The sequence below is a fragment of the Papaver somniferum genome, chromosome 9, assembly GCF_003573695.1.
Source record: "Papaver somniferum cultivar HN1 chromosome 9, ASM357369v1, whole genome shotgun sequence".
Taxonomy (NCBI): Eukaryota; Viridiplantae; Streptophyta; class Magnoliopsida; order Ranunculales; family Papaveraceae; genus Papaver; species Papaver somniferum.
The window spans coordinates 92,690,189-92,762,277 of NC_039366.1; the positions used below are offsets into that span (position 1 = coordinate 92,690,189).

The 72,089-nt window shown below is 37.5% G+C and overlaps 3 protein-coding genes and 1 non-coding gene across 4 annotated transcripts; 1 reads left to right on the forward strand and 3 right to left on the reverse strand.

Moving 5' to 3' along the window:
- The first annotated feature begins 29,944 nt into the window (after positions 1-29,944).
- On the forward strand, positions 29,945-30,016 carry TRNAK-UUU. Its single transcript has one exon. It is a non-coding gene; the product is annotated as a tRNA-Lys (tRNA).
- A 449-nt stretch (positions 30,017-30,465) lies between these two features.
- On the reverse strand, positions 30,466-33,197 carry LOC113307593 (G2/mitotic-specific cyclin S13-7-like). The gene is made up of 6 exons (XM_026556040.1): positions 32,974-33,197; positions 32,231-32,445; positions 31,878-32,135; positions 31,237-31,773; positions 30,964-31,142; positions 30,466-30,857 (listed from the first exon to the last, which is right to left on the reverse strand). Exons 1-6 carry the CDS (start codon positions 33,011-33,013, stop codon positions 30,722-30,724), a joined length of 1,365 nt encoding a protein of 454 aa, XP_026411825.1. The 5' UTR covers positions 33,014-33,197; the 3' UTR covers positions 30,466-30,721.
- An 8,847-nt stretch (positions 33,198-42,044) lies between these two features.
- On the reverse strand, positions 42,045-45,398 carry LOC113312277. Its single transcript, XM_026561039.1, has 5 exons — positions 44,730-45,398; positions 44,151-44,543; positions 43,622-43,999; positions 42,822-43,528; positions 42,045-42,657 (listed from the first exon to the last, which is right to left on the reverse strand). The coding sequence occupies exons 1-5, from the start codon at positions 45,396-45,398 to the stop codon at positions 42,045-42,047; spliced, it is 2,760 nt and encodes a 919-aa protein (XP_026416824.1).
- Positions 45,399-45,435: 37 nt separating this feature from the next.
- LOC113312278 lies at positions 45,436-48,789 on the reverse strand. Its single transcript, XM_026561040.1, has 5 exons — positions 48,121-48,789; positions 47,542-47,934; positions 47,013-47,390; positions 46,213-46,919; positions 45,436-46,048 (listed from the first exon to the last, which is right to left on the reverse strand). Exons 1-5 carry the CDS (start codon positions 48,787-48,789, stop codon positions 45,436-45,438), a joined length of 2,760 nt encoding a protein of 919 aa, XP_026416825.1.
- Between the last annotated feature and the right edge of the window lie 23,300 nt (positions 48,790-72,089).

The following is a 72,089-nucleotide window of genomic DNA, read 5'->3' on the forward strand; positions in this document are numbered from 1 at the left end:
CAGATTATGATAGCGCTGGAGGATCAAGAGAAAACCACTTTCACTTGTCCTTTCAGTACTTTTGCTTATAGAAGGATGCCTTTTGGCTTGTGCAATGCTCCAGCTACCTTTCAAAGGTGTATGGTAAGTATCTTCTCAGAACATGTTGAAAACATAATCGAAGTGTTTATGGATGACTTTAGTGTCTTTGGTGATTCATTTGACCTTTGCTTGCACAACTTGTCATTAATCCTTGAACGATGTGTTGAAACAAATCTTGTGCTAAATTGGGAGAAGTGCCATTTCATGGTAACTCATGGCATAGTTTTAGGACATATAATATCTTCTAAAGGCTTGGAAGTCGATAAATCTAAAATAGACCTTATTCGTGCTTTAACCCCTCCCACTACGGTGAGGGAGATACGCTCTTTTATTGGTCATGCAGGTTTTTATCGTAGATTTATCAAGGATTTTTCCAAGATAGCATCACCACTTTGCAACTTATTGCAAAAAGATGTGGTTTTTAACTTTGATGAAAAGTGTATGGCGGCATTCAATCGTTTGAAAGAACTTTTGATTTCAGCCCCTATCATTAAACCACCGGATTGGAACAATCCTTTTGAGTTCATGTATGATGCAAGTGACTATGCGGTTGGTGCGGTGCTTGGGAAACGTGTGGGGAAGATACCTCATGTTATTTATTATGCTTCTAGAACGTTAAATGAGGCCCAACAAAACTACACAACCATTGAAAAAGAGTTGTTGGCTATTTTTTTTGCTTTGGAAAAGTTTCGCTCTTATCTAATTGGTACAAAAGTTGTTGTCTTTTCTGATCATGCAGCGCTTAGGTACTTGCTTATGAAAAAGAGGCGAAATCGAGGCTTATACGATGGATCTTGCTCTTGCAAGAGTTTGATATTGAAATGAAAGACAAGAAAGGAATTGAGAACACCGTTGCGGATCACTTGAGCCGTCTTTCCGTGGAAAAAGAAGCAATCCCATTGCGTGAAAGTTTCCCGGATGAGCAACTATTCTCAATTGCCTTTGGAGAACCATGGTATGCTGACATTGTGAACTACCTGGTGTCTAAAAAAATCCCAAAGAACTTGTCTCGTGCTGAGAGGGACAAACTTAAGAGGTTAGGGAACCAATACATATGGGATGATCCATACTTATGGAAACAAGGTAGTGACCAAGTGTTACGAAGGTGCGTTCCCGAATCCGAGTTTAATTCTATCTTGTCTTTTTGTCACTCCTATGCTTGTGGAGGACATTTTGGGAGTAAGAGAACCGCTCACAAGGTACTTGAAAGCGGTTTCTATTGACCAACCTTGTTCAAGGATGCGTATACATTTTGTACAACTTGTGATAGGTGCCAAAGAACATGCAATCTAGGTGCCCGAAATCAAATGCCACAAACTTTTATTCAATTTATTGAGGTTTTCGATGTATGGGGTATTGATTTTATGGGTCCTTTTGTCAACTCTCATTGGAATTTTTATATCTTACTTGTTGTTGATTATGTCTCCAAATGGGTGGAAGCTAAGGCCACCCCGACTAATGATTCTAAAGTGGTTTCAGATTTTGTGCAAGCTAATATCTTTCCAAGGTTTGGAATTCCAAGAGCCATAATTAGCGATGGGGGTTCTCACTTCAAAAACATGATTTTACAAAGATTGTTGAAGAAGTACAATGTGTCGCACAAGATTGCAACACCTTATCATCCCCAAACAAATGGACAAGCCGAGGTGTCCAACCGTGAGGTGAAATCCATTATAGAGAAGACGGTGAACCCAACAAGGAAAGATTGGAGCATGCGACTTAATGATGCTTTGTGGGCTTATAAAACCGCATACAAGACACCTATCAGGATGTCTCCCTTTATACTTGTGTATGGTAAACCTTGTCATTTACCCGTTGAAATTGAGCATAAGACGTTTTGGGCTATTAAGCAATGCAAGATGGAGATGGATGGGGCTGGAAAGCAAAGGAAGTTTCAACTCCAAGAGCTAGAGGAGCTCCACAATGATGCATTTGAAATCTCGCGCATTTATAAGAACAAGACGAAAGCATTTCATGATAACATGATTTCAAGGAAACAATTTTGCATTGGGAAGAAAGTGCTTTTGTTTAATTCTCGCTTACATTTATTTCCGGGTAAATTAAGGTCACGTTGGATTGGACCTTTTATTGTTACTAATGTGTTTTCTCATGGTGCAGTGGAAATTCGTAGCATAGCTACATGCAAGGAACTTAAAGTTAATGGGAACCAGTTGAAACCATATTATGAGAATTTCACTTCCGAAGTGGTGGAAGGAGCTAATTTTGTGGATGCACTCCCTCTGGAGGAGTCATATAAAGCAAGGAGATAGTCGGGCTGGCGACTTTAAACCAAGCGCTAAATGGGAGGCAACCCATAGGATGAGTATTTCTTGTCTTATTTTTATTTTGTCTTGTTTTTAGCTTTTTTTTTGTCTTGCATTTACTTTTTCTGATTTCTTGTCACATTATCATATTAGAATTTCCCACCTTGACTTACTTTGGATGACTCAATTTACATTGAGGACAATGTAAAATTCAAGTGTGGGGGAGTGGTTAAGCATTTGCATTGTAACATTTTCAAATTTTTCGATTTTTGTGTAAAATAGTGAATAAAAAAACTCCAACTTGTAGTTAGTTTAGAGTCACATAGTATACATGTCGCTAAGATTACATCGAGGTTCTCATAAGAGTGACTGAACTTAGAGATGACAGAGAACATGATCGGGTTTCTTACTTGTATGAGAGTTAAAGTTGGATTTAACCATCCCAGTAGCAAATGAGGTGCAGACTGAATTCGGTATTAGATTTGTGATCCCCTGTAGTGGAAACTACCCATGTTACATCATGAGAGGCACCGACCTTCACTCCTTTGTACCTGTTTAAATATGTGTTTTTAGAGTGTGTGTCACCGTACGTAAACTCCGGGTAGAATGGCGAGCTACCCAACCTCCCACCAATTGAAGCACTATTTTGATCTCTTGAGTGCTATTTTATCAATCATGAATGGTGACATCGAATTGCTAACTTACATACCACTTGTAATCTTGTTCGCAGTTAGCACCATCCACTTTATCTCTCTCTATACCGACAGGTCCATAGAAATACTATCATCATCAACAAGAGGAGCATCACAAATTCGAAGGAAAGTTAAAGACGTTTAAGGTTTACAAGCAACAGTACAGAAATGAACAGATTTCAGATTCAAGTAAAGCAACAAGACAAGGACCAGAATTTTTACAAGTTGAAGACTATTGTACAAGAATGAAGATTATTAAGATGAGAATTCAAGAAGTTTGTGATATCGAGACATACAAGTTATCGAGCGGTAAAGTACTTACACCATGGCCTTTGTACTTGCATTTTTATTTTTATTTTTATTTTGTATTTGTATTATTTTCTCTTGTCACAAAAAAAATAAAAAAAATATTGCATCATATTTTGGTTTGTTTAGTTTGTTTTTGGTTTTGTATTCATTCAATAAAGCGAATGGAAGAAGGAATATTTATAATGGAGTTTCAAGCAACAAGGAATTAAAGGAAAGAAACACATTGTCAAGATTCTACGAAGTTCAAGAGTTATCATCACTAGTTGAAGACCGAAGACGAAGATGAAGACACCGATTGAAGACCGAAGACGTTTCTATGGATGCTGTGAGAGCGGTGCTAACTGCAAGCCGAACGGATAACGAGGTAAGTAAGCATATTCCCACCTTCGTTAAGTGGTTGATTTCCTTTCTTAGAGATCGACAAAAAAAGGGTTTTCAAAAACGAATAAAAAATGTGGATTTTAAAAAAAATTCAGAGGGTTTTTGCCTTCCTACTTTTCAACGTGTCGCAGGATTCTCTCTTCACTCCTACCTGGACAAATGTGTGACTAGGGCTGCACATACTCCGGTACGGCCCAATTCTCTTATGGAGCCGGTCCCTGTACTTGGTGTTGACCGGTTCTTCATTTTGAGAACTGGTCCCTGTACTTGTACCTGGAGTTGTACCGGTACTCCGGTACCGGTCCGGTACAAGTCCGGTACCGGGTTTTTACTCACTACAGTTATGTAACAATCTTCATCCAAATCTATTGATACTCAAAAGATGTCCCAGACTCCAAATCGATCACATGCAGTATAATCATTCATCAATTTATGTGTATTCAATAAAATCAAAAGATAACAAAAGGTATGAGACCATTCTAATTAACTCAAAGAGATAACAAAATCAAGACAACCATTATCTACTGCCCTAGATGAACAACAGTAGCAGTAACAAACATAAATTGAACAACAACAATAGCAGCAACAGACCATTCATCACCAGCAGCAGCTCAGACTCATCTTCTTCATGGCAGACAGCTAAACTCCCATCTGATTTGAGTTCAATCGATCTAAACTTAAATCTAAGATCAACCCATATCGTCCAAACTTAAATCTAAGATCAATCTAAACTCGAATTGAGTTTAACCCATATACTATTCAATCTATCTGAACTTCATCGGCTTCAAATTAACAGAAAATCCATCTCCTAACACCTCAAGCATCAGCAGTCAGCACTATCTTCATAATCTTATCAAACCGCATATCGTTTAAATCTTCACAACCCAAAATTGCTTCAATCTCCTTATCTTCTTCTCTATTAAACAACATCAACTCGAGTATCTCACAACACCAATTTATTACTCAATTTCAATTCCTTATCATACCAAATCAACATCTCAATCAGACACTCAAATATAGATTTCCTAGAAATATAATCACAAATCTTAACATGCAGTTAGAGATTGTGAAGAAGAAGAAGTAGTAAACATAGATCTAAAATCAAACCCAACTCAGAGATGGTGATTGAGATGCGAGATTCGGCTTCTCTGGAAAGAAATAAAAAGAAGAAATGAATAAATGAGGATTGATTCTCACATACTTACGTCTCTCAAAACCTAAGACAAACGACTATGATTAAATCTTAACTAAAAGATCAACGGCTAATATCAACTGGTACATATGGTCCGGTTCAAGTCCGGTCCTCCCCAAGAATCGGTGTCTGTACCGGTCTAGATCGGTTCTCAACTTTCAGTACCGGTGTCTGTACCGGATAGACCGGTTCCGGTCCGGTTCTGGTTCGGTATTTCCGGTTCCACTCCGGTCCAGGTCCTCCCAACCGGTTCTTGTGCAGCCCTATGTGTGACCCATAAAGATCTATTTATTATTGAGAGCAACTTCATAAAACCCTTTCTTGTGAGGCAGAGTCGAGACTTTTGATAACTCCGAACCCGAATTTCTTTCGAGAAGGGATGGTTATTTCTCTCTCAACTTTTAAGGATGAGATTGTGTTCATTTATGTGTCTAACTTCTTATGACTAGTATGCAGAATCTCTATGTCTTCTTAGCGCGTTGGATACTATCATTACGGAGAACTAATAAATTGGAAAAGTAGGTTTTGTGGGTATATCTCTAGTAAACCCTCATGAGATGGAGTTGTATGTATCTTTTAGAATAAGTTTTGTTTGATTTGCTCAAGGACTAGCAAAGTCTAAGTGTGGGGGAATCTGATAGGTGTCTAAAACACCTAATTTTACATATGGTATTTATGCTTTCTTTGCTAGTTTTCTTGTAAATTATGTATCTTATGTTTGCTTTTGAGTTTAATAGGTACTTTGGAGTCACTATGAGCAAAAGAAGGAGAAAGCGTCCAGTCGGAACGATAAGGAGCAAAAAGATCAATTCATAGGCGAATGAAGCTAACTACGATGGAGCAAGGAGGAGGTTAGGTGGGCGGTTCTATGGAACTGACATGCCTATCATTTCAGACTGTCCTTATTTAAAAAATCGTGTGCCTTTAGCAGTTTCTCTCATTACCAATACCTAAATTTCAGAAATGAAATCATTAGGTTTTATTTTTCTTCCTCTCTGCCTGAAATAGAGAACCCATGGCGGCAGTTGTCTGAGAGTCCGTGAAACAATGGGAAAATGAAGCGAGAAAGAAATGAAGAATCGAAGGTTGGTTGGGGGTTTTGCTGTGTTTACAAAGCAACAAAAGAAGCTTGCATTTCATGGAAGATTTAATGGAAGAATTTAAAGAAGAAATTGAGGTTAATGAATAAGATTGGAGTTGGGTATCACTCGACTTGAGAGTTAAATCCCAGTATTTGTGGGTTGAGCTCAAGGGATCTGGGGTTTGGAATTGATTATAGAAATTGTTAGGGTTTTTGCTAATTGTTTCTGGTATTGAATTCGAAGATGGTAATGATGATAAGAAGATGAGAAGAAGAGCTCAGATCCGTGGTTAGTAAATCTGGTGGATTAGTGGAGAAGGAATTTTGGGTTTGTTAAGAAGATGATGCTTCCGAAGTTTGAGAAGAAACTGAACTGAGTGAATTCTGGTGGTGATATTAAATGAGTCCTGATGGTGAACTGAAGTTCTGAAGCTGAAATTGTTGGTTTGGTTGATGAGCAGATGGGTTTGAGAAGATGCAGTTGTTGCTATAGGTGTTTTGGTGATTGCATTTCACAGTGGTTGAAGTGATGAAGCTCTGTGGTGATATGAAGGATTTAGATGAATGTTAGGTGTTCTGCAGTAGGAGATATTGGGTTACAGGGATTTAAAGATGATTAAGCTGCCTAGGTTTGTTGTTGCTTGTTGTTGTTGAGGACTGAGATGTGGCAGTGAATCCATGGCATTGCAGGTGGTCTGGAACTGAGTTTGAGAGTGGAGTCTCTAAGCAAGAGAAGGTGGTGTTGCTGCTGTTGTTTCAGCTGGAAGCAAAGAATGGTCCCGGAGGTCTGTAAACTGGTGTTATTGTGTTAAGACTCAAATGAACTGGTGACAGGGAGCCCGTGTGTATGGTTGTCTTGTTGTGAAATGACATTGCAGTTGCAATTGTTTGAGGTGGAATATGGAAGTTGAAACATGTTGAGGCGCATCGCAGGTTATGGGATTAGAGTTGTGTCTGAAGTGCAAATAATGGCTTAAGGAAATGGAGCTGTAGATTTCAAGTGTACTGTTACCTGAACTGAATTGCGGGTATGTCTTGAAAAGATGACGGTTGAAGCTTGGTGGATGTTGCAGTAATGAATGGAGAATAAGCTGTAGAATGAGCTTGTTATGAGCTCTGGGTTGTGTTTAGAAGTGTTGGTGGTGACTGAAATGTTTGTGGTCAGGTCAGGTGGCAATGGCAGCAGTTTTGCTGGATTGCAGATGAGGAAAGATGGGAGATGAAGTTGTTTGTGGTGATTTCCATGGGTCTGAATGAGGGCTCAAGTGCAGATGGAAAAGATTGTAGGTGCTTGAGGAATGCAGCTAAATTGCAGGCTGAACTTTGCAGTGGACCAGCTGGTGTTTGGTGATGCAAGATTGTAGTATGATAGCAATGGAATGGACCTGATGGTATAAATTGAGTTGTTTTGAGTTAAACTGCAGGACTGGAATGTGTGGAAGGAACTGAGCTGCAGGTGTTGATTATGGTGGTTTATGATTGAGAGTTACAGAAAAGTATACGGTGATGCTGTTGCTACCTAGGAGTATGATGACTCAGGTTGTGTTGTTGTGTAGTGTTGCTTGAACTGATATTGCAGCTGAGATGAGAATGAGAAGGCAAAGCTGGTGCTTGAAGTTGCAAGTGTTGCAGGTGATGGTTTTGTGTGTTGTTGGTTTAAACTGGAGGTGTGTAGTTTCAGGTGCTGAATGAGATAGATTAAGAAATTGATGGGTTTGTGAGAAGTAGAAATTGCAGGCAAGGGTTTATCTGATGAAGTTGCTGGTGTTATGTAGTGGTGGTTATGATCTGAGAAGAACTGAGATGAAAAGAGTTGTGTTGAAGCTTTTACAGGTGATTGAAGCTGCAATTTAAGTTGCAGTGGGTAAGTGGAGTGTTGCTAGCACTTGGCAAGCAGGGAAGAGAAGTGTGTTGCAGTTTGGGCTGTTGACACAGAACAGAAAGAGCTGAAATTGCAGGTGGGATATGAACTGTACATGTGATAGCATTACAAGGATGCATGTTGTTGGTGAATGTGTAGAATTGTGCAGGCATCAGCTAGTAATGAAGCGGAAGAGATATCCATGAGACTGAAGTTGTGATGTAGCTAGTGGAGAGTCTAATGGAAGCATCACAAGTGGTTTTATTTGTGGCAGGAGATGCAAAAGTGCAAGAATTGAACTACAGGAATTGGTTGCAGCTGCAGTTCAAGTGAGTGATTTGAAGATATAGGTGGAAGTGGTGGTGCTGTGATGCTGCTGACAGGTTTAAGATGATGAACTGTACAAAATTTGGATGGCCAGGTCCAACACTGAAGATGCAGGGCCATCATGGCTGGATGGAGCTATGAAGCACAATCATTGTGCAGCATAAAGCTTAGGCCAGTGCAATGGCCTTGGCCAAAACCTACTCAGCTAAATCAGCTCTGATTCAGTGTCTGACTCGGTATGACTCGGTGTTTGACCCGAGTTAACTCAGTTGACCCGACCGAGTTGACTCGTTGACCGGTGAACGGGAGGACTTTGCCGGTCACCTGAGATGTTTTCCGGCTACTTTTTCGGCCAACTTCCGGTCGCTTTCCGACGACATTCTTTTGGACATGTTTTCTACATGGGTTTTTCTCACTAATGGGCTTATTGGACCACTTGGAATTTGGGCTTTGAAGACCTAGTTTTGGAAAGATGAAAAACTACAAAAGGAGAAAGTTTCTACAACTTTGGATATCACGTATTATTTTCTACTTGGAACTTTGGAGAGAGGCTATACAACTAGGGTTTGCTTTCGTTTATTTTTCATCTTTTTCAATTATTTCATGATGATGATTATGATGAACTCCATTATTATGAGTAACTAAACTCAATTATTGGTTATGGGATTAAGTTGATTTCTCAAGCATGTTATTTGATTCAATGAATTAGTTTTTCTCAAAACTTTATTGTTTATGATTCATGGTTTATATTGTTTATGATTTGAACACTAGTTTGGTTGAGTCCGGAATCAATTATATTAGTCTTCATCTCTATTGCTAGATTAGGGTTATTATACGAAAAAGTGATAATTCCTGATTGCAAGTAGCATAGTGCCATTATTACTTGTAGTGATACATCTCTTTAATTGCATATGAATCATAACCTTGGTTAAATTGAATTAGTGCTTTTACACATTTGATTGCCTTGATTAGTCTTATTCCTTAGAACTTAGTGCTCTTGGGTAGTTAAATCTAATTGTGCTTTTACACTTTAGGTTGCTCTCTAAGTAGAATTCACATATTCATCTTTTAATGTGGTTGTGATGAAATCAGGGAATTAGTGGGATATTCTTGCGATCAAGATATCCTAGGACTTTTAGTAAATGAGAGATTAAAATTACCAATTCTAGTCATTGATGAAAATACATGTTTTTGAATGATACTATCCCGTGACCAATATCTTCTCCTTATTGATTATTCAAATTATTTTATTGCTTTCGATTACTTTTATTGCTTTGTTTATTTAGATAAAACAAAAACTCCCCCTTTGGTTACTTAAGAATCTGAAAATTTGATAACAACAAAAGTTTCTCTGTGGGTACGAACTCTTTCTTATCACGTACTATATTTATATCTAGTTGAGTGAGAAAGTGAAATTATTTTTGTCCCATACGACTGCGATCATAAAGCACTGCTCGGTCGAACTCGCTGGCGTTGCTATCTCAAGCTTATTTTCAAGTTTAGTTGCCAAAACTATAAGTCTTGATTTCTAGTCTACTTGTAGTGAAGTCTCGGGTTAGGATAGAAAGTGTAGTTGAGCATTAGACTTCACGACGTTCATCGATTGAAGACGAATAACTACTAATGGGAGCTTGTGGAACTTCATCAACAAAAGGTATGTGAAGACTTGAACTCATATATCACTCAAAAGTATATCTACTCTATCTCCTATTTGAGACAAAAGTCGTATAGCTATATAGACTTCGATTATACACATTTGATATTTCGATCTGAGTTTAACTCGCTCACATATTTCTCTAAATATGTGATGGTAAGCTTTCGCTTTAACCAAGTTCATCTTATATTCTTGACGAAAGTCAAAAGATGATCATGTGAAAATCGCCTTGTAACATCTTACATGATTTGTGTGAGACAGTCATTTGATGTAGACTCCGAATGTTTCGTACTGATCATTCGATCACTTGAAAATTGCTTCGAAGCTAATAGTTTGTGTCAGACAGCTATTGTCGTCTTCTAAAAATGTTTCAATGATTGAAATGAGAGTTTAGAACAAATAACCATGATTGGATATAACACAGTATGCGTACTTGTATGCTAACAGTTGCAAGTTATTCCAAGTCTGGGAACCATGGTATGCATACCCGTATGCGTACTGGTTGGTTAATGAAAGTCCGGGAACTTAGTATGCATACCGGTATGCGTACCGGCGTGAGTTTCAAGTTCCAGGATTTAAACGAGTTTGGAAGGTATGCGTACCCGTTCGCATACTGGCAAAACCAAACTTAGTCCAGCCACATAGGTATGTGTACCCGTTTACATAGTTGAGTAGGTTATGTTCTAAAATCGGTTCGTTCATGAACCAATACATTTATATACTAAGAAATGCAATCTTTTGCAAACCGTGGCTATAATGTTCATGAATTGATTCGAGCGAATCAAAATCGATTTTGCTTCAATTGTGTCTTGTGTACTTCTATGAGAATATAAACAATTGAACAACTCTAAAACTAGTTTCATTTGAGTCATTTGAACTAGTTATGGTTAAGATGAATAAGGTTGATATGAAAGTGTTCATATGGATAACTTCAGTTAACTATTGTTGAGCCAACAAGGTGTACACGTTTAGGTACGCTTACTCATATCTAAATGAAGTCACTTTTCATTTGAGTGTAACAAGCTAAGTTCGATCTAACGGTTGAAAGATATTAGCTTGAGTCTAATCAGGTTTTCATCTAACGGTGAATATTAAATGCTTTTTTACCAAGGTAACTGTAAGGACCCTCAAGCTCGTCAACGCTATTTTGACCAGTCAAGAGACGAATTAACCGCTAATGACTCAGTTAGTTTAACACAAATGTTAATAAATATGAATTAATCTAACAACGATCTAGATACGAACTTAGTACCGTTGAATAGGTCTCAAAAAATTATGCGAAATGGGCTATTAGAACGCGTCAATTAGATACCGGTCGGGGAAGTTATGTCACGTGGAAATTCGCATGCAAAGTTTGACTTTGGTCAACCCAATTTGACTTCGGGGTTTTAGTAAAGAACAACTTAATGTAATGATAAATTAATTAACCTAATCTTATAATTAATGGTGGTGTTACTAAGGTGTGATTTTAGATTGGTAAACAAATTTATTTGTGAGAAGTTATCTTCTCGTACTAGGAAAGCTGGTGGCGTTTAGTTATTATGAGAAAAGAAGAGGAGGTTGACATGCAGCTACATGAGTTGAAACTGTTTTAAGTTTCAAGGTGTTTTCAAGAGAAAAATATAGAGAAGGAGAAAATCAGTGAAGTAAATAGGAGATACTCAAGCTAGGTTGAATGAGTGTTTGTAAGATTAGTTGATGATCATATGTAGAAATTTAGTAGAATGGAATATGAACAAGTATTAAGAGAATATTAGTGGATGATGATGAGATTGTGGTAGAGAGATTTATGAAGAGAGTGAGGAAGAGATCTAATAAAGTGAGTAGAACATATGTTGAGAGTGAGTTACGGTGTTCTTGAAGGTTTTGAAAGAAGAATAGGAAATAATGCGTCCATGTTGTGTTTGCGATGGTGGGAGTCTTTGGATGTTGGTTGCTTGTTAAACTAACCAAGGTAATGTTCTTAAAACATTCCTAGTATGTTTATAAAGATTGGGTAGTCTTTTGATAGCTTTGAATCAATCAAATATGCAAGTTGATAAGTTATTATGTGGTATTTGTTTTACTGGCCATAATCTATTGAATTTTCTAGGTACCTTAGAGATTAAATTAGACTTAGCTCTATAAATGGTTTTTGTAGTACGCCAAATGTTGTTTATTGACATACAAAGTTTGTTTAATTTGGTTAAGTAACGTGTGAGATATAGTTGATCGAAAATATGCCATCGCAGCCGATACCATGTAGTAACAGTTACGAGTTGAGATAAGTCTAGATATGTTAAAATGAGAACTAGAAGATATTCAGTACGCAAAAGTTGTAGAGGCTGATTTCATGAATCTACAGAGCCATAGCTTGTTTAATTTGGACTGATAGTAAATAATCTAGAGACCTGCAAAGTTACACGATCTGGGTTTAGTACCAACACTTAAAACAATTTCAGAGGATTAGTGAAGAAGGTGACCGAGTCAGCTTCTGACTCACTCCGAGTCAGACCTAGTTAGCAAGTCATACCAAACGGGTCATGGACCTGGTTTACGAGTCAGGTCATGGGTCGACCCGATGGGTCATGTAGTGGATTAATGGGCAGGTTTAGCGGGTTGTCGCGGGTCAGGCTCAATGGGCTTAAGCTTAGTGCAGAAACCTTATTATGATGTTTTGGACCCTTTATGGTTCGAATTACCTTTTGGTTCCTTCTGCAAAGATGTAGGGTTTTTCGAGAGATTTCTAATGACACCCAATTTGATTCTATTTGGATAATTAGACATTTATTTACGCCCAAATTACACATTACCATGTTATAGAATCATTAATAAAACTAGAACCATTAGATATTTGACTTAGCCTATAATTAGAGAATTGTACGAGATTATGATATGAGCCTTGCATGAGCCTTTGGATGATTTATTAGAGTGCTTATGTGATTAACAGTCTTTATTAACAACGATCAATTCAAGGACGAACCAGTGGATGGAGAATCTCGAGGTAGGCAAGGTTTGTCATCAAAAGAGGTGGGAATACTTTAACCCTTTTATAACCATGATTGTTTCTTTTACAAAAGTTTATGTTTACAAACCCATGCATTGTCCGTTTGTATATTCCATACATTGTTTAGTTTGCATTATGATTGTTCTGTTGATTCTTTGAAACTTTCCACGATTCGGAAAGGACTTGTATTGTTTTGTTGTCAATATGAATTGTTATGGGAAATAAGAATTTCCACTTGTGGTATATAGGATTAGCTCCTTCGTATTTATATCCATTATATGTTTAATCGGTGTGGAAGTGGGCATCAATATTATACATTGTTTGAAGAAGGAGTTTGTCCATATACCTGTTTGTTTATTTCAGTGACTCGGTCACTTTTTAATGTTCGCGGAAAACATTATTGTTTTCCAAAACTTGCCTTGATTACTTAAAAGTTAAATTTTATTCCTGCGGGGCACCCCTTTTAGGGATGATGTGCTCACCCATTCCCACTTTCAGTTTCAGAGACAGATCAGAGTTGTGCAGTGAAAGCTTCGAGGAGTTGATTCCATTAATTAGTTAACTTCTGCTATGTTTATTATTGTATTCTATTTGTAAACCAAATGATTATTGTATATGTATCATTTGAGAGGAGTTCTTGTATATATATTTCTGAGCGAGGCTAGTTTTGGGTTAAGTTTTGTAGCAGACTTCTTAATTAAATGTTTTAGATTCTTAGTACCTCTTTATTTAGTTAATCTCTTGGATTAGACAACTGCTAGCTTTGGGGGCGCTACAGTGTTGGTATCAGAGCTCACTATTAGATCTTATATGGGAAAAGATGGAGATAGCCAGTGCCATTTAATAAAATAGAATTGTTTAGAACTGAGTTGGGTTGTGAGATAAATCTTAATCACTAAAAGCTATCAATAATTAAAAGATTTATTTGATTGGTTTGTCTATTTTGTTGTTTGTGTTTGTAATGAAGTAAAAATTGTAGGGTACACCAATAACTTTACGTAATAAGGATTTGAGAATAATTTAATTAAAAAAAAGTATGCCCACATAAACAATTTAATACTATAATAATAGTTAAATTAGTATTATTGATAGAACTTGTAAAACACATGGGAATTTATTGAACACATTGACTTATGAAGAGTAAACAAACTATAATTACATAAATGTTAATAATATTTTTGGGACTTAATAATATTTGTAAGAGTAGTTAGAATAATAGTTCAACCATCAATATTAAATTGCTAATTGTAGATGATAATAATTTAATAAGAGTAATAATAATTTTAATAAAGTAATGTTAGCATTTATCAATTAGTATTATATTAAACTTAGTTTATCAATTAGTATTATAAATTTTGTGTAGACTCAAATTTAAATTATATTAAATTACTAACGCCAATATTTAACAAGATATAATATACGAATTCAATCTGAATAAATAAAAATCTATTATATCAATCTTTATGTGGATGTAGAATTATATTTATAAGATTAAGGCTTAATGTATCAGCCAGACTATCAACTTCAGAATAATGATAATAATAACACAATTGATAATAGTATTTGAGTAATTAAGATGGTAGTAAATTTATAATAGATAATATTTGGAAAATTTATACATGGTATTAGAGTAAGGTTAATAATATCAGATATTATAAATTCACATGAAATCGAATCTTAATTACTTATTATTGATAAACTAAATAAATAATAATAATAAATAAAAATAAATTAAATTAAATTTTGATGACTAAATTGCTTAAAATGATATGAACTATTTATATATCTTACGAAGTAAATTTATCATAATTATACCAGTTAAAATAGAAGTTAAAGAATAATTAATCTTAATAAATTAACACTTAGTTAGTCCAGCACTGGGGAATAATGAATGTAGTGTTTTCTCTGTTTGTAGGAAGGCATTGTTGGGCTTGGCCAACCTTGACAGGGCAACTGCATTCAGAGGTGACCGATCATAGACGTTTAGTATGATTTAGACCTTTTAGAAAACCGATAATTATAAAGTCAATTAGAAAGATTCGTAGGAATCTCCCTTGTAATTAGAGACAAGTATTATGAAATAAAAATTAGTATTTTGAACCTAGAGCCACAAATTTTTATTGTAGAAAGCCATTTAGGTTTCTGCTTTGTTTTATGTTGTTTGCGCTTAGACAAGAGATATGGTTATTCTTTAAGGTGGGGAGTTTTGAAGACCAGAAGGGTGATTCTATTTTCGAGGACGAAAATGAATAAGGTGGGGGAATGTAAGAACCCTCAAGCTCGTCAACGCTATTTGACCAGTCAAGAGACGAATTAACCGCTAATGACTCAGTTAGTTTAACACAAACGTTAATTAATAGGAATTAATCTAACAACGATCTAGATACGAACTTAGTACCGTTGAATAGGTCTCTAAAAATTATGCGAAATGAACTACTAGAACGCGTCAATCGGATACCGGTTGGGGAAGTTATGTCACGTGGAAAATCGCATGCAAAGTTTGACTTTGGTCAACCCAATCGGATACTTTCGTTTGATGAGTTTAATTACAAAGTGTATGAAATTGTTAATGCATCATTTGCGTTGGGTAAGACTATTCCTGAAAAGGACATTATGATGAAAATTCTCAGATCGTTGCCAGCCAAGTACGATTCTGAGAAACATGCCAATCGTTGAAGGAAATAACCTTGATACGCTTTCCAGAAATACTCTTGTTGGAAAGTTAAAAATACTTGATCTTGATCATAACACAGTCAGAACATCTGCGTTCAATGTTGTGACCAACACAAGCGAATCTTCTACTTGTCTTGGGATGATGAATGTTGTTCCAATCATGTTCATTTCGATAAATCACTGATTACACAAAAGATCAAGGATATTGTAAAAAGAAACAAAAGATGTGAGAAAGGTCTATCTCTAGTTAATGCTTCAGATGATTCAATACAAGAAAAATCATCCCAGGTTGTCAATATCTTGCATACTTCCGGTGTGTGCAATGAATTTTCAGCTCTCGCAGCAGAAACTTCTTTTTACTCAAATTCTGATTCAGAGTTTGAGTCTGACACTGAGATTTTTGAATTCTTGGTTAAGTGTGAATAGATTCACCAAGAAAATCTCCAAATAAAGGCTTCGTTGGAGAAACTTGAATCATCACTTAAAGTGAAAAATATTAAGATAGATTGTCTTAATGATGAATTCACCAGGACCCTATCTCTGAAGGAAAAAGAGATTAATATCTTAAGTGTGACCTGCAAAGGTTGTCTGGAAGTTCTGACAAAATCTCAGCAATGTTATTCTTCCAGAAGTCTTTTGGAAACACAAATGGTTTATGTTAGAGCACTGCTCGGTCGAACTCGCAAGCGTTGCTATCTCAAGCTTGTTTGCCAAGTTTAGTTGCCAAAACTATAAGTCTTGATTTCAAGTCTACTAATAGCTAAGTCTCAGACTAGGATAGAAAGTGTAGTTAAGCTCTAGACTCCATGGTGTTCATCATGCAAAGACGAAGAACTACTCAAGGAACTGGTGGAACTTCATCGACAAAAAGGTATGTGGAGACTTGAACTTATCCATCACTCAAAAGTATACTTTATCTCCTATTTTGAGACAAAAGTCATATTGCTATATAAACTATGATTATACACATGTACTATTTCGAGCTGAGTTTATCTCGCTTATATATTTCTCGAAATATGTGTTAGTAAGCTTTCACTTTGGCCAAGTTCATCTTTACTAGTGAAGAAAGTCATATTAGTTTCAATCACTTGAAAATCGCTTTGACGAAAAATAGTTTGTGAACAACAACTATATGACGTTCTCTAAGAATTTTCAATGATTGAAATGAGAGTTTAGAATACATAACCAAGGTTGGATATAAACATTATGAGACAACTCATATTTGTGTAAGTCCAATATCCTTGAACCAAAGTATGCGTACTTTGCTGCTCAGGATAACCAGAACTAAAGTTTACGCACCAGTACGCGTACTGTCGGAAGTTCACATCCCGTGAATGTCTGCTGGAGTTTGTGAACTGAAAACAAACTTATTCCGGGTACTTAAGTCCGTGTACCAGTATGCATACTTAAGTAGGTTATTTTCTAAAAACAGTTTAATTCGTGAACTAAGACATTTATATTTTAAGGAATGCAATCTTTGCAAACAGTGCTATAATGTTTATGAATCCATTCGAGTGCATCAAAGTTGTTTTTGTTTCGATTGTGTCTTGTATACTTTTATGAGATCTAAGCAATTGAACAACTCTCTAACTAGTTCATTTGAGTCATTTGAAAGTGCTCATATGGATAACCTATGGTTAACTACCATTGAACCAACTACTTGTACACGTTTAGATACGGTTACTCAAACCTAAATGAAGTTACATTTCATGTGTGTATAACATGCTAAGATTCGATATAACGGTTGAAAGATATTGTTGATGGTGGATTTTAGTTCAGGTCTAAAATTGTAAAACCAGTATTTAATGTGCTGACATCCTGCAAAGGGTAAAGCCGTTTGATAAGTGATGAGTACCTCTTCACTTTATTTATTCGAAGAAATTCAATAAATATACAAAATTCATCCAGAATGGTGCATGTAGCAACAATCCCAAATATTCTGTGAATTTTAGCATTATTAACTAAAGCATGATTTGCCTAGTATTTCCTCGCCGAACTCTCATTGTTAGCATGACATGACGACTGAGTGTTCACTCTCAGCAGAGTAACATGAATCTCCAAATGCCAATTTTGAGACATGTACGAAATACTCGTACATGCTACATCACTCTCTCACAAAAGAGAATTTCGAATCAATGCGCTCTCAGCTTGATCGAACGTATTTAATTTCCTTAAGGAAAAACTGGACTGTCCATATCAGTCTCAGAAACGATCGCAGCCACACAAGTTGGCAGCGCAATTTAATAAGCCTAGCCAAAACTTGGCAAGAATGGGCGATTGACGTGATGACCACCGGCGGGCCCACTTGTGTCCTAGCCGGTCGAACATCACACAAATACCTCCCAGCAACGTCAAACGCCAACCCAAAATAGGGTGACTGTTCTGCTTTGTAGAGGTTCGATCGAATGTAGATTGTCCAGGGAAGTCTAAAACTATCGCAACCGTCCAACTTCGCAAGCGTGGTTGGACGAATTAGATCATCCCATGAATGATCAGAGAAGCGTCAACGCACACGTTGGAGGTCCCACTCCTCACCAACCTCATCGGTTTTCTCACGACAAATCCATGGAGCAATGAACGTTTGCTTGAAGCATAGCTGGCGTGATGCTTTGAAAGGTCCCGGAAATTCCACTAGTGTCTTAAAACGATCACAACCATCCAACTTAGCTAACCTATTTGGATGGATTAGATCGTACCTAGGACCATTAGGAAGGTGCACATATGTTACCAGTCAGCCAAATGTGGGCCCCACACGGTCGGTCCTCCCAAAGGAGAAGCGTGGTTTGCCAAACCGTTTGGCCAAAGTCACGCGTGCGTGACTGTTTAAAAACCCTAATTAGAGTCTGCGGCGATGCATATCTGTCGTAGTTCGATCGCGTCCATCCATCTTCTCCAGCCTAAACGGAGGGTGTAGATTTAGACTCAAGAGGTCCCAAGGATGTCGACGTGATCACCGTGGGCCCATCTGTGCGTGTGACAGGCCGGCCTAGGCGAACCATGGCCGAGCGTCTCAAAACACACGCCCGAAGGTGGCATGTCACGCTGCTTACAAATCCTTTGAGGCAATGGATTTCTGTCTCAAATCGATCACAACCACTCATCTTTGCCAGTCAATTTGAGTGGCCTAGATCAAGCCTTCGTGGGACTAAGAGGTATAGACGTGCACAACAACGGACCTCCTTCATGCGTGACCGATCGGTCCCACCAAAAGTAATGCCCATGCTTGAATTCGATCAAGCCAAAGAGGGATGCTTGCGCACCTCTTAAAACCCCTAAAATTCCATCAACGGTCGTAGATATATGCCGTAAATCATCTCGTCCGTCCAACTTTGCCAGCTTGGACGGACAACCCAGGTTAAAAGCTAGACGACCAATGAAGCACCTCGGTGATCACCGTCCGCCACTCTTCCACAGGGAGTGATCGACCAGGGGGTGGCTTGCCCGTGCGGCCTCCAAACGATCACTTGAAGATGGTTGGACGTGATGCTATTTTAAGATGCTTAATCCGCGACTTATTCGGTAAAGCTTTAAAACAGCGATGCTTCATGCATATTAATTGTTTTCAATGCATTACATGCATCGAGCATACACAATATTTCACGGATACCAACTCCTTAAATAACTTAGCATCGTATGCTATTTTTTGCGTGGGTCCCATGATCCGCTCATTCGAGACATCAAGCATGTCAGAAACTGGGGGATACTTACTGGGGCGTTGATCTGGCGGTTTATAACGTGCAACATGCAACGCGCCATTACAAGAACGTGTCAGGAAAAGGTGGACGGTTAACAGTGACGAGGGAAGTGGGCAAAGGTGTGATCGTATGACAATCACCACTCCTACACGACCCCACTACTCCATCACTTCACCTCCTCCACTTCCTACGAGATGAGGGTTGCGCTCAATGACTTGTATAAATAAGGCCTTCACCTATTTCTAAACAACACAGACACAGAAAAACCAAGTGTTGTCACAGTATCCAGAAAACACCCAGAACTGATTGCTTATATTGTGCAAGCCAGTTCAACATTCTGATACAAGTCATAAACAACCAACACCTTCACAATCTCGACGCCTTCTTCGCTTCCCTCCCTAAGATCAACCCCATCTCCTTCACTTTGTGAGCGAAGCAAGTGTGGAACGACCATTTCTTGGTTTAGGCCAGAATTGTATAGATTGATCTCTCGAATCAAAAGCACTACCATGCAGTGCATTTGTTTAGGGTTTAGATTCGTTTCTCATCCACACACACCCAAAATTACCAAAACCAGTAGAAACAATTTTCACCCATAAACAATTGGCGACCACAGTGGGAGATTAATCTCTCGATTGTGAAGTCAATTTCATCAATACCCAGTTCAATTTTACTGATTTCAAAATGGTGGATCTTAGGTCTGGATCAACAACCAATACCGACAGAACAACCGCTGTCAACACTCTCGGCGTCGATATCCCGGTCAGTGGCGTTACCGTACAACCCGTAAATACGATCAATGCATCTCGTGGAATTACGTCCTCTACCACCAACACCAGCGGAGCAGGAGATATTCCATTGAGCGTGCCACCTCCTATCACCAGAGACAGAGCAGTTGCAAACCCCGGTATTTCTTCAAGTGTAACGCCTCCAGTCGTGACCAGAGAAACTACCACTCCTCCGTCAGGACAAGGAGATGGGGGAGCCTGAGGAGGACAAACCTCTATTACAATGATGGATTTGCTGGAAATACAAGAAGTTCTTGCTAAAGCCCAAACGGACATGGCTACGACTCAGAAAGAGGTACTCACTTTTCTCAAGACATTAACCGAGTGATTGCCACGAGAGTCACGACAACCTCTGGAGCCAACAAGGAGCACAGTCAATACATCCGCAGTAGGAACTTCAACGGCGCGGGCCTACATGGAGGAAGAAGCTCGTGCGTCTCCTTAACGTCCAAAGAAAAGGGACCAACCATCCGACTTCTACGCATGAGGACCTGTAGCGAATCCTCCAAAACCGGGGAAAAGGAAATCCAATGGACATGCACCAGCATCAACCTCCATACCCTCAGGATGTACAACGAGTTCCTCTTCCAAGAGGATACACCTCTCCTCACTTCTCCCTTTATGATGGTACTGGTAACGCTCGTGAACACGTCTCTCGGTTTTCAGAATCTTTAGGGGAACACGAATATAATCATGTTCTTCTCCTGAAAGAGTTCTCAAAGTCACTTACTGTAAGAGCGTACAGCTAGTACAACAACATCGCACCTACACAACATACCCATTTGTAATGAGATGGTAAGTGCTTTCTACAGGAAGTATTTCTTCGTGTCTGAGCAGATCACTTTTTCAGACTTGGGGAGAATATTTCAACGAAACAACGAGCATCCAAATGACTTCGTTAAGAGATTCAGGATTCAAGCGTTGGATTGTCATGATCCGAATGTCACCGAACGCCAGTTGGTGGAGTTATGCATTAACGTAATGGTGCCCATATACCGTGCTTTGTTAGAAAATATAGGCTTTCAAACATTTTCTGAGCTCCATGAAGCCGCTAAGCGCTCAGCCACAACAACCCCGACATTGTTGGAAAGAACCAAAATTGTTCGAAACGAAGATGCACGTGAGAGTCGAAGAAGCAGGCGTCTCATCAACAAGCAATATAGAACTGGTCCTTCTGTGAGCGTGGTAGGCAATGGAGGAAAAAATGAAAGCTTCAGCAACGGAACAACAACCCAAGCGTGCGGCTCCAGCGCAGACAAATTCATCTCGAAAGGGAGCGAGCAAGACTCTTTTACAAGAAGCTGAAGATGCGGTTCCAGACTTCCCATTTCCCATGAATGAAGTCATGGAACTCTTGGAGGCGTGGATTCAAGATAACGCGATCAAACTCCCCCCTATCAGACGTCCGCCGACCGAGGAAGAGATGGCAAATCCCAAATATTGTCGTTACCATAGGTTTGTCCATCACCCGACCAAGGATTGCAACAAAAGAACGAAAAAACCAAGTGTTGTCACAGTATCCGGAAGACACCCAGAACTGATAGCTTACACTGTTCAAGCCAGTTCAACATTTTGATACAAGTCACAAACAACCAACACCTTCACAATCTCAACACCTTCTTCGCTTTCCTCCCTAAGATCAACCCCGTATCCTTCACTTTGTGACCGAAGCAAGTCTGGAACGACCATTTCTTGGTTTAGGCCAGAATTGTATAGATTGATCTCTCGAATCAAAAGCACTCCCGTGCAATGCATTTGTTTAGGGTTTAGATTCGTTTCTCATCCACACACACCCAAATTTACCAGTAGAAACAGTTTTCACCCATAAATATATATTGGCTTGAATCTAATCAGGTTTTCATCTAACGGTGAATATTAAATGCTTTGTTACCAAGGTAGCATTGATTGCAAACCCTGATTTGAAGACTATATAAAGGGGAACTCTAGCAACTGGGAAACCTAATCCCCACACCTCCTGTGTGATACTAGTTGTATAAGCTAGAGTCGATTCTCCTTTAGCCTTAGGTTTCTATCGAGACCCTGTAAGTTAACGACTTGAAGACTTCATTGGGATTATGAAGCCAGACCCAACTATTTTCTCTGTACTTGCGTGATCTAATCTTGTTGTTTCTATCGTGTTTGAGTATAATCGTAAGATTGGATTGAGATTAATTTCTCCAATAGGCAATATAGAAAAGTAGTCACAAACATCTCCATCTCATCGTTTATGATTCCAAAATATCTAGTTTCTCCATCATACGATTTAGATTATTGTGAGATGATTGATAATTCTAGGTTGTGCTTCGGGAATATAAGTCCGGGTTATCGATTGGTTCATGTTCACCTTGATTTATCAAAAGACGGAACAAAACTCGTAGGTATTTCTGTGGGAGACAGATTTATCTATTCCTGTAGACTTTTTTGTGTGATACAGATTTGTTTATTAAAGTCTTCGACTTTGGGTCGTAGAAACTCTTAGTTGTGGGTGAGATCAGCTAAGGGAATCAAGTGCGTAGTATCCTGCTGGGATCAGAGACGTAAGGAGCGCAACTGTACCTTGGATCAGTGTGAGATTTATTGGGGTTCAACTACATCCCAGACCGAAGTTAGTTTGTAGTAGGCTAGTGTCTGTAGCGGCTTAATACAATGTGTGTTCAATCTGGACTAGGTCCCAGGGTTTTTCATCATTTGCGGTTTCCTCGTTAACAAAACTTTTGGTGTCTGTGTTATTTCTTTTCCGCATCATATTTTGTTATATAATTGAAATAACACAGGTTATGGCGCGATCAATTGGCAAATCCAACCTTTGGTTGTTGGTTGAAATTGATTGATAGTTGAACATTGGTCTTTGGTACCGTTCATGTGATTTCTCTTGTATTCAATTAGACTCGCAGGTTTCTATTTGCTTGAGTAAGTATTGAATCGAGAAATTGAGATATAACTCCTTGATATACTTTTTATTAAGATTGAGTCTGACTGTCTATTTGATTCTCTTAAAAGTATATTGGAGTTAGTCCATACAGATTGCTAAGAAAAATATTGGGTGTGGTTGCTAGACCCCCGCTTTTTCAGTTTAGGGTTCAAAAAACAAAACTGTGAGCATAAACAACTTTTTTGTTCCAGCCGGTTTTGGAGTAATTGGTAATGAATGTTGTGATAAACATGAGGAAAATAAGCAAGACTATAAATCTTCCTTGATTTGTTCGTTTTGTGGAAATGCAAATCATGTCCAAAATAAGTGTTAAAAATTCAAGAGGAACAACAAAAGGATTGCCAAACTTCAAAATGACATGCAAAGAATGAATCCGTCCTTGGGTAATCAACAGGGTACTTCTGAAGACAAGAAGAAATCTAAAAGAACCAGATACAGACGAGGTAAGAAGTATGTTTATACAACAAACCTTGATAAGTCACTATGTGATAAAAGATGTGAGCATTCGGCTCACTCTGTTACTATCTAATAATAGTGATGTCTGCATCTTCATCTTTAACTTGAGAAAATGAGGATTGCATCAAGGTTGCTCAAGTTTTATATAATTGTTAATTTCTTATTTTTTATGTTAAGAAAATATCTTCTTAGTTAAATTAGATAATGAACATGAACCGTAAAAGAATTTTTCAAGTTCTTCTAGGTTTCGGATGTCCATTGGTCTATTTATATTCATTTGTGATCAAAATGCCCTTCACTTCTCTGTTCTTTGAAAGATACAGTTTTATGGCTCCTGTGATTAGAGGTACCACAAAAAGGGATGCATTTGAAGCAGTTAATGTGTATCTTTGTGAAGGAATCTTATCCTCAAGGAAGAAGAAAGTGAGATCTACAAATGATGAAGAAGGTCCTTCCTTTAACTGCTTCTTGTCTGTTTGTCATTTTGATAATAACTTTAGAGGTATGGTGAAGGATTTCATCAACAAAAGAAATAATTTAAAATCTCAAATCCTCTTCTCTTTATAAAAGATAGCTCACTATGAACATATGTTGTCTCTAACAAATAACACCTTGAGTGGACTAAAAAGAGAACTTAGTGAGTTAACCGATATTTCTGAAGATTTGGAGGAATTGAACGATCCCATAATCAATGTTTTTTTCAACAATGAGAAGGAATTCTCAGTAGATGCTCTAAGAAATCTCTACGATATCTAGGAAACTTGTTATGAGAATTTATTCTTGTGTTTTAAGAAGGATAACTAGGGTTTGGAATAGCAATTATTGTGAGTACACATAGCTATTGCCAACGATTTTCATCTTACAATGTTTTTAGATTTATTTATTTAAATTCTAAAGTTTATTTAGAAGAAGATTTTGCAGTATTAATCTTTATTGGTTTTATATATTGCAAAAAATTGTTATGGGATACGTATGTTTGCGTCCGTGAACTATGATTGTCCCATATATGTCAAAGTTAAGCCTATTATGTCATTATGAAAATATTGATGGAAGATAGGATGAACTTTTGATTGCAAAGATTAAGTATATTATATGTATTTATGCAAATATTGATGAAAAATAGAATGAATCTTTGAATATTCCGCAGTATTGATTTTTCCATGATCCACTTCTATGTGAAAAACTGTGCGGCTCCGTAAGTTCTCTTATGTTGAGCATCTCCGATTAAGTTAATCATGGGTTCTCTTGTGGTTAATTTAATTGAGTTTTTCGGATACAAATTCATATCTCATGTAATTTGTTAATGTCCAAAGAAATCCTTCTTTTCTTGTAAAAGTAAGGTCGCTCTTGTTGTTCTTTCGGGAATGACATTTTATGGGGGAGAGTTCTTAATTGAATTTGTGCTTAATTGCCAAATCTTTTTGGGGAGTGCGGCTGTGGAATATTGTAGAAGTTATCTTGTATATTTATAAACTCCTTGATGAATACACTAAGTTTCGACTTTGTGAAATCATCGAAACAAAGTTGATATGTTCTCATTTAGTCATGAAGGATCTCTATGAGAATTTCATTATGATCCCACTAGTTTTCGTACCTTTGCCAATTTATATTGACAAAAAGGGGGAGAATTAATGTGTAGTTCACACTACAAATACATATGGTTTACGGATCATTATGTAAGGGGGAGTGGTTTTCATATGAGATGAAGTATTGACTAAGAGGGAGTGGTACATATCACCATAGTATTGTTGTCAAAGTTGTGATACAATTGGACTTTGATGCTGTGTAACAATACTCTGACATTGTATAACAATGATTGAGAGCTATTGTTTTCTCATTGTTATAGCTACAAATCTTCCACAACTATAATGCTGAGTTGAACACGTTCAGAATCACTGGAGTACTTGGAAGTGACGAAGATTTCGAGTAATGTTGAAGAACCAAGGAAATCAAGCATTTGGATGAGAAGCTACAAAGTTTATTTATTTTGTAATCCACATGTATTGATAGTTTTGTCACTAAAATTGACAAAGGGGGAGATTGTTAGAGCATTGCTCGGTCGAACTCGGAAGCGTTTCTATCTCAAGCTTGTTGTCAAGTTTAGTTTCCAAAACTATAAGTATTGATTTATAGTCTACTTATAGCTAAGTCTCGGATTAGAATAGAAAGTGTAGTTGAGTATTAGACTTCATGGAGTTCATCGATTGAAGACAAAGAACTACTAAGGGGAGCTTGTGGAACTTCATCACCAAAAGGTATGTGGAGACTTGAACTCATCTATCACTCAAAAGTCTATCTACTCTATCTCCTATTTGAGACAAAAGTCGTATAGCTATATAGACTTCGATTATACACATTTGATATTTCGAGCTGAGTTTAACTCGCTTACATATTTCTCGAAATATGTGATGGTAAGCTTTCGCTTTCACTAAGTTCATCTTATATTCTTGACGAAAATCAAAAGATGATCATGTGAAAATCGCCTTGTAACATCTTACATGATTTGTGTGAGATAGTCATTTGACGTAGACTCGGAATGTTTCGTATTGATCACTCGATCACCTGAAAATTGCTTCGAAGATAATAGTTTGTGTGATCTTCTAAGAATGTTTCAATGATTGAAATAGGAGTTTGTAACAAATAACCAGGATTGGATATAACACAATATGCGTACTTGTATGCTAACTTATGCAAGTTATTCCAAGTCCCGGAACCATGGTATGCATACCCGTACGCGTACTGGTTGGTTAATGAAAGTACGGGAACTTAGTTTGCATACTGGTATGCGTACTAGCGTGAGTTTAAAGTTACGGGATTTAACTGAGTTTGAAAGGTACGCGTACCCGTTCGCATACTGGCAAACCCAAACTTAGTCCGACCAATTAGATATGCGTACCCGTTTGCATACTTGAGTAGGTTATGTTCTAAAATCGGTTTGTTCATGAACTAATACATTTATATATTAAGGAATGCAATCTTTTGCAAACCGTGGCTATAATGTTCATGAATTGATTCGATTGTTTCAAAATCAATTTTGCTTCAATTGTGTTCTTGTATACTTCTATGAGAATATAACAATTGAACAACTCTTTAACTAGTTTCATTTGAGTCATTTGAACTAGTTATGGTTAAGATGAATAAGGTTGATATGAAAGTGTTCATACGGCTAACTTCGGTTAACTATTGTTGATACAACAAGGTGTACACGTTTAGGTACGGTTACTCATATCTAAATGAAGTCACTTTTCATTTGTGTGTAACAAGCTAAGTTCGATCTAACAGTTGAAAGATATTAGCTTGAGTCTAATCAGGTTTTCATGTAACGGTGAATATTGAATGCTTTGTTACCAAGGTAACATTGATTACAAACCCTGATTTGAAGATTATATAAGGGAGAACTCTAGAAACTGGGAAACCTAACCCCACACCTCCTGTGTGATACTAGTTGCGACTAGAGTCGATTCTCCTTTAACCTTTGTGAATCCAGACCCAACTATTTCTCTGTAGTTGCATGTTCTGATCTTGTTGTTTTCTATCTAAGATAGTACTCTATTCTTCGATAGGCAAGATAAAAAATAGTCACAAACATCTTCGTCTCATCGTTTGTGATTCCATAATATCTTATTTCGCTACCATACGATTAACATTATTGTGAGGTGATTGATATTACTAGGCTTTTCTTCGAGATATAAGTCTGGTGTATCAATTGGTTCATGTTTACCTTGATTTATCAAAATACAGAACAAAACTCTTAGGTATTTGTGTTGGAGACAGATTTATCTATTCAATAGACTATTCTGTGTGAGACAGATTGGTTTATCAAGTTTTCTACTTTGGGTCGCAACAGCTCTTAGTTATGGGTGAGTTCAGCTAAGGGAATCAAGTGCATAGAGTCCTGCTGGGATTCAGAGGCGTAAGGAACACGACTGTACCTTGATCAGTGTGAGATTGGTTAGGGCTCAACTACATTCCACTCCGAAGTTAACTTGGAGTAGGCTAGTGTCTTTAGCGGCTTAATACAGTGTGGTGTTCAAATCTAGACTATGTCCCGGGGTTTTTCTGCATTTGCGGTTTCCTCGTTAACAAAATTTCTGGTGTCTGTGTTATTTCTTTTCCGTATTATATTCGTTTATATAATTGAGATATCATAGGTTGTGCGTAAGTTCAATCAGTTTGTGAATCCGACCTTTGGGTTGTTGATTAAATTGATTGACACTTGGATATTGGTTTTTGATGTCGTCCAAGTTATTTCTTATATTCAATCGGGCTCTCAAATTCCTATTTGTTTGATTAAAGATTGAATTAGGAAAATGATATATAACTCTCGGATATACTTTTCTTAAGATTGAGTCTGACTTTCTAGTTGATTCTCTTGAAAGTATATTGGAGTTGGTCCATACAAATTGCTAAGCAAAATATTGGGTATGGTTGTTAGACCCCCGCTTTTTCACTAGCCACCAACTGGGCACCTACGCCCTTTTGAATTTCCATTCCTATTCTATGAAATAAAAATATCCCCGTGCAACTTCATGCGTCATTGTTTGAAAGGAAGTTTTTGAGCCTCTTCAAGAATGTGATAGTATCTTCGCCTAATTCGCCTAAGGTAGTGAACGCAAGTGTGCCAAAACTGTATCCATGGGTTTCACAGATGGCTAAATATTTGTTGCGCTTGCATAGAGTAGCTTTGACAATGGATTGTCCTAGTACGAAATATCGAATGTCACTCGTGAAAGGGGAGACACCAGTGACGTCGAGGAAAGTATCCTTTCCATTCTCCCTGTTGTAAACTAACAAATCAGCCGGTAATAATGTATTATATTCCCACCCAAAGAAAGACCGATAGACGCTTATTTCCTGGCTGCAACTCCAGCATGGTAGCAGATATCTACAAAAACATCACGTACTAAATCGTGCCTAAATTTAAGTTCAACGTCACTGGCACATTGAAGTGCATGATCACCATATATGTTCATCCCCCGTTGATAACTAGGACAGCTGCTACCCTATGCAAAAATAGAAATGCCGAGGCAATAACAGAATACGCTTCTGAATTGTCGTGGTCCAAGAGTTTCATTGAGTCCACATATAGGTATTGCGAGTAGATAGTCCGGAGCATACTTCACACGGTTACACTGCCATAAGACATTATCACGTACAAATAGTTGAAAAACATCGCGTATTTGCTATGTCAGAGATGAGATAATCTACATACCTTCCATTATACGGACCTGGAATGACATCGTTATTGTGCTTGCAATGATTTTTCCAGGCGTGAAGCACCATGCACTGACTGCAAATCCAACAACGTAATTGTAGTACAACCTCCTCCCAAGAAATATACAGATCCTTATCTTGACTCAGCATGTCTCTGCATTGTTGTTTAGCGTTTTCATTAGGGAAGTGCCTATCATTGAGATGTCTTGAAAAGAGCTTCGAACATAACCTCTACCATTAACCCCATCATTGCAGTCATCATAGTTCCTAAAAGGATAATGGATATACGGTCATTGCGTGAAGAAGGTCTCGTTACAGGATCATAAGGAGACTCAGGTAAAGATACAACTGAAATGAGTGATGCTACAGGATGGGATGATGAAGATGAGGGACATGAACGAGTTCTTGGCATGGTGTTAACTGCCAGTAACCATCACAACTTCCTTGGGTATGTGAAGATTTGCAGGTGAAAATGGCATCGCTTGAAAGAGTGTAACAAGGGGAATTGAAAGAAGGAAATCTGAAGGAAAACTGCTGAAGTAATCCAGATATATGCCGGAAAACGTTTCTCAAACTTTCTGTCGCCTGAAAAATCGCCCGGTATGATATGTGAACTTGATGAAAAACATTAATATTAATATATACAGATATATCAAAGGAAATTGATATATCCAAATTAAAATTTAATCGCCTCAAAAATGTTAATATTAAGTGAAATTGATGAATTTCTTTACTATTATTTTATGAGTAGTATAGTAAATATTAGTAAATTCTATGCATATTTGAGTTAATATTAGAAATCACGATATGATATGTGATCTTGAACCATTTTTCTTAATTTTGTCTTGCATATTTTAACTATTAATTGTAGAAGAAATCGATTGGATCTTCTGCATCCAACCCTTCAAATGCTGGATCGGATGCGGATGTCAAAATTAAAGTCGCCATGCATTGGATTGGATGTGGATATTAAGACCATGCTCACCGGCCCCTAACACCACTGTGTATGGTCATGAGATGGCATGCATTAATTATTTAGGATTTGTCTTATACTAGCTCGAGCTCCCCCAAATGGCAACTATAAGGGGTTGAGTTTTACCCACCATGGGTCACAAATAGAGCTGTGACGGTTTCTCCCTTGGTACATCTAGAATTATAGAAACGGGAATGCTCCAAAAACCAGAATAGCTAGCCCGTCACAGTTGTGACATGGATTAGATTTGTGAACCCCCTGTGAATGCTGCATGAGAGCTAGTCTGATAACAAAGCTTCCATCTTAAGAAAGATGAGAAACAAAAAGCCAATGGGCCATGAAATCACCGGAATGTCTACGTTGTTTTTAACTTGATTAACTCATATCCCACTTAGCTCAGTGGTAGAGCGCGTGACTTTTAATCCCGTGGTCAAGGGTTCGATCCCCTTAGTCGGCGAGTTATAATCCCCTTTTCTTTTTTTTTGCTGTATTACCCAGCTTGTCCACCACTCTAGCTGCACTGTAATAGGTTGCTCTCTTGCATTTCACTTGAAGCATATGGACCCGAAGTCGTGGATTTCATATCTATTTTTTCAACTAGGCAGAGTAGAACTTTTCGTATGATAATTTTTGGGTTGAAGTGTACAATGGTTCTGCTAATCTATTTCGGTAGGTTGCTCGATTGATCACAAAAACTCGTGTCACTTTTCGTCAAACTCTCGTTCTGATTTAATAAAAGGAGCACAACAATAATAAGATGAATTTGAATTCTCTTTGGCTCTGATTTTGTTCCCAAATCACATTGTTGCCAGGGAAAACGAACACTTCAGGGAAAACGAACACACTTCTTGCCAAATTTGTTCATGTTAATATTCCAAATAAAACCATAGAGTAACACAACATTTCTGAACAAAATTGACTCCATTAAGCAATAGCAAATCTCCAAATTGAGAAAATTGTTAAAAAAACGCTAAAAACACATAGTTTTCATTGAAACTTCTCGATCATTACAGCAGTGATGACCCATAATTTTGATAATCACTTGACACAGTATAAAGCACTAAATTAAAAGGCACTCCTCTCTCTGAATCAATCAATCAAGCCAAGAGGTTGTTGGCAAGCGGGAAGTACAGCACCAATGATCCATAATGACTGGAGGGGATCAAGCCAAGAGGTTATTGGCTGGTGGAAGCAGAGCTACGACACTACGTTCTGAACTGGAGTATTTCCTGTAAACCACCCTAAGTTTATGTTCTGGAGCCGCAGAGTGGAAGCTCACCAATTCTTTGGCACATTCACTGTCAAACAAATGTGGAAACAGATTAGAATTGGATTATCTGATCAAAAGCATAAGTCTATATTATATTATCATACAAGAAGAAGCTAATCTTGTAAAATACTTACATAAGTTGAGCTTCAGCAAAACCAGTGTGTAGCTTCAATGTATCGTTCCAAAGAGGGGTTTTCTTGAGGGTGCATTGTGCTGCATAGACAGCAGATGCAGCCAACATCGATGGGCAGTACTTTATCATTGAATATTGCATCAGTCCCAACTCCGCCAAGAAAAATGTCATGTTCTCCATCTGAAAAATTTCAGCACATTGAAGAGTCAGATACAACTTACACTGATAATCCATAGATGTAGTTAAACTCACATTTAGCAGAAAAATTTATTACCTCTTTGTCTGCAACAGCAGCCTTGACAAAACGAACTAGGAAATGGTATGGAGTAGGAACAGTTAAGGTCCATCCCAGCTTTCCCAATATTGCCTTCTCCATGGCCAGTATTTGTTCTCTGTTGTAAGCCTTGTCTGAGATACAAACAAAGTCATTCACTTCTGGAGCCCAGATTTCTTCATATTTACTTGCTATGAGCATAGCACTAATCCCTACTAACTGCAACTCCCTTCTTATAACTAGATTCATCGCAAGGTAGCGATCAACAATGTGGATCGTGAGATATAAAGTTTCAGGAGTGAGTTCAAATTTGTTATGAACTTCAATCAACCAGTCCACAAGAATCATTCTCATATGCCCATTTATCTGATCTTGTAAGTGCATATAGTCATGAACTTGGCTTGAACTCTCTGTGAGCTTATAGAATTTGTACAAGTCATCAACGTACTCAACAGCTGCCAAGTGATTGTCAGCATCTGGTCCATCAATATCAATGATTGACTCCTTGGGTTTATCAGCAATACCACCATGAGCAGCCTGAAACATAAGAACCCAAATTAGCAAAAGTTGTCAACAGAATCTCGAAATGATCATACAAAAGATGGAAGAAAAACAAACACATGATGGGTTCAAAAAGTAACCTTGCTTCTAGCATCAAGAACGGAACTCATTGTGATAACTTTTTTCTTCTTTGAAGATTTATGATGACTTTTGGATTTTTCTTTTTTGGTCTCTTCCATAACTGGACCACCATCCTCGATTACCACTTCTTGTTTAGCTTTTACAGCAACCTTCAGATTTCCAATATCTCCAAGAGGTCTCCTGTTCTTTTGAACTGCCACTCCCTTTGATACAACTCTTTTAGCCACAGCTCCATCAGGAATAGCTGGAATTTGTTTCTGAAAAATTGAAGAAGAATTCAGTATATAAATTCAGATTGGGGAATTGAATTTGTTTTAAAGTTGAATAAGGAAAATCTTTTTGTTTAACTCACCTTGAGGTTTGCAGCTTCTTCTGCAGTTTGTGCTTTTGATAGCAATTGAGCAACAAAGCTCCTAGTAACAGGGCGATTCGCTGGTAGTGCCTTCCCTTCGATACCAACAACCCCTCGAACATTCACTAAATTCCCAATATCTCCAAGGGCTCTCCTGTTATTGCCGCCTCCAGGTGCAATAATCTTTTGTTTGGCTGCCCCAGCAACTGGTACATCTGCAAAGTCCATAAGAAAACCCTTTTAGTTCATCTTACTGCTCAACGAAATCCCCCAAATCTGTCTAATACAAATCGAATTCCACTATATGTACGATCTGAACTACTGAATACAACCCAGATTTTAAAAAGCCCCAATCGAATGAAAATCCTCAATTTGCCTAAAATTAATTAATATGGTAAAACAAAAAATCAGATATTAAAACTTCAGTTAAGAGATTTTCAAAAGATAGAGAAATAGATACAGAATAAAGGACGAAAAAACCTAAGACGCCCAAGATCGTTAAAAGATCAGAGATTTCCTGAAACAATGATCATCTAATAATAGCAAAAGAACTAGATTTTCCCAAGACAAACAACATCCAGTTTGAGATCTAATCAACCACAAGAGAATAAGAAACAAAATCTTAAAACATTTAAAACCCAGATCATAGATCAAATTCAAAAATCAAAAAAAAAACAACTAAAGATCAGAAAACGGAAATTAGGGCATGTAAATTCAAATTACAAAGAAGCAGAAACTAATACCTCTTTGTTGTTGGTGATTAAGAACTGCTCTAGAACCCATCTGTTCTTCTTCTTGATTAACTTGACTGAAAACACCTCCTAAACTTGAAAATAAAGATGACAGAAACAATTGGAAGCCGCCTCTTCGCGTCTCCCCTTCAAGATTGAAATTCGCCACCTCTCTAAAAACCCTATCTCACTTTTCTCTACAAATCTTTCACTCTGAATATATAAGCACTCTCTCTTTCTTCTGTGAAAATATGAAATAAAATAAATCCAAAGGACCACAGTTTGCTATTTGAATACCTTTCTGAAGAGAAGCGTCTCCGCTCTACAACGGTCTTATTCTGCTTTCCAAATCTAGCCGTTCAAATTTATTAAATCTTGACGGCTCATGGAATATTATAGCCGTTGTGCATATTTAGAAATAGAAAGTGCAAAAAGTTACCGTTATGTGATGAGAAATTACAGGACTGTCATATCGTGAATATCTCGCGCGATGGAATGTAATTCATCTAAGGTTTTGTCCAGATCTGACGGCCTTAACGTGGACAACGACAAAGAATGTATTGGGATTCGGTCTTGGTCATGGACATGGTCTCATTCGTTGGAATCGTTTTAAGCTGGCTTCAGAAACATTCACGACAGTGGACATCTTTAAATTATCTAATATATACGTACATCACTTTTTATGTGTGTGTATCCTAAATTCTCGTCTCACCTGGAGTTTTGTTTTCTTTTTTTCTTTTTAAGGAGCGAGTTTGAAGAGCAAGTCTTGTGATGGAAGAGTTCCATTTTCCATTTTCCATCTTCCACGTCACCTAAGCATTTGGTGTAGTTGTAAGGAATCTTACAACTACACTCCACAATAACTGATTCAATCTCTAAGTGATCATTATGAACTCTTGTTTATTAACCAAAGATTAAGAATATTTACAAGAATGATTCAAGTATTACAACAATTCTACTTGAAACCTAAGCTCACTTTCTCTCTCTTCCTATTTTTTTTTCCAAGACTTGTCCTAGAATCCTCCCAGATACAATGACTCTCTCCTTTATATAGGATTTTACATAGTGGATGACAGCTAAGAATCTCATTATTTTGGGGATCACTATGCGACATATTCGCTCATATACAATCACTCATCTTTGCATAACATACTTCTTCGCATGATTCTTCACACTTTTTTCGTGACTTTGCTGACATCATCTGGTGCGTCATCTCAACTTTGCTGTGTGCGACCCTCTTAGCTTAGGTTGTATTCTTCACTTCGCGTAGTTATTAACGTGTGCGATATTTAACTCCTACATTTGGAATTGTGGATGGAAGTGCAATTGTAGTGGTGGAATAGTGAAAACGCTATTCTTAATAGCACACAAAAAGAAAACGCTATTAAGAATAGCACAAAAAAAACGCTATTAAGAATAGCACTCAGTGCTATTAAGAATAGCGTTTTTTCTCAACCGTTAGATTTCAACAACTCATTTTAAATCTGCGGATAAAAAGAAAACGCTATTCTTAATAGCACTGAGTGCTATTAAGAATAACATTTTTTTTTGTGTTATTCTTAATAGCGTTTCTTGTCTTCTACTGCGCTATTCTGATTAGCGTTTCCATGGATTTCACGGACCCTTCCATCAATTCATGGAACCCTGCTTGGATTTTCTGTGGAAGACCCCAACTTGGAAGCCACTAGACTTGACATTCCATGGTTTTTCCACACTTGGAATAGGTTGGATTCCACCATAAGACTTGCTCTAATACATTACTGTTTGGTTCTAAATACTACCATTTGGTCCTAAGGTGGATAATACCCACGTGGAATCTATTTTTTTGATTACTAAAATACCCTTTTAATTAGGACCATATATATACTGAATCAGTAGAGAAGAAACCATTTCTACTTCCTCTTTCCTATCAGTTTTTTTTTTTTTTTGAAAAAAGAAGAATATATTAAAGGAAAAATATGTACAGTGTAATTACAAGGTCAAAAGACCGACAAAAAAAAAAGAATGGAAATTCTGCAACTACAATTTCATAATAGTCTCTCATTGAGTCAAAAGTTGAGTTGCTGAGAATTGACTGAAAACTTCCGTTGTTGAACTCCAAAGTTGAATCCATTGCTTTACCGTTATTTCCAACTCATATCCTGACTAAGGTGTTCCTCCATGCACCCTCCTGTTGCGCTCATTCCAAACTTCCCAGCAAATAGCGTACGGCAGCAGGTGCTACACCATCTTCACCTTCACTGAGGCTCTTTCCAATCTCCAACTAAGCATCATGTCCTTAAACTTTAGCGACATCACCCATCTAACACTCAACGATGTTAGGAAATAATCCCACAACTTTATAATCTCACTGCAGTGCATACATAAGTGCTCCATAGTTTCGACCTCTGTGTTTCAAAAGAGACACAGATTGGACTGAATATCGACTCCCCTGTGCTGTAACATATGCCTAGTTGGAATGGACTCATGCATAGAAGCCCAAAATAAGAATAGAACTTTAGGAGGCGCAAATTTACTTGATAGAATTCGATCACCCTCCCAGTCTGGATCCGTGTCAGATAACTTCTTATAAATTGCTTTGGCTAAAATATCTCCTTCCAAACAATCTTCTTCTCCCTGAGTTAGTCTGACAAGCCTTAAATCATACTTCATCTCCAAAAGATCAATCCTCTCTGCCAGATCCAAAACTCCGTTGAATTGAAAATTCCAAGTATTATCAAAGATTTCACTAACCCTCGACATATTTTGATTACTAATCCTGTAAAGCCTTGGATATTTCATCCTTAAGGGAGTCTTTTCACACCAGCTGTCATGACAAAATCTAATTCCTGATCCATCTTTAACCTGCACTTTTACATAGTCAATAAAAACCTTATTCTCTCTCAGTATGTCGAACCACATGCTTCTCCCAACTGGTTCCTTAACCTACGAAGGAAGCAAACAATCCCCTTCTGCCTTAGATTTTTCACAAACAATTCTCCTCCAAAGTGTCGTCTTCTCCTTACAGTACCTGACGTGCCATTTGGCTAACAAGGACTTATTCACAAGCCGCAAACTTCGTGTACCCAAGCCTCCTTTCTTCTTTGGTTTGCAAATCCGTTTAAAAGAGACCCAACTCATCTTTCTCCTCTCATCATCATCACCCCATAAAAATTTCCTCATTATCGTATTCAATCTTTTTTCTACTGAGACAGGGATGTGATGCAAAGACATAAAATACACCGCCAAACTCTCAAGGGAACTTCTAATCAAAACTACTCTACCAGCTTTATTCAAGTACCTCCTTTTCCATGGTGCAAGTTTTTTCTGCATTCTTTGTATGATTATCTCCCATATGATCTCGAACCTTCTATTTGAGCCAATTGGCATTCCCAAGTAGGTTATCGGAATGGACTCAACTCTGCACCCCAACTCCATTGCTAACTCATTCACCAGCTGGTCTGCTCCGATGCTTATCATCGTGCTTTTCTCTAAGTTAAGACGAAGACCAGTTAGTATCTCAAACATGACTAGAATTACCAGCAATCTTCTAACCTCAACAATTGTTGCATCTAAGAAGATAATGTTGTCGTCTGCAAATTGCAGATGTTACACAACAGTACTCCCTTCTTTCACCCTAAAGCCACTAAGTCTTCCTTGAGCCACTGCATTGTTTATGAGCAACGATAACACTTCTACCACTAGAATAAATAGAAAAGGCGACAAAGGATCGCCCTGACGAATTCCTTTCGAAGGTTTGATTAACTTTGTTGCTTCTCCATTAACAAGAATCGAGAACTGCGCTTCAGTTACACACCATCTCATCCATTGTAACCATCTCATACCAAAACCATTTTTTGCCAAAATAGAGAAAAGTGATGGCCAACTTACATTGTCGAAGGCCTTTTGCATATCAATCTTGCACATAATCCCTGGAAATGTTGCCTTAACCTGCTGTCAATTAGCTCATTCGCCACCAAAATGTCGTCTAGAATTTGCCTATCCTTGATAAACGCTCCCTAAGAATTTGAAATCAAACCTGGCATTACCACTTTCATTCTTTCCGCTAGTAGCTTACACATGATTTTGTAGAAGCTACTAATCAAACTTAGTGGCCTAAAATCTTTCACCGTGGCTGAATCTTCTTTCTTCGGAATCAACTTCAAGAAAGAGACATTCAATCTCCAGTCCAACTTACCTTTGCCATGAAATTCATTTAAAGATGCCAAAATATCCTTCTTTAATACCTCCCAGCATGCCTTGTAAACCTCCAAATTATACCCATCAGGGTCTGGAGCCTTATTAGAACCACACATCTTTATTACTCTAAAAACCTCCTCTTCTTCAAAATTTCTCTCCAGCCAATCCTGTTGCACTGAATCAATCGATCTGAACTCTAAATTGTTGAACGAGGGACATACTGGCGAGACTGCAGTAAACAGGCTCGTATAATATTCATGAATTTCTTTTTTGATAACTTCATGGTTGAAAACGTCCACTCCATCCACTTCCAGCTTTGTTATGCAATTTCTTCTCTTCTTACCGCTTGCAATTTTATGGAAATATTGTGTGTTCTTATCTCCATCTTTAAAGCCTTTGACCTTAGCCCTTTGAAACACCATTTTAGCTCTAGTGCACTTTACCTTGCTCAAAGAATTCAACAAATCTGCTCTTTCTCCAAGTTGTGTTGAAGATAAAGCTATGCTCTCCTCTGCTATATTCAAAGCACTTATCTTCTTCTTAAGTTCTTCCTCCTCCTTTCTCACATTTTCGAACGTACTCCTACTCCAATTCTTGATAAAATACTTCAAGTTCTGCAATTTTCGGAAAAGAACGTACCATGGAGTACCCACAAAATCAATAGAATTCCACCACACTTCCACTAACTTCACGAAATCTGGATGCTCCAATCGTTGATTTTCAATCTTAAAACTAGAGTGAATTCTGATAGATGGATCTAAATCCAAAAGAATAGCATTATGATCTGAAATCGTACGGACCAATGCTGTTTGGGTAGCATTGTTAAACTTAGCATCAAATGTTATATACACCAAGCATATGTCCAGTCTACATAGCAAATGATCATTCTGCTTATTGATCCAAGTATATGCACCACCATGTAATGGTAAATAAATTAGCTCTTGGTCCGAAATAAAGTCATTCAGAAACTTCATATTTCTTGCATCTCCTCCTCGCTTGTTTCTCTCCCCGTCACTTCTAACTGCATTTACATCTCCAACAAAACACCAAGATTCAGAAGACCAAGCTCTTACCTGTGCCAAATCAGACCAAAAAGTTTCTCTTCTGTCATGATCACAAGGGGAATACGCATTAGTCAATAAGAACTTAAAACCAGTGCTGCGAAATCGAAATAGGCAAGTAATATAATTCAGTCCCAATATTTTATCCAATAGCTCCAGTGTGGTGTTGTCCCAAATCGTTATTAGGCCATCACTGTTTCCTACATCTCCTTGAGAAGGTAAAACCTCCATTCCAAAATACGAATCATACCATAATTGACGATCGAACCATTGAGACATAAAAATCATCTTGGTCTCTTGAATACAAAAAATAAAGCAATGGAGCTGAGCAATCATGTCTCTCACCGCAACTTGATTGGCATAATCATTTATGCCTCTTAAGTTCGAAGAAACAATCTTAGATCCCATCAGGTACACTTTTATCCCTTGAGTTCACCTCATCATTCTCTTCCTCATCATTAGAAGAATTAGAAACGTTTGAGTCACAGCTATCAGTCACTTTCTGCCCTTCCGCAATAGCCTTATACATATCCCTGTATTTGAATAATATCTCATCAATGACTGATTTAGCTTGTGCCTCGTCTTTAGATGAAATACCACCCATCCTGCAACAAAGTTCCACTACTAGATTTGAAGTAGAAAAAATAACTTCGTTTGAATCGATGTTAGCTTTCTGAATGTCTCCCAACTTAATGACTATTTGGTCATCGATCACATTGAAAAGATCCAGATGTTGATCCGTTGGTGTCACATGCGTTAATAATGGTGATTCCCTCACAACCATATCCTCCAATTGACAAGAGTGTAAGACCATTTGAAGGTCGTCAGTAGGAACTGAGGAATGAAACCCTCTGTCATTACACTCTTCCAAAAAAGGTTCATTAACCCCTGAAATGGTTTGAAAAACACCTACACCTTCACCGTTTCCATGAGCTAATGTTCCAATACTGACTGAGTCATTTGGCATCACATGAGTGTTGGGTACATCTCCTTCTCTTACAATCATACATTGTGCTCCAAGTGCCTCAACAGCAATAGCACTATCAATAACCTCCAGCCTATTTGAGGTGGGTACTACATCTTCCCTTCCACACACATCTAGAGCATGGAACTTATTAACAGTGGAGATTAATAAACCCCTACGAGACTGAAACCCTACTCCATCATTCTCAATGCCATTTGGCTAACAAGGACTTATTCACAAGCCGCAAACTTCGTATACCCAATCCTACTTTCTTCTTTGGTTTGCAAATCCGTTTAAAAGAGACCCAACTCATCTTTCTCCTCTCATCATCATCACCCCATAAAAATTTCCTCATTATCGTATTCAATCTTTTTTCTACTGATACAGGGATGTGATGCAAAGACATAAAATACACCGCCAAACTCTCAAGGGAACTTCTAATCAAAACCACTTTACCAGCTTTATTCAAGTACCTCCTTTTCCATGGTGCAAGTTTTTTTTGCATTCTTTGTATGATTATCTCCCATATGATCTCGAACCTTCTATTTGAGCCAATTGGCATTCCCAAGTAGGTTATCAGAATGGACTCAACTCGGCACCCCAACTCCATTGCTAACTCATTCACCAGCTGGTCTGCTCCTATGCTTATCAACGTGCTTTTCTCTAAGTTAAGACGAAGACCAGTTAGTATCTCAAACATGACTAGAATTACCAGCAATCTTCTAACCTCAACAATTGTTGCATCTAAGAAGATAATGGTGTCGTCTGCAAATTGCAGATGTGACACAACAGTACCCCCTTCTTTCACCCAAAAGCCACTGAGTCTTCCTTGAGCCACTGCATTGTTTATGAGCAACGATAACACTTCTACTACTAGAAGAAATAGAAAAGGAGACAAAGGATCGCACTGAAGAATTCCTTTCGAGGGTTTGATTAACTTTGTTACTTCTCCATTAACAAGAATCGAGAACTGCGCTTCAGTTACACACCATCTCATCCATTGTAACCATCTCATACCAAAACCATTTTTTGCCAAAATAGAGAAAAGTGATGGCCAACTTACATTGTCGAAGGCCTTTTGCATATCAATCTTGCACATAATCCCCGGAATACGTTGCCTTAACCTGCTGTCAATTAGATCATTCGCCACCAAAATGTCGTCTAGAATTTTCCTATCCTAGATAAACGCTCCCTGAGAATTTGAAATCAAACCTGGAATTACCACTTTCATTCTTTCCGCTAGTAGCTTACACAGGATTTTGTAGAAGCTACTAATCAAACTTAGTGGCCTAAAATCTTTCACCGTGGCTGAATCTTCTTTCTTCGGAATCAACTTCAAGAAAGAGACATTCAATATCCAGTCCAACTTACCTTTGCCATGAAATTCATTTAAAGATGCCAAAATATCCTTCTTTAACACCTCCCAGCATGCCTTGTAAACCTCCAAATTATACCCATCAGGGCCTAGAGATTTATTAGAACCACACATCTTTATTGCTCTAAAAACTTCCTCTTCTTCAAAAGTTCTCTCCAGCCAATCCTGTTGCACTGAATCAATCGATCTGAAATCTAAATTGTTGAACGAGGGACATACTGGCGAGACTGCAGTAAACAGGCTCGTATAATATTCATGAATTTCTTTTTTGATAACTTCGTGGTTGAAAACGTCCACTCCATCCACTTCCAGCTTTGTTATGCAATTTCTTCTCTTCTTACCACTTGCAATTTTATGGAAATATTGTGTGTTCTTATCTCCATCTTTAAAACCTTTGACCTTAGCCCTTTGAAACGCCATTTTAGCTCTACTGCACTTTACCTTGCTCAAAGAATTCAACAAATCTGCTCCTTCTCCAAGTTGTGTTGAAGATAAAGCTATGCTCTCCTCTGCTATATTCAAAGCACTTATCTTCTTCTTAAGTTCTTCCTCCTCCTTTCTCACATTTTCGAACGTACTCCTACTCCAATTCTTGATAAAATACTTCAAGTTCTGTAATTTTCGGAAAAGAACGTACCATGGAGTACCCACAAAATCAATAGAATTCCACCACACTTCCACTAACTTCACGAAATCTGGATGCTCCAATCAGTGATTTTCAATCTTAAAACTAGTGTGAATTCTGATAGATGGATCTAAATCCAAAAGAATAGCATTATGATATGAAATCGTACGGACCAATGCTGTTTGGGTAGCATTGTTAAACTTAGCATCAAATGTTATATACACCAAGCATCTGTCCAGTCTACATAGAAAATGATCATTCTGCTTATTGATCCAAGTATATGCACCACCATGTAATGGTAAATCAATTAGCTCTTGGTCCGAAATAAAGTCATCAAGAAACTTCATATTTCTTGCATCTCTTCCTGGCTTGTTTCTCTCCGCGTCACTTCTAACTGCATTTACATCTCCAACAAAACACCAAGATTCAGAAGACCAAGCTCTTACCTGTGCCAAATCAGACCAAAAAGTTTCTCTTCTGTCATGATCACAAGGGGAATACGCATTAGTCAATAAGAACTTAAAACCAGTGCTGCGAAATCGAAATAGGCAAGTAATATAATTCAGTCCCAATCTTTTATCCAATAGCTCCAGTGTGGTGTTGTCCCAAATCGTTATTAGGCCATCACTGTTTCCTACAGCTCCTTGAGAAGGTAAAACCTCCATTCCAAAATCTGAATCATACCATAATTGACGAACGAACCATTGAGACATAGAAATCATCTTAGTCTCTTGAATACAACAAATAACGCAATGGAGCCGAGCAATCATGTCTCTCACTGCAACTTGCTTGGCATAATCTTTTATGCCTCTTAAGTTCGAAGAAACAATCTTAGATCCCATCAGGTACACTTTTATCCCTTGAGTTCACCTCATCATTCTATTCCTCATCATTAGAAGAATTAGAAACGTTTGAGTCACAGCTATCAATCACTTTCTGCCCTTCCGCAATAGCCTTATACATATCCCCGTATTTGAATAATATCTCATCAATGACTGATTTAGCTTTTACCTCGTCTTTAGATGAAATACCACCCATCCTGCAACAAAGTTCCACTACTAGATTTAAAGTAGAAAAAATAACTTCGTTTGAATCGATGTTAGCTTTCTGAATGTCTCCCAACTTAATGACTATTTGGTCATTGATCACATTGAAAAGATACAGATGTTGATCCGTTGGTGGCACATGCGCTAATAATGGTGATTCCCTCACAACTGTATCCTCCAATTGACTAGAGTGTAAGACCATTTGAAGGTCGTCAGTAGGAACTGAGGAATGAAACCCTCTGTCATTACACTCTTCCAAAAAAGGTTCATTAACTCCTGAAATGGTTTGAAAAACACCTACACCTTCACCATTTCCATGAGCTAATGTTCCAATACTGACTGAGTCATTTGGCATCACAGGAGTGTTGGGTACATCTCCTTCTCTTCCAAACACACATTGTGCTCCATGTGCCTCAGCAACAATAGCACTATCAATAACCTCCAGCCTATTTCAGGTGGGTACTACATCTTCCCTTCCACACACATCTAGAGCATGAAACTTATTAACAATGGAGATTAATAAACCCCTATGAGACTGAAACCCTACTCCATCATTCTCAATGCCATTTGGCTAACAAGGACTTATTCACAAGCCGCAAACTTCGTATACCCAAGCCTCCTTTCTTCTTTGAAAATCCGTTTAAAAGAGACCCAACTCATCCTTCTCCTCTCATCATCATCACCCCATAAAAATTTCCTCATTATCGTATTCAATATTTTTTCTACTGAGACAGGGATGTGATGCAAAGACATAAAATACACCGCCAAACTCTCAAGGGAACTTCTAATCAAAACTACTCTACCAGCTTTATTCAAGTACCTCCTTTTCCATGGTGCAAGTTTTTTCTGCATTCTTTGTATGATTATCTCCCATATGATCTCGAACCTTCTCTTTGAGCCAATTGACATTCCCGAGTAGGTTATCGGAATGAACTCAACTCTGCACCCCAACTCCATTGCTAACTTATTCACCAGCTGGTCAGCTCCTATGCTTATCATAGTGCTTTTCTCTAAGTTAAGACGAAGACCAATTAGTATCTCAAACATGACTAGAATTACTAGCAATCTTCTAACCTCAACAATTGTTGCATCTAAGAAGATAATGGTGTCGTCTGCAAATTGCAGATGTGACACAACAGTACCCCCTTCTTTCACCCTAAATCCACTGAGTCTTCCTTGAGCCACTGCATTGTTTATGAGAAACGATAACACTTCTGCCACTAGAAGAAATAGAAAAGGCGACAAAGGATCGCCCTGACGAATTCCTTTCGAGGGTTTGATTAACTTTGTTGCTTCTCCATTAAAAAGAATCGAGAACTGCGCTTCAGTTACACACCATCTCATCCATTGTAACCATCTCATACCAAAACCATTTTATGCCAAAATAGAGAAAAGTGATGGCCAACTTACATTATCGAAGGCCTTTTGCATATCAATCTTGCACATAATCCCTGGAATACATTGCTTTAACTTGCTGTCAATTAGCTCATTCGCCACCAAAATGTCGTCTAGAATTTGCCTATCCTTGATAAACGCTCCCTGAGAATTTGAAATCAAACCTGGCATTACCACTTTCATTCTTTCCGCTAGTAGCTTACACAGGATTTTGTAGAATCTACTAATCAAACTTAGTGGCCTAAAATCTTTCACCGTGGCTGAATCTTCTTTCTTCGGAATCAACTTCAAGAAAGAGACATTCAATCTCCAGTCCAACTTACCTTTGCCATGAAATTCATTTAAAGATGCCAATATATCCTTCTTTAACACCTCCCAGCATGCCTTGTAAACCTATAAATTATACCCATCAGGGCCTGGAGCCTTATTAGAAACACATCTTTATTACTCTAAAAACCTCCTCTTCTTTAAAAGTTCTCTCCAGCCAATCCTGTTGCACTGAATCAATCGATCTGAACTCTAAATTTTTGAACGAGGGACATACTGGCGAGACTGCAGTAAACATGCTCGTATAATATTCATGAATTTCTTTTTTGAGAACTTCATGGTTGAAAACGTCCACTCCATCCACTTCCAGCTTTTTTATGCAATTTCTTCTCTTCTTACCGCTTGCAATTTTATGGAAATATTGTGTGTTCTTATCTCCATCTTTAAAGCCTTTGACCTTAGCCCTTTGAAACACCATTTTAGCTCTACTGCACTTTACCTTGCTCAAAGAATTCAACAAATCTGCTCCTTCTCCAAGTTGTGTTGAAGATAAAGCTATGCTCTCCTCTGCTATATTCAAAGCACTTATCTTCTTCTTAAGTTCTTCCTCCTCCTTTCTCACATTTTCGAACGTACTCCTACTCCAATTCTTGATAAAATACTTCAAGTTCTGTAATTTTCGGAAAAGAACGTACCATGGAGTACCCACAAAATCAATAGAATTCCACCACACTTCCACTAACTTCACGAAATCTGGATGCTCCAATCAGTGATTTTCAATCTTAAAACTAGTGTGAATTCTGATAGATGGATCTAAATCCAAAAGAATAGCATTATGATATGAAATCGTACGGACCAATGCTGTTTGGGTAGCATTGTTAAACTTAGCATCAAATGTTATATACACCAAGCATCTGTCCAGTCTACATAGAAAATGATCATTCTGCTTATTGATCCAAGTATATGCACCACCATGTAATGGTAAATCAATTAGCTCTTGGTCCGAAATAAAGTCATCAAGAAACTTCATATTTCTTGCATCTCTTCCTGGCTTGTTTCTCTCCGCGTCACTTCTAACTGCATTTACATCTCCAACAAAACACCAAGATTCAGAAGACCAAGCTCTTACCTGTGCCAAATCAGACCAAAAAGTTTCTCTTCTGTCATGATCACAAGGGGAATACGCATTAGTCAATAAGAACTTAAAACCAGTGCTGCGAAATCGAAATAGGCAAGTAATATAATTCAGTCCCAATCTTTTATCCAATAGCTCAAGTGTGGTGTTGTCCCAAATTGTTATTAGGCCATCACTGTTTCCTACAGCTCCTTGAGAAGGTAAAACCTCCATTCCAAAATCTGAATCATACCATAATTGACGAACGAACCATTGAGACATAGAAATCATCTTAGTCTCTTGAATACAACAAATAACGCAATGGAGCCGAGCAATCATGTCTCTCACTGCAACTTGCTTGGCATAATCTTTTATGCCTCTTAAGTTCGAAGAAACAATCTTAGATCCCATCAGGTACACTTTTATCCCTTGAGTTCACCTCATCATTCTATTCCTCATCATTAGAAGAATTAGAAACGTTTGAGTCACAGCTATCAATCACTTTCTGCCCTTCCGCAATAGCCTTATACATATCCCCGTATTTGAATAATATCTCATCAATGACTGATTTAGCTTTTACCTCGTCTTTAGATGAAATACCACCCATCCTGCAACAAAGTTCCACTACTAGATTTAAAGTAGAAAAAATAACTTCGTTTGAATCGATGTTAGCTTTCTGAATGTCTCCCAACTTAATGACTATTTGGTCATTGATCACATTGAAAAGATACAGATGTTGATCCGTTGGTGGCACATGCGCTAATAATGGTGATTCCCTCACAACTGTATCCTCCAATTGACTAGAGTGTAAGACCATTTGAAGGTCGTCAGTAGGAACTGAGGAATGAAACCCTCTGTCATTACACTCTTCCAAAAAAGGTTCATTAACTCCTGAAATGGTTTGAAAAACACCTACACCTTCACCATTTCCATGAGCTAATGTTCCAATACTGACTGAGTCATTTGGCATCACAGGAGTGTTGGGTACATCTCCTTCTCTTCCAAACACACATTGTGCTCCATGTGCCTCAGCAACAATAGCACTATCAATAACCTCCAGCCTATTTCAGGTGGGTACTACATCTTCCCTTCCACACACATCTAGAGCATGAAACTTATTAACAATGGAGATTAATAAACCCCTATGAGACTGAAACCCTACTCCATCATTCTCAATGCCATTTGGCTAACAAGGACTTATTCACAAGCCGCAAACTTCGTATACCCAAGCCTCCTTTCTTCTTTGAAAATCCGTTTAAAAGAGACCCAACTCATCCTTCTCCTCTCATCATCATCACCCCATAAAAATTTCCTCATTATCGTATTCAATATTTTTTCTACTGAGACAGGGATGTGATGCAAAGACATAAAATACACCGCCAAACTCTCAAGGGAACTTCTAATCAAAACTACTCTACCAGCTTTATTCAAGTACCTCCTTTTCCATGGTGCAAGTTTTTTCTGCATTCTTTGTATGATTATCTCCCATATGATCTCGAACCTTCTCTTTGAGCCAATTGACATTCCCGAGTAGGTTATCGGAATGAACTCAACTCTGCACCCCAACTCCATTGCTAACTTATTCACCAGCTGGTCAGCTCCTATGCTTATCATAGTGCTTTTCTCTAAGTTAAGACGAAGACCAATTAGTATCTCAAACATGACTAGAATTACTAGCAATCTTCTAACCTCAACAATTGTTGCATCTAAGAAGATAATGGTGTCGTCTGCAAATTGCAGATGTGACACAACAGTACCCCCTTCTTTCACCCTAAATCCACTGAGTCTTCCTTGAGCCACTGCATTGTTTATGAGAAACGATAACACTTCTGCCACTAGAAGAAATAGAAAAGGCGACAAAGGATCGCCCTGACGAATTCCTTTCGAGGGTTTGATTAACTTTGTTGCTTCTCCATTAAAAAGAATCGAGAACTGCGCTTCAGTTACACACCATCTCATCCATTGTAACCATCTCATACCAAAACCATTTTATGCCAAAATAGAGAAAAGTGATGGCCAACTTACATTATCGAAGGCCTTTTGCATATCAATCTTGCACATAATCCCTGGAATACATTGCTTTAACTTGCTGTCAATTAGCTCATTCGCCACCAAAATGTCGTCTAGAATTTGCCTATCCTTGATAAACGCTCCCTGAGAATTTGAAATCAAACCTGGCATTACCACTTTCATTCTTTCCGCTAGTAGCTTACACAGGATTTTGTAGAATCTACTAATCAAACTTAGTGGCCTAAAATCTTTCACCGTGGCTGAATCTTCTTTCTTCGGAATCAACTTCAAGAAAGAGACATTCAATCTCCAGTCCAACTTACCTTTGCCATGAAATTCATTTAAAGATGCCAATATATCCTTCTTTAACACCTCCCAGCATGCCTTGTAAACCTATAAATTATACCCATCAGGGCCTGGAGCCTTATTAGAAACACATCTTTATTACTCTAAAAACCTCCTCTTCTTTAAAAGTTCTCTCCAGCCAATCCTGTTGCACTGAATCAATCGATCTGAACTCTAAATTTTTGAACGAGGGACATACTGGCGAGACTGCAGTAAACATGCTCGTATAATATTCATGAATTTCTTTTTTGAGAACTTCATGGTTGAAAACGTCCACTCCATCCACTTCCAGCTTTTTTATGCAATTTCTTCTCTTCTTACCGCTTGCAATTTTATGGAAATATTGTGTGTTCTTATCTCCATCTTTAAAGCCTTTGACCTTAGCCCTTTGAAACACCATTTTAGCTCTACTGCACTTTACCTTGCTCAAAGAATTCAACAAATCTGCTCCTTCTCCAAGTTGTGTTGAAGATAAAGCTATGCTCTCCTCTGCTATATTCAAAGCACTTATCTTCTTCTTAAGTTCTTCCTCCTCCTTTCTCACATTTTCGAACGTACTCCTACTCCAATTCTTGATAAAATACTTCAAGTTCTGTAATTTTCGGAAAAGAACGTACCATGGAGTACCCACAAAATCAATAGAATTCCACCACACTTCCACTAACTTCACGAAATCTGGATGCTCCAATCAGTGATTTTCAATCTTAAAACTAGTGTGAATTCTGATAGATGGATCTAAATCCAAAAGAATAGCATTATGATATGAAATCGTACGGACCAATGCTGTTTGGGTAGCATTGTTAAACTTAGCATCAAATGTTATATACACCAAGCATCTGTCCAGTCTACATAGAAAATGATCATTCTGCTTATTGATCCAAGTATATGCACCACCATGTAATGGTAAATCAATTAGCTCTTGGTCCGAAATAAAGTCATCAAGAAACTTCATATTTCTTGCATCTCTTCCTGGCTTGTTTCTCTCCGCGTCACTTCTAACTGCATTTACATCTCCAACAAAACACCAAGATTCAGAAGACCAAGCTCTTACCTGTGCCAAATCAGACCAAAAAGTTTCTCTTCTGTCATGATCACAAGGGGAATACGCATTAGTCAATAAGAACTTAAAACCAGTGCTGCGAAATCGAAATAGGCAAGTAATATAATTCAGTCCCAATCTTTTATCCAATAGCTCAAGTGTGGTGTTGTCCCAAATTGTTATTAGGCCATCACTGTTTCCTACAGCTCCTTGAGAAGGTAAAACCTCCATTCCAAAATCTGAATCATACCATAATTGACGAACGAACCATTGAGACATAGAAATCATCTTAGTCTCTTGAATACAACAAATAACGCAATGGAGCCGAGCAATCATGTCTCTCACTGCAACTTGCTTGGCATAATCTTTTATGCCTCTTAAGTTCGAAGAAACAATCTTAGATCCCATCAGGTACACTTTTATCCCTTGAGTTCACCTCATCATTCTATTCCTCATCATTAGAAGAATTAGAAACGTTTGAGTCACAGCTATCAATCACTTTCTGCCCTTCCGCAATAGCCTTATACATATCCCCGTATTTGAATAATATCTCATCAATGACTGATTTAGCTTTTACCTCGTCTTTAGATGAAATACCACCCATCCTGCAACAAAGTTCCACTACTAGATTTAAAGTAGAAAAAATAACTTCGTTTGAATCGATGTTAGCTTTCTGAATGTCTCCCAACTTAATGACTATTTGGTCATTGATCACATTGAAAAGATACAGATGTTGATCCGTTGGTGGCACATGCGCTAATAATGGTGATTCCCTCACAACTGTATCCTCCAATTGACTAGAGTGTAAGACCATTTGAAGGTCGTCAGTAGGAACTGAGGAATGAAACCCTCTGTCATTACACTCTTCCAAAAAAGGTTCATTAACTCCTGAAATGGTTTGAAAAACACCTACACCTTCACCATTTCCATGAGCTAATGTTCCAATACTGACTGAGTCATTTGGCATCACAGGAGTGTTGGGTACATCTCCTTCTCTTCCAAACACACATTGTGCTCCATGTGCCTCAGCAACAATAGCACTATCAATAACCTCCAGCCTATTTCAGGTGGGTACTACATCTTCCCTTCCACACACATCTAGAGCATGAAACTTATTAACAATGGAGATTAATAAACCCCTATGAGACTGAAACCCTACTCCATCATTCTCAATGCCATTTGGCTAACAAGGACTTATTCACAAGCCGCAAACTTCGTATACCCAAGCCTCCTTTCTTCTTTGAAAATCCGTTTAAAAGAGACCCAACTCATCCTTCTCCTCTCATCATCATCACCCCATAAAAATTTCCTCATTATCGTATTCAATATTTTTTCTACTGAGACAGGGATGTGATGCAAAGACATAAAATACACCGCCAAACTCTCAAGGGAACTTCTAATCAAAACTACTCTACCAGCTTTATTCAAGTACCTCCTTTTCCATGGTGCAAGTTTTTTCTGCATTCTTTGTATGATTATCTCCCATATGATCTCGAACCTTCTCTTTGAGCCAATTGACATTCCCGAGTAGGTTATCGGAATGAACTCAACTCTGCACCCCAACTCCATTGCTAACTTATTCACCAGCTGGTCAGCTCCTATGCTTATCATAGTGCTTTTCTCTAAGTTAAGACGAAGACCAATTAGTATCTCAAACATGACTAGAATTACTAGCAATCTTCTAACCTCAACAATTGTTGCATCTAAGAAGATAATGGTGTCGTCTGCAAATTGCAGATGTGACACAACAGTACCCCCTTCTTTCACCCTAAATCCACTGAGTCTTCCTTGAGCCACTGCATTGTTTATGAGAAACGATAACACTTCTGCCACTAGAAGAAATAGAAAAGGCGACAAAGGATCGCCCTGACGAATTCCTTTCGAGGGTTTGATTAACTTTGTTGCTTCTCCATTAAAAAGAATCGAGAACTGCGCTTCAGTTACACACCATCTCATCCATTGTAACCATCTCATACCAAAACCATTTTATGCCAAAATAGAGAAAAGTGATGGCCAACTTACATTATCGAAGGCCTTTTGCATATCAATCTTGCACATAATCCCTGGAATACATTGCTTTAACTTGCTGTCAATTAGCTCATTCGCCACCAAAATGTCGTCTAGAATTTGCCTATCCTTGATAAACGCTCCCTGAGAATTTGAAATCAAACCTGGCATTACCACTTTCATTCTTTCCGCTAGTAGCTTACACAGGATTTTGTAGAATCTACTAATCAAACTTAGTGGCCTAAAATCTTTCACCGTGGCTGAATCTTCTTTCTTCGGAATCAACTTCAAGAAAGAGACATTCAATCTCCAGTCCAACTTACCTTTGCCATGAAATTCATTTAAAGATGCCAATATATCCTTCTTTAACACCTCCCAGCATGCCTTGTAAACCTATAAATTATACCCATCAGGGCCTGGAGCCTTATTAGAAACACATCTTTATTACTCTAAAAACCTCCTCTTCTTTAAAAGTTCTCTCCAGCCAATCCTGTTGCACTGAATCAATCGATCTGAACTCTAAATTTTTGAACGAGGGACATACTGGCGAGACTGCAGTAAACATGCTCGTATAATATTCATGAATTTCTTTTTTGAGAACTTCATGGTTGAAAACGTCCACTCCATCCACTTCCAGCTTTTTTATGCAATTTCTTCTCTTCTTACCGCTTGCAATTTTATGGAAATATTGTGTGTTCTTATCTCCATCTTTAAAGCCTTTGACCTTAGCCCTTTGAAACACCATTTTAGCTCTACTGCACTTTACCTTGCTCAAAGAATTCAACAAATCTGCTCCTTCTCCAAGTTGTGTTGAAGATAAAGCTATGCTCTCCTCTGCTATATTCAAAGCACTTATCTTCTTCTTAAGTTCTTCCTCCTCCTTTCTCACATTTTCGAACGTACTCCTACTCCAATTCTTGATAAAATACTTCAAGTTCTGTAATTTTCGGAAAAGAACGTACCATGGAGTACCCACAAAATCAATAGAATTCCACCACACTTCCACTAACTTCACGAAATCTGGATGCTCCAATCAGTGATTTTCAATCTTAAAACTAGTGTGAATTCTGATAGATGGATCTAAATCCAAAAGAATAGCATTATGATATGAAATCGTACGGACCAATGCTGTTTGGGTAGCATTGTTAAACTTAGCATCAAATGTTATATACACCAAGCATCTGTCCAGTCTACATAGAAAATGATCATTCTGCTTATTGATCCAAGTATATGCACCACCATGTAATGGTAAATCAATTAGCTCTTGGTCCGAAATAAAGTCATCAAGAAACTTCATATTTCTTGCATCTCTTCCTGGCTTGTTTCTCTCCGCGTCACTTCTAACTGCATTTACATCTCCAACAAAACACCAAGATTCAGAAGACCAAGCTCTTACCTGTGCCAAATCAGACCAAAAAGTTTCTCTTCTGTCATGATCACAAGGGGAATACGCATTAGTCAATAAGAACTTAAAACCAGTGCTGCGAAATCGAAATAGGCAAGTAATATAATTCAGTCCCAATCTTTTATCCAATAGCTCAAGTGTGGTGTTGTCCCAAATTGTTATTAGGCCATCACTGTTTCCTACAGCTCCTTGAGAAGGTAAAACCTCCATTCCAAAATCTGAATCATACCATAATTGACGAACGAACCATTGAGACATAGAAATCATCTTAGTCTCTTGAATACAACAAATAACGCAATGGAGCTGAGAAATCATGTCTCTCACCGCAACTTGCTTGGCATAATCATTTATGCCTCTTAAGTTCTAAGAAACAATCTTAGATCCCATCAGGTACACTTTTATCCCTTGAGTTCACCTCATCATTCTCTTCCTCATCATTAGAAGAATTAGAAACGTTTGAGTCACAGCTATCAATCACTTTTTGCCCTTCCGCAATAGCCTTATACCTATCCCCGTATTTGAATAATATCTCATCAATGACTGATTTAGCTTGTACCTCGTCTTTAGATGAAATACCACCCATCCTGCAACAAAGTTCCATTACTAGATTTGAAGTAGAAAAAATAACTTCGTTTGAATCGATGTTAGCTTTCTGAATGTCTCCCAACTTAATGACTATTTGGTCATCGATCACATTGAAAAGATCCAGATGTTGATCCGTTGGTGGCACATGCGCTAATAATGGTGATTCCCTCACAACCGTATCCTCCAATTGACTAGAGTGTAAGACCATTTGAAGGTCGTCAGTAGGAACCGAGGAATGAAACCCTCTGCCATTACACTCTTCCAAAAAAGGTTCATTAACCCCTGAAATGGTTTGAAAAACACCTACACCTTCACCGTTTCCATGAGCTAATGTTCCAATACTGACTGAGTCATTTGGCATCACAGGAGTGTTGGGTACATCTCCTTCTCTTCCAAACACACATTGTGCTCCAAGTTCCTCAGCAGCAATAGCATTATCAATAACCACCAGCCTATTTCAGGTGGGTACTACATCTTCCCTTCCACACACATCTAGTGCATGAAACTTATTAACAGTGGAGATTAATAAACCCCTACGACCTACTCCATCATTCTCAAAAGTATATTTAGAAATCTATCTCACGGCAGGTTGAGAAAATCCACCATCCCTCAATCCTCCGGAGCTAGAAGAAGAAAGACCACCTCCCTGGTCAACTTCTCTAGTAAATGGGCCATTGATTAATTCAAGTCTGGGTACTGATGTTGTTGACTTATTTCCCAAGCCAATATCCGTACTGCCCAGTCTTAGACTCAGCTCGCCACCATCTGGTCCACCAGCTGAATCATTGGAATCCACCAATTTAGATCCCGAAATATCATGAGGAATATCTTTTGAATTTGAAATTCTGTTATCAAATTCATTAATTAGCCTGATATACTCCTCCATCGGCGACCTGATCTTTGGATCGAATTTGAAGTCCCATTCTATGGTAACTTCCCATTTCTGGTTATCGCCTTCTACCATGAGTACCGCTGGGATCATAGCAAAGTCACCTCTGACTTTAATTCTGAAAAAGTTATGATTCGCCATTTTTAAAGAGCTTGTAGCAACTTCAATAAGACCCCCAAGCTTATTACCCAAAGATTTGAACAATTTTGAATTCCAGAATCTATGTGGTATTCCCCTGACCTTCAGTCATTTTCCATATTTTGCTAAAGTCTGCAAAGGAATTACATTATCTTTGATTGTTTTTGTCAGCTGCATTTCGTTGGCTGTTTTTTGCAATTCCGAGGCACTCCTATTCTGAATCTCCACCTTTCCTTTATCTTGCGAAATGTGCACCACTGCCATATCAACAAAAATATTCTGAGGTCTCCATAGATCACGCCAGTAGTCCTTGTATAAGACAATTCTAGCAGTGCAGCCATCGATAATCTCCATATCTATGAACGAATCCCACTCCATTTGCCTCCTAATCTCCCTTGCAACCCTCCTCCATCGAACAACTCCTTCTACACGTACAATACCTTCATAAGACTGTTGTTTAGATTCCTTTCTAGGTAGAGCAGAAGCGAACTCAGACCTTGAAGGAATCTGTTGGATTGGCTTTTTAATCAAATTATTCTCCTTCAACAGCCTATCAATTTCCTTCCACAGGACACCCCAATAGTATCTACTTCCTCCACAGGGAATGCATATAGCATAAGATCTATTGTCATCTCCTCTTCTTATCCTGGAAATTCGTAGATACTTCCCTGTTTCATTCTCTCTAACCTCGCACGGGAATGATGATTCTCCCTCCCTTCTTGTCCATCTTCTCCTCGTGTTTCTTATATCCCTAGCTTCCTCCAGAACCATATTTAACCATCTTGCAATATCCACTGAAAATTCCATCCATGATTTTAATCCTCCTACCTTCCTTTCCTCTAGTCACAATCCTTGAGAACCCCATGAAACAAAGATTTTTTTTCTTCTCGAGATAGAGCGGTTTTTCCGCTCCTTCTCTCTCCACATTTTGCTTGTACCACTCCCAGCCCCTACAAATTTCCTATCTGTTTTTCAGATTTACTTTTTCTCTCTTTTTTTTTCTTCTTTTGTTGTTGCATTAACGAGATTTGTTTTTTTAGGGTTTTGGTTTACAGAGATGAACGAAGATGAAAATTTGAAGATTACGAAGATGAAGATTTGTTTTTTTAGGGTTTTTCTTTTTCATGTTCTACTGCGTTTTTCTCTGTTTCTGTCAAAGAGATGAAGATTGATAACGAAGATTTATTTACAGAGAAGAAGATTTGAAGATTACGATGATTTGAAGATTACGAAGATTTCATTTGCTGTCAAAGAAGATGACGATCGATGTTTTCAGATTTGATTTTAGTTTTGGTTTTGATTAGGTGTTCTGTTTTTTTGTTATGTATTCATTTTTAAAAATGAACTATGTTCTAGTTTTGATTACATGTTCATTTGAAATAAGAACTCTGTTTTTTTTTTTCATAATAATGAACTTTGATTAGGTGTTCATTTGAAATAATGAATTCTGTTCTAGTTTTGGTTTGATTAGGTGTTCATTTGAAAAAATGAACTCTGTTTTTTGTTCATGATAAGTTTTGTTATTCATTTTAAAGAATGAACTTTGTTCTAGTTTTGGTTTGATTAGGTGTTCATTTGAAAGAATGAACTCCGTTTTTCATTCATAATAATGAACTTTGATTAGATGTTCATTTGAAAGAATGAATTCCGTTTTTTGTTCATAATAATGAACTTTGATTAGGTGTCCATTTGAAAAAAATGAACTCTATTTTTTGAACTCTGTGCTAGTTTTGGTTTGATTAGGTATTCATTTGAAAGAATGAACTCCTGTACGAAAATAAATAGGAAGTTCAAAGGTCACCAGAGAGCATGAACTCAAATAATTATGGGAATAGAAGGTTTACAAAAATTAATGTTGAAACAGTACGGAAGGGTATTTTAGTCCATTTGATATTTTCAAATAAACAGTTGTGGTTCCGGCTATAAATGAACCAAACGACAATTTCCACTTATTTATTACTCAACATGCTAAAGGTAGAAATAGATATTGGATGGAGTTTCATGGTTATATGTACGTTTATGCGAATTGACATAGTATTGGGAGATATGTTTAAAAACATAGTTTTGTAATATTATGTCAAACTTAGAAAAATAGTGTGATAGTAGGTATTATTTTAGGCTCCCACACTATGGATAGGGTTTATATCCCACCCATACATTTCGCTAGGGTATATGCATATATATGCATATATATCTTATATTATATTAGTCTGGGAGCAGGGTCTTGGGGTCTTGGGAGGTCTGGTGATTCACAAAATAATTTTTTGCAGATTTAACTCTTGATTTTCAAAACGTATTGAGGTAATTATTTTACAATTAACTACAATTAATATTGATAATATATTATGGCCATTTTCTTGCTGTTACGAAAACATTTGATTAGAAATTTAATTGAAAAGATTTTCTCATTAATTTTATTGATTTTCTTTGGTAATAAAAATGGTTTCCTTGAAGAGATGAAGAAGCAACGTTTTCATTAGTTTTGAAAGATTCTTAGCAAGTGTTAGAAAGAGTAATTTCTGTTTCGATTTTTCAAAGTGTACATAAGCCGAACAAGAGAGATCAATTGTTTTGTCCCATGCGGTTTTCGACAAGAGTTTTCTGCTAGCACAATCAAGCGGCAGAGATGCGAAACACCTTAAATATTTGTTTGTGACTCCGTTGTATGAGACTTGTTCTTGTGATCCTATTTTTTGTGTTATTGTTTCCAACACATAGATCCTGAACTATAAAATTAATGGATCTAGAGACTGTAATGAATGATATATCTCTGAAGTTGAGTCTCCTATCCCTGATTTGTCAGATGGTTGCTTTCAGTCTTGCTTGAATGTCTTACAAGTCACCATTGAGGGTAGTGGGAATACTTGTGGCATCACCTTCAATCATGACTCTTGTTAGCTATAACTAATCAGCAAGATCAACACCAAGAGTATATGCATAAGCCTTTGATTTTTCAGAATTATTTGTGAAACAACACCTTGTACAACATCCTAAGTACCTTCCAAGAGTATATGACATAATATTTTCTAAACGTTTTTATTTAATTTATGTAATAATTTGCGACTTGATTTATGCCTAATTGATGTGTTGGTTTAATTCCATACTTTGCCTGTAAAATAAACTTTATTTCTTCATTCCAAATTGCGTCCAAAAGAATCTACTATCCCCTTTCTTTTCGTCTCTTCTCCCTTTGTGTGGTTTTTTATTTCTACGCTTTTGATGTTGAGTTCCTTGAGTGGGAAAGTATTGTAGTGCTTCTAATACTTGTATCGAGAAATTTTATGCTGGACACAACTTCACCGTGGAGTGTTAGCATCACTCATTATTAAAATACACTAGTAAACTATTGTGTTAAGGAAAACTTGATGATCAAGTGACTCTGTCTTCTGTATGTTATTTCTAGTTTCGTGATTCTTTTCATTTTTATCAGAAATTATGTTAACATTATTTTTCAGTATTTTATTGTTGCAGAATCAAACATAAAACCCATCTACTATACATGATCTAATAAATCAAGCAATGAACCAACGGGAAGAGGAGCTGAAATCAAAGTGAGAAATGTATACTAAGTAAGCGTTGAGAAACCGAAAGGGCAACCGAAAGAGGAGATGTAAAATATCAAGATTCAAGAGGTTTGACTCCTTATCATATAAGTTAAGCCTCAATGTATAAAAACGGTCAGTCATTTCCAAACTACGAGGTGGTTTTCTTGCATATGATCATGTGTTCACGTTAAATATGGCATCAATTTTTTTTTTATGGATACTGCTCATTTCACAGGTCACCTTTTCAAGGAGATGCGGATGGATGAATTTTTTTTATTCATAAGAATGAAAAAGATAATAATAATTATTTGCACCTAATGTTGATTGTTTATGGCCTGATTTTTCTTGATTGAAGTGAACATGTATCTCAAATAAAAATTAAAATGATTTTTCTTTAAAAGATAGTAATTGTTTCTCGCAACAATGGCATTTTAGTTATTTTAATCTAATTTTGGAGTTTAATTCCGATTGGTAAATGTTCTAATGTTGTTATTTCTTTAATTTTATTATTGGAATATAATTTTCATGTACGAAGGTTCTAATTATTGTTCTTGCCACTTTTTTTTTTGTTAGATTCTACTTGCTTGATGAAGGTTGTTAAAAAGAATTACGGTTGAAAGTTCTAATGTTTTTTTTCTTCTGCGGGTCTAAGATGAATTAACAGGCTACTTGGCAGCTGGGTAGCACAAAGCGCCTAAATTGTCCAGTGTCCATGCTCTGCGTCAGATACATCGGTGACATCACATGCGTATGTCATATACTATTTCAATACAAATATCTAAAAATGCCTTTAACTTTTTGTGTATGTATTAATTAGTTAGTATACAGTAGAACTTCAATAAATTAACCTGCGATAAATTAATAACTTCACTAAAATAATATTTTTTGGCAGTCCCGGCTCGGTCTAGTGTGTTAAATTTACAAGATAATAAAAAAATATAGCTTCCGATAGGGCCCAACTAATATATAAATTTCTGATAAAAAAATTAATAATATAATATATAAATTAATAGTCAGTGTAACAACACTACATTATGTTGCTTTACTAAAATATAAGAAGCCAATGTTGTTTGTTTCTTATTCGCATTTATATAACATTTGGCATCATCTCAAATTTTGGTAGTCCATATAAAAGTTCCGCAGTGATTTTGTTGTATTGTTCTTCTAATTGTTTTAGTTTTGACATCAAAGTTATTTATTTACGCACATAATATCCAAAACATTATCTTTTTCTTTGAAGCATGTATTTATTTATAAAGGATTAAGTTGCAGTGAATGGGCCAAATATTATGGAGGGTTAACTTTTAGTTACTATAAATCCAGGTTAGCGTATCTCTTCATCTCTAGGACGATTGTCTCTTTGTTAATAGAACGATTTCTCTCCTGCTCTTTTTCTCTATTCTGATAAGTGCTTCTCCAAGATTTAGATTAACAAACTTTTGTCAATCAGTTTATTTTTTCCAACTCTTTGGTACTCATCATCTCCGTTCCTTCTTTCTCCTATCCTCTTTTTGTCTCATGGCTTCTTCCTCAAGCCGTGATAATGGTTATGAAGAATTAGTGCAGAGAATGTCTTCCCTGCTTGATTGAAACAACAATGATATACTCTCCATAGAAATACCAGAAGAGTTTACTCCTGAAAATAATGAATACAAACAATGTCTCGTTATCAAGGTCATCACGGGGCGTTAGTATGGCCTCGGTATCCTGTAAAACATTCTACAAAGAGCATGGAGACTATCTGGATCGATTACGATCTCTGACTTTGGGCCAGGTATGTACATGATTAAGTTTGAATTAAGATGCGACTAATGTGTTGTCATCGAAGGTACACTGTGGTCCATAAATGATGATTTACTTCTGCTCGAGCCTGGTGATCCAGACAAACTTCCCTCGGAATATAAGTTCTAAAGTGGCACCTTCACCATTCAAATACATGGGCTTCCTATTAGTTCTCTGAACGAGAAAACAATTCAGTATATTGCTTCAAAGCTTGGAACTCCAATTCCTTTCAAACAAGGAGAATCGACGAAGTGGGAGAAGTTCGCAAAGGTTAGAGTTACTCTCGACATCACAAAAACAATCAGACAACAACTAAAGATAACTCTCAGCTCCAAAAAGGAATACAGTAAAACCTCTATATAAGAATATTCTGGGGACCACAAGAAATTATTCTTATATGTAGGGTATTCTTATATGGAGGTCTACCTTGAAACGATCAATAAAAATTTGTTATACGTATCTAGGAGAAAACATAATTGCACACAACAAACATCATAATGTACCTAGGCAATACAAATATTAGTTAAATTTTGTTTAGTTTCACATGTATGATACGCAAGTTAAATATAGAAAGTTTTCTATGCAACACAATGTACCTAGACAATACCTAGGAAAACATAAATTTTATTTAGTTTCACATGTGAAATTTGTTTAGTCTCACATGTATTAGTCAAATATAAGAATCTTGCCATGTAACACAATCCACACAAAATTCAACAATGATATGGAAAATTGACAAATAAAATCATATGATTAGAGATATTTGAATGAGTCGTACAAAAAAAAACACATCACACCCGCTGAAAAGTAAAAGGATTTTTCAAATTGGTTAACGCAATCTTTTCGTCTTAAACTTTGATGTATTACATGACTTATATTATCTATATAATATTGCGAATTATTCTTATATGGAGGTAAGTTCCTTAAGACCGGACCGGAAAATATTATGATTTATTCCAATATGGAGTTTATTTTTAAATATAACTAGCCCAAATCGGGAGCAGAAATTTTTAATCTTATATGGAGGTTATTCCTATATGGAGTATTCTTATATTGAAGTTCTACTGTATACAGTCCAATTGAGATATGAAAAGGTTCCTAGACTCTGTTACTATTGTGGCTTATTTGTCCACTTGATGAAGCAATGCCCAACTTTGTCAAGAAAGCTAGAAGGTATAGAAATAGACATGAAGCAAGGTTTCGAGCAAAAAATTAAAGATCTCAAACTGGCAAGGTTTACAGAAGAAATCCAGGCAAATTTCAGGCCATCCACAACCTCAACAGCAAGACAGCCAACAATATATCAAGGCATTCAAGGTATGAGCATTAGAACCCAACCGAAAAACTCCGACCATCCATCAAACCACCCATCTCCGTCCAACCATCACCCATGTAACCATCAAACCAATGAATTCCTTCCATATACCCAAACTTTTGTTGCTCTTCCCGCCAAAGAAAAAGTAACGCCCACAAATCCCTTAATATCAATTGTCATAAATAATGAAAATAATTACCATGATGAAGAGCTGAGTAACGGATCTTCCCCTAATACCACTTCTGAACTTCAGAGCCAACAAATCATTGTTTCACATCATCAAAAATATCACCCAGCACTTCAAACAATACCCCAAAAATCCACCCACCAACCATTATGGATCTGAACCTTCCGGTAATACTCCACCTGCTGTCTCGATACCCAAGTCCATCACCATCCCAACACAAAGCATGGTATCAGACTATCAGCCCATACTCAATCTCAACAATCCAAATCCCCCAACCCTTGATCCCCCAATCCACCAGAATCCCCAACCTCAACTTCTTCGTCAAGAAAATGATGGAAAAGAGCTGCTAGAACCACTCCCATTCCCAATCCTAACAAATGTAAAATAAGACAACTCTCTAGTATTAAAAGAACTCTAACCCCCATGGATTGCGATCCTCCAGCTAAAATTCTTCATAACTCACCTTAAACTACTGAAAAGGATGTGGCGACTATCCTCAAAAAGTCGCAAGGGTCATGTTAGTGATTTCATGGAACTGTCGTGGTATGAGGAATGACATGACAGTTTCTACCCTGAGTTCATTCCTAAGAGCTTGTAATCCCTCGATTCTCTTTCTTTCGGAAATTAAACTTAACAAGAGAAACAACATCAGGTTTTGCAACTCTCTGAACTATTGTCACTTCCACTATGTCCCTTGCTTTGGCAGAAGCGGTGGGTTAGCTTTATTTTGGCATGATAACATTGACCTGACTGTCACTTTCTCGAACTCAAATATAATAGGTTGGGCAATTGAACAACATCTCTCTATCCCTGAATGGGAATTATTCTGCATATATGGTCCCCCTGAAACAGCCAACAGAAATGTTTTCTGGACCAATATCTCCTCCATGGCCGCCGATACCTCTCATCCATGGTGTCTTATTGGAGACCTAAACGTGATCAACAACATCGCTGAAAAGCATGGTGGCTCCAACAATCACAACAGCTTATGTAGAGAATTCAGGAACTTCACGCATGATAGAGATGTTATGGACTTGGGTTTCTCCAGCCCAGCCTTCACCTGGTACAGATACACTCGCAATGCTGAACCTATATTCGAGAGATTAGACAGAGAACTTTCAAGCACCTCATGGAGACTAATATTTGAAGATGCAGTTGTTCTCCACCTTCCCAGAATCAACAGTGACCATGCACCGATCCTTATCAACACCCAAAGGAAAGGTCCTAAGAGAAATAAACAATTCAAAGTCGCATTGAACGGATCATCCTCAGTTTTTAGAAGAACTAGAAAAATGCTGGAACTCTTCCACTGACAACACTCAGACAAAGTTTGATTCTCTTAGTAACCACCTAATGAAATGGAGCAAACAAACTTTTGACCACATCCATTTTGAGTTGGAAGTGGAAAGACAAAAGTTGGTTGATTTACAATCAAGGGCTCACTTATCAGATATAAGAGAGGAAGAAACCATCATTATTAAAAAGATCGAGACCCTGGAGAAAAGATAAAGAATGTTTTGGGAGCAACGAAACAAATCCAATTGGATTCCTAGCATTGATAAAAAGTTAAAAACACTCACATTTTTCATTTATCTTTCATTCACAGAAGGAGCAAAAACAGAATTGTCACTCTTAAAAATGAAAGTGGGGATTGGATATCTGACCATGAGTTGATTAAAGATGCTAATTACCCATTTTCAGAATGCATTCACTGTCGACAATTCTGTCACTCCTAACCTATTCTCTATGGATAAATCTAACTCTCTTTCTGAGTCTGAGTGCAGGTCACTAGCAGCAGTTCCGTCTACCGATGAGATCCTGGCTGTCATTAAACTCATGAAGCCTCTCAAAGCTTCGGGACCTGACGGCTACCCTGCTTTGTTTTACAAGAAGAGTTGGCATATAATTGGAGCTGAGATCACCAACCTTGTTCAGGATTGCTTCAGATATGCTAGACCGCCTCCCGGGATGAACCACACTTCTCTTGCTTTAATTCCGAAGACCAAGAATCTGTCTACCCCAGGTGAATACAGACCTATCTCCTTGTGCAACGTTATATATAAAATTGTCACCAAAATCATCACAAAGAGGTTGAGTCCTTTCTTAGATGAACTTATTGAGAATAATCAATCGACGCTCATCCTCAGTCGTCAAATAATAGACAATATTGTTTCTGCAAAGGAGTTAATCCATTTAATGTCTCACTCAAACTCTATCTTGGGATCTTTCGCATTAAAGCTAGATATGAGCAAGACATTTGATCGTGTAGATTGGGGTTTCTTAAGTATGGCTTTACACAGCTTTGGTATCTCGGGTGTTAATCATTCTTTGATAATGGATTGTGTGCAAACAACATCTTTTTCCATTCTTGTAAACAGACAACCAGAAGTTTTTTTAGTGGACAAAGAGGCGTACGACAAGGCCTCCCTTCGTCGCCATACCTTTTCATACTTTGTTATCAGAGCTTATCAAGCATTATGATGAGAATGGAACTCGATGATCTTTACTCATGATACAGATTAAATCGATGGGCGCCACCAGTTTCACATTTGATGTTCGCAGACGACGTTATGCTCTTTGGATTTATGAACGAAAAAACTGTCACCGCTATCTTCAGAACCCTCCACGACTACTCGTCTTGGTCAGGCCAAAATGTGAACATCTCCAAGTCCTCAATTATGTTTAGTAAAGAAGTTTCCTGTGAAAGGCTGTTGGAAATTATGAATAGGTTGGGAGTTAAAAAAAAATGGATATCAATGAGAAGTACTTGGGAGTGAAAATCCTAAAAAATGATAAAAGGATAAACACCTATGATTTTCTCTTGGAAAAGTTCGATAACAAACTCTGTGGTTGGAAGAGGCATTTCCTTTCATATGCAGGTAGAACAACCCTTATACAAGTTGTATTGGCTTTAATCCCCCTTTATTATATGGCCACTACCCTTGTGCCGAAGAGTATTCTTTTTGGACAGCCATAAAAACCCCAAAAGTGCTCTTCTACTTGGTCTGCAATGTTAGACATCAGAAATTTTTTGAAGGAAAGATGCTTATGGATGGAAACGGCTCAAATATAAAGGTTTGGTCTGACCCTTGGATTCCATCTCTCCCTGGTCACACACCCACCCCTCTGGTGAATACTCCTTTAGTTACGACGGTGAAAGATCTCATTAACAATGAAGACCCAACCTGGAATAGTGGCTTGGTGTGCCAACTGTTTGATCCATACGTCGCAGAACATATTCTCTCGATACCGATTTTTTCCTTGGAAACTCAGGACAAACTCATCTGGCGCCTAACCAACCATGGAGAGTTTACTGCGTCTTCATTCTGAAGAATGTTGGCAGATTTCAATGGAGAATCCTCTTCTCGAAATGATGATTCCTTCCCCTGGCATAAATTCTGGTCCGTAAAGAATCTTGCTCCAAAAATAAAGACATTCCTCGGGAGACTGTTACATAATGGAGTCGGCATCTTAAACAAGCTAAGAAAAATCATTGACAACATCCATGTTGACTGCCAAATCTGCGGCAATGAGGAGGAGTCTGTTGATCATCTCTTCTTACACTGCCATTTAGCTAAAACAGTTCTCTTTGGGTCATCAATCTCTTTTAGAGTCCCAGACAATCGTTCTTTTTCCATTAAGAAATTTCTCACTCTTTGGCTAAGTTTGCAGGATGACGGTTTCACCTTCTGTCAAGGAGCTTGCGTGTTTTAGGCTCTTTGGAAAGCAAGAAACCGACTACATTTTGAGAAGCTTAAACCTTAAATCCCACTAATTCTCAAAGATGCTTCCTATTGGTTTCAGAAATTCTTTCAGATGGATTCTCCATGCACAACAATTTTACAAGCCGCGGATGTTGTATCCAGTTCAAATAATGGTCCCGTTTGGTCCCTCCCTCCAAATGGTGTCATTAAAATCAATGTCGATGCATCTATACATCTTGGAGACTCTGCTGCCGCAGATATTGCAAGAGACTATACCAACCAGATTGTTGTAGTTGCTACCACAATTCAACGCCAGTCGATACCCCAGGTAGCTGAAGCTTTTGCATTCCTTCTCGCAACAACTCTTGCCAACCAAATGCAATTCCAGTACTGCATCATAGAAGGTGATTGTGAGTTCGTAGTTAAAGTGCTCAACGAAGAATCTGCACGGACCCCTTGGAGAATTTTAAGATTGATCGAAGAAACAAAGAGAATGTCCAACTCTCTTTTCTCGGCTACTTACAATTTCGTGAAGAGAAGAGTTAATTCTTCAGCTCATAACCTTACTTCCTATGCTGTGAAGCATAATGTCCAAGTCATCTGGACATCTTCCCAAATCCCCCTTTCTATTACTAGACTCTTGTCTGACGCCACTACTGGCTGGCTAAGTTTTGTTTCCTTTTTTTTTTTTGTTTCTCTGATGTATCTGTTTCCTTAAACCAAAAAAAAAAGTTATAATTTCACGTGGATATGTGGTACCCAGAGAGTCATGGAAAATAATTTGACCAACAAAAGATGGGATTGCCTGGTCCCAAATTTTGGTTGATAGATTTCATGTTTGACTTCCATATGATGCATGATTGTCAATGCCATCCACTGCCTGATTTCCTTCTCTGTAGTTGTGTAGGATCGCAGCTTGCGGAATCTGTTGCATTCTTTTCTTTATTTCTTCAATCGTCCCTGAAATATACCAAAGTGGAGTAGCAGGAGCGGCGAAGAATCGAATGAGGTCTTTTGAGTCTGTCCCGAAGAGAAATTTTGGGCATTGCCTTTCAATTGCGGTTATGGATGCCAAAACTAAATCCCCAGTTTCTATTGTTAAGGCAGTTGTAATTCCTAGAGGTTGTGCCAAAGCCATCACAGTTCGCACCTCTAAATCCTTGCAGACGAAACTCGCGCCTGCAAAACGCAGGTGGCCTCTAGCCGCCCCCATCAGTGTTGATATTTATCCACTCCATGTCTGGGGTGGACCATCCTACCAAGATTGTCGATATCCTTTTGACGTCTCTAGAATGGTTAGACGTTGGTGAATCACCTGGGATTACAGGAGGCGATGTTTCTAAAGCTTGGGAATACTCATGTTGTTGCTTTAGAGCCCAAGCTAAAATTTCGTCTGATGTTGATTATTTTTAACGATATACCAACTCATTTCTAGCTAAACATAAAGTTCGGAAAAGAAAACAGAGGAGAAGATGAATGAAATTGGAGACAATTGTTGTAAAAGTTGGGAAATGGTCGTCTAATGAGTTAAAGCGATAATTGGGTTATAGTTGGAATTTGGAATGGCTGAAAGATGAGTGAGCAAGGTGTTTTATGATGTAATCGCTATTAGGCATTGAATTAACAGGTGATCCGCGGTTTCTGGATCAGTGTTCCATCGGGGGCAAATGTTGGAGATAGTCAGATGAATGCGATTCGGGATAGAGAAGGTCGGTAGACCTTTGTTGATTGTTTTCCACAAGAAAAGATGGATTTTTTGTGGACATGGTAAGGTCCACAAGAATTTCGTAGATGGGAGGGGGTTCTGTTGAGGTTGACCAACTTGTTGTGCTAGACTTTTGTTTCCCGACGATGTGGTGTATTTTCCAGATTTTGAGTGTGGTCAGATGATTCTGTCTTGGGGGATATTTTGGGGTAGGTGGATATTTATGATCTTTTGGTCTGCATGATATGAGAGATTGTTTATTTTTTATTGTATCCAGTTATGAGAGATTGGGTCGATAATATCAGCTACTGTCTAGATTGGATAAACATTATGCTAGGTCCAGGTTTGGGAAGTGTGGAATCCAATTAGCTTCGGTGGAGGTTGTTATACCATTTCATATGATGAAAAATAAGTTTCTTCATGGTGGGGAATAGGGATGCCAATTTCCTTCATTGAGCACTAGAAGAAAATGGAATGATATCAACGCCTTGAAGAATTGGTTGGTGCTTGAGATATTTCTCATTGCAGAGACTTCCACAAATTGAATCAGGTTGATCATGCAAGTTCCATATTCTTTTCATGAGAAGATCCTTGTTATGTTCACTACTTTTCCTTATGTCTAGCCCTCATTTAAAAATTGGTTTGCTTACTTTATCCTATCCAATAGGATGAAGTTTTTTAACTGATGATTCATGTCCCCACAAAAAAAATTCTGGTGATGCGATCTATTTGTTTGTGCACATCATCTAGGAATTTATGTTTGCATCAGGTGGTTTGAAGTGGGCGTTAGGGAAGTTTTAGACATTTTGTCATCCATCCTTTTGCTTTCCTTGCCAGTCTTTGCAGAATAGGTGCAAAGGTGTGATTAGATGCTCTTCCTCGTTTGAATTAGACTCCTAGATAAGTAGGAGGATTTGATGTGGTCAGCATGTCGAAAAATTGTTGCAAATTACTCACCTTGAGCGGGTCCAACCTTGGATGATGAATAATCACTGATATGGAAGTATTAATAACTTGACTTTCCAAGGAACCATAGGATTCAAGTAGGTTCTTGAGGTGAACATTAATTTGGACAAACTCTTTATAAGTGATTAGGAGGTCGTCAGCATACATTAGGTGAATAATAGGTTGTTATTTCTTTGATATGCGAAGTCCTTCTACAAGATTTCAATTTTGAAGGTTCCCCAGGTTTGTAGACTAGATTTCCGCACAGATTATGAAAATATAGGAGGATAGCGGGTCCCCCGTTTTTTTTTAATAGAAAAGAAATGATATTAATTATGCTGAATACAGATTGTTCTTGTCTGACTGAAGTAGACTTTCTTTCCAGCCATGCCAATACAAGTACCAAACAAAGATAGCAGCATGTGGTTTAATATATTTTTCCACAAAGTCAGCAATATGATTTGTATCTCTGTTCACAGAAACATATTTCCATGAAATAAATGAATCTAAGATACTAAGAACATCATTTATTATGCTTAATGATTTCCATTTAACTACTGAGAAATTCCTATTAAGAGATCTTATCACGTTACTGCAATCACCCTCTAAGAGAATTTGTCTTCATTCCTTTTCCTTAGCCCACAACACCGCTTCCAACAAAGCTAAGGCTTCTGCTTGCTCTGGGTTAATTGCTTGTATTTGATTTCCTCTAACTCCATTGCAGATTCCTTCAGAATTTCTAGATGTCAATCCAAGTTTTGAAGGATTGTTCAAATCAGTGAAAGATGCATCAAAATTGATTTTGAGAATAAATGGTTCTGGAGGTTCCCAAGAGTGAAAGGTATGTAATGCACTAACAACCCTAGAATGAGTATTAGTTTTTCACCACTCCTGCAAGTGGTTCTTAATATTTCTGGGGACAACATAACTATTTCCTTGAATATTATCAAAAATATTGGAACACATTATTTTCCATAAGTGCCACAAGGTGAAACTAAGTGTATGAATTACCTGCACATTAATTAAATTATTACTTGTATTCTTATCAAATATACTGCAAATCCAATTATGAAGATTAAAATTTCTTAACTGACCAAACATAGAATGGTCCACTAGATTCCACACAAAGATAGACTCATTGCACTCTAAGAAGATATGTTGAGTACAATTTTGACCAGTATGACAGCTTTTATTAGAGCATAGCTCGGTTGAACCCACCAAGCGTTGGTATGTCAAGTTTGGTTGTCATATTTTAGTGAATCAAAACTCATTTAAAGAGTCGCTTGATTATTTACTAGAGTCAACTTCGTATAGGTTATCTAGAAAGTTACTAGGATATATATGAGACTTACAAGTATTACGTGAAGACTTGAAGAATGTGAAGAAGTAAAGAGCTACAACGACGACATCATCCTTCATCTTGAGGTTAGTAATATTTGACTTGAACTGTTTCATTCCTAACGTATCTTTCAAGTCGTGCATACTGAAAACATAACTGCGAAGCTGTGAATGATTATACTCTAGTTAGACATAGTATTAAGGAATTACAATACGAAGTATAACGTATATCTTTTGAACTTCTTATATAAGACATCGACATAATCGTATGAATGCTATTGTGATTATGTATGTGTATGGGTGAATATTTCGTCCTAGAAAACAATGTTTTACATTCGTTTAAAGGAAGTACAATTCATAAACTTTTTTTATGAATCGAAAGGGAAATCGCTAGGCTTATTGGTATTGTTATTCATTGCAAATATTTGGATTACCAATATGTGTGTTTAGTATAACCGTTCATAATTTGTTTATGTATCTCGGTAAAACTATTCACAAGGTCTGACTTTTGTATTGGTATGACTTTTATTAGTGAAACCGATCTTAAGTAATCACCTGAGATGGTATGATCGATTTAGTGATTGTTATGACCAACTCTTGACATTGGGGAACCGATCCTAGTAAGAGGTGCAACCGATCACATGTAAGAGGGAATCGATCCTTGTAAGAGGTGCAACAAGTTTTTAGTAATTGGGGAACCGATCCTATGACTTGTGTAACCGAATACAAGTTAGATACCATAAATATGTGGTAACCGATCCTAGTACCTAGTCAACAAAATTTTGGAAATCTAGTGTGACTAATCCTAGTACCCACATGGAGGTAGAACCGAAACTTGTTTTGGTAGAACCGTGAAACCTATTAATGGTGATTTGATAGGATAATCAATCAGATAGTTCTTGGAAGTGTGGAAAATCGGTTCCAAGATTATAAATATGAAAAAGGATTTGCAAAGTAAAGATGTTGCCATACTTTGAACATGTGCAGTAGCTCTTATCTTTTATTGTTCAAAGATATTCCTTAATAGCTAAAGGAAAATCCCGGATCGAAATAAATTGAGAATCCCTGATCGAAATAAATTGAGAATCTTTTAATTAAGGTTTTTAGTTTTATATGCTTTTAATTTCCAGCAATTAAAATGCATATCTTTAGAAAATAAAAATTGGTAATATGCATTTACTTATTGGAGATTTTCTACTGAGATTTCGGTCAATATTTGGACAAAGCATTTCCAGGAATTATGGAAACCGAATTTGGAAATATATTGCATATCTTGAGAATATTTTCGGTTTGGAAATTCCTTGGTGTCCAAACTTCCTTGGTCTATAAATATTGAAGTTTGCATTTCGAGCAAACTAATCCTCAGAGCCAGCAAAACTACCTACTTGTGTTGTTACTGGTGGAGCCGTCTATCCGGAGAGGAAAGTACCCTAATTAAGAGAAATCTCTTACGACCGCTCGTTTTAAAGACTTCTTTGGGATTGGGAATCTCTACGAGTACCATTGGTGGGAAACTAGATAATTGCAGTTTATTATTAGTTTTCGATTGATTTGATTGACTAACGGTTGTTGAACTTTGATTGCACCTTGTTTGTTTATGCTTGAAAATCTTCTCTTCTGATATAAGATTCACTTAAAATAGATCGAAGTTTCGACGGGGATCTTTAGACTGTTTATAGATCTAAAAACGTCTTGTGATAATCCATTATTAACAGACTCCATTCTGTGTGTGATTGATCACAAGAGATTCAAGTTGATTGTGTGCAGGTGTTTATTGAAGATCTAAGAAGATTTGAAGATGAAGAAGATTTCTGATTTGGGTTCATAATCTTTGGTGTCCACAAAACTTGATCGGCTGGGGATCCAACTATAATCGGTTTATCTTTGTGATAACCTTGATTGATTAGTTGAGTAGATCGGCATCAATACGTTTCTTTGTGATTCGAAGTATTGATTGCAAAGTATTGACAATTATTTTGGTAGTTGTTATTGGATAGATCTAAGAACCTGACAAAGGAGTTTATTGGGATAAACGGAAGAGCCTTTTTTCAAACTCATATCACTTGTTTGAAAAGAGTTGTTACCAAACAGATTTGTTGTTCCTTTACTGTTTAGAATACGAACCAAAGGAATTGTTCCAAGTGCGTGACTTATTGCAAGTTGGAGGCGCAGGGATACAGAAGGAACTAGGTGAACTATATGTTTAGTTGCTTGGTCTCAACTATACGAAGTTGGTTTAGATTTTGTATAGTGGCTTAATCCTGAGATTATCCAATTGTAGACAAGGTCCCGGGGTTTTTCTGCATTTGCGGTTTCCTCGTTAACAAAATCTTACTGTGTCTTTTACTTTTCTATTTCCGCAATTATAATTGTTTTTATTATAATTAGAAGTAAAATACGCAAACGTTAATTCCTATTTACTTGATAGCATCCTATTGTGTTTGGTTAAGTCCGAACCTATTATCAAGTAAACATACTGAAAAAGCGGGGGTACAACAACCACACCCAATATTTCGCTTAGCAATCTGTATGGAAAAACTCCAATATACTTTCTAGAGAATCAACTGGACAGTCACACTCAATCTAGATAAAAAGTATATCAAAGAGTTATATCTCTCTTTCTCGATTCAATTCTTACTCAAGCAAATAGAAATCTGCGAGTCTAATTGAATACAAGAGAAATCACTTGAACGGTACCAAAGACCAATGTTCAAGGATCAATCAATTTCAATCAACAACCAAAGGTTGGATTTCCAATTGATTGATTCAAACGCACAATCTGTGATATTTTAATTATATAACAAAATATAATGCGGAATAGAAATAACACAGACACCAGAATTTTGTTAACGAGGAAACCGCAAATGTAGAAAAACCCCGGGACCTAGTCCAGATTGAACACCACACTGTATTAAGCCGCTACAGATACTAGCCTACTACAAACTACCTTCGGTCTGGACTGTAGTTGAACCCCAATCAATCTCACACTGATTCAAGGTACAGTTGCGCTCCTTACGTCTCTGATTCCAGCAGGATACTACGCACTTGATTCCCTTAGATGATCTCACCCACAACTAAGAGTTGCTACGATCCAAAGTCGAAGACTTTAATAAAAAAAATTGTATCACACAGAAAAGTCTACAGAATAGATAAATCCGTCTCCCACGAATATACCTACGAGTTTTGTTCCTTCTTTTGATAAATCAAGGTGAACAAAAGCCAATTGATAACCCGGACTTATATTCCCGAAGAACAGTCTAGTATTATCAATCACCTCACAATAATCTTAATCAGCGAAAAAAGATATTGCGGAATCACAAACGATGAGACGAAGTGTTTGTGATTACTTTTATATCTTTCCTATCGGAGATATCAATCTCAAGCCAATTATTACAATTGTACTTGTACGATAGAAACAACAAGATCAGGTCACACAACTACAAGAAAGTAGTATCAGTCTGCCTTCACAATCCCAATGAAGTCTTTAAGTCGTTAACCTGGTTTAGAAGAATAAACCAAAGGTTAAAGGAGAATCGACTCTAGATTAGCACAACTAGTATCACATAGAAGGTGTGGGGATTAGGTTTCCCAGTTGCTAGATTTTTCCCTTATATAGTCTTTCAAATCAGGGTTTGCAATCAATGTTAGCTTGGTAACAAAACATTCAATATTCACCGTTAGATGAAAACCTGATTAGATTCAAGCTAATATATTTCAACCGTTAGATCGAAAACTAGCTTGTTACACACAAATGAAATGCACTTTTCTAGGCTTGTGTAACCATACCCAAACTTTGACATTTGTTGGTTCAACAATAGTTAACCAAATGGTTAGCCATATGATCACTTTCATATCAACCATATTATTCTTCACCATAACTAGTTCAAGTGACTCAAATGAACTAGTTAGAGAGTTATTCAATTGCAATGAAATCTTATTGTTTGAGGGTGAAAACAGTTTCTGCTGGTTTCGGTAATTTCGTGTGTTGTGGATGAGAAGCGATCTTAAACCCTAAACAATGTACTACAAGGGAGTACTTTAGATTCAAGATATCAATCTGTACAAATCCGGCCTAAACTAAGAAATGGTTGTTCCAGACTTGATTCGGTCACAAAGTGAAGGAGAAGGGTTGGTTTTGAGGAGGGAAGCGAAGAGAGTGTTGA

What these genes read in the sequence shown, in the direction of transcription:
- LOC113307593 (XM_026556040.1), bottom strand. Translation starts at nt 33,013, where the DNA reads ATGGGTTCTAGAGCAGTTCTTAATCACCAACAACAAAGAG. An exon ending in AAGAAGCTGCAAACCTCAAG is followed by an intron (nt 32,136 to 32,230) that starts GTGAGTTAAACA and finishes TCAATTTTTCAG; the next exon opens with AAACAAATTCCAGCTATTCC. An exon ending in CTGCTGTTGCAGACAAAGAG is followed by an intron (nt 31,143 to 31,236) that starts GTAATAAATTTT and finishes GAAATTTTTCAG; the next exon opens with ATGGAGAACATGACATTTTT.
- LOC113312277 (XM_026561039.1), bottom strand. Translation starts at nt 45,398, where the DNA reads ATGGGATCTAAGATTGTTTCTTCGAACTTAAGAGGCATAAAAGATTAT. An exon ending in TGCAAAAGGCCTTCGATAAT is followed by an intron (nt 43,529 to 43,621) that starts GTAAGTTGGCCA and finishes ACTGAAGCGCAG; the next exon opens with TTCTCGATTCTTTTTAATGG. An exon ending in AAAGAAGAAAGGAGGCTTGG is followed by an intron (nt 42,658 to 42,821) that starts GTATACGAAGTT and finishes CACCTGAAATAG; the next exon opens with GCTGGAGGTTATTGATAGTG.
- LOC113312278 (XM_026561040.1), bottom strand. Translation starts at nt 48,789, where the DNA reads ATGGGATCTAAGATTGTTTCTTCGAACTTAAGAGGCATAAAAGATTAT. An exon ending in TGTTTACTGCAGTCTCGCCA is followed by an intron (nt 47,391 to 47,541) that starts GTATGTCCCTCG and finishes TATAATTTATAG; the next exon opens with GTTTACAAGGCATGCTGGGA. An exon ending in AAAGAAGAAAGGAGGCTTGG is followed by an intron (nt 46,049 to 46,212) that starts GTATACGAAGTT and finishes CACCTGAAATAG; the next exon opens with GCTGGAGGTTATTGATAGTG.